Source organism: Sesamum indicum, linkage group LG5 (assembly GCF_026168435.1).
Source record: "Sesamum indicum cultivar Baizhima isolate 11 linkage group LG5, ASM2616843v1, whole genome shotgun sequence".
NCBI lineage: Eukaryota > Viridiplantae > Streptophyta > Magnoliopsida > Lamiales > Pedaliaceae > Sesamum > Sesamum indicum.
The window spans coordinates 13,112,234-13,166,547 of NC_142661.1; the positions used below are offsets into that span (position 1 = coordinate 13,112,234).

At 34.8% G+C, this 54,314-nt stretch overlaps 4 protein-coding genes across 9 annotated transcripts in view; 1 reads left to right on the top strand and 3 right to left on the bottom strand.

The window, feature by feature from the left end:
• Positions 1-1,604, bottom strand: part of LOC105162266 (uncharacterized) — a 2,098-nt gene extending 494 nt beyond the window's left edge. Inside the window, exons 1-4 of the mRNA XM_011080261.3 lie at positions 1,407-1,604; positions 1,219-1,274; positions 1,034-1,109; positions 110-165 (exon numbers count right to left, since the gene is read on the bottom strand). Of these exons, the coding sequence (XP_011078563.2) occupies positions 110-165; positions 1,034-1,109; positions 1,219-1,274; positions 1,407-1,470 (252 nt within the window). The 5' untranslated portion in view covers positions 1,471-1,604. The remainder of the gene's footprint in view (positions 1-109; positions 166-1,033; positions 1,110-1,218; positions 1,275-1,406) is intronic.
• A 22,001-nt stretch (positions 1,605-23,605) lies between these two features.
• Positions 23,606-27,885, bottom strand: LOC105162322 (putative serine/threonine-protein kinase PBL11). The gene is made up of 7 exons (XM_020694104.2): positions 27,580-27,885; positions 27,025-27,228; positions 26,854-26,922; positions 26,196-26,264; positions 26,049-26,111; positions 25,623-25,945; positions 23,606-24,067 (listed from the first exon to the last, which is right to left on the bottom strand). The coding sequence occupies exons 1-7, from the start codon at positions 27,836-27,838 to the stop codon at positions 23,606-23,608; spliced, it is 1,449 nt and encodes a 482-aa protein (XP_020549763.2). The 5' UTR covers positions 27,839-27,885.
• Positions 27,886-32,212: 4,327 nt separating this feature from the next.
• LOC105162262 (uncharacterized) lies at positions 32,213-35,887 on the bottom strand. Of its 4 annotated transcripts, XM_088880805.1 has the most exons (6): positions 35,551-35,887; positions 34,380-34,934; positions 34,070-34,279; positions 33,168-33,977; positions 32,942-33,060; positions 32,213-32,821 (listed from the first exon to the last, which is right to left on the bottom strand). In XM_088880805.1, the coding sequence occupies exons 3-6, from the start codon at positions 34,161-34,163 to the stop codon at positions 32,300-32,302; spliced, it is 1,545 nt and encodes a 514-aa protein (XP_088736931.1). In that variant the 5' UTR covers positions 34,164-34,279; positions 34,380-34,934; positions 35,551-35,887; the 3' UTR covers positions 32,213-32,299. The 4 variants fall into 4 exon arrangements, with proteins under 4 accessions (XP_088736931.1, XP_088736932.1, XP_088736929.1 ...); XM_088880806.1 differs by having other exon boundaries at positions 33,168-33,503; positions 34,070-34,934; XM_088880803.1 differs by having other exon boundaries at positions 34,070-34,934.
• A 4,218-nt stretch (positions 35,888-40,105) lies between these two features.
• Positions 40,106-44,565, top strand: TOC90 (Avirulence induced gene (AIG1) family protein). Of its 3 annotated transcripts, none has more exons than XM_088880873.1 (4): positions 40,106-40,344; positions 40,442-40,662; positions 40,945-41,076; positions 41,818-44,565. In XM_088880873.1, exons 3-4 carry the CDS (start codon positions 40,950-40,952, stop codon positions 44,073-44,075), a joined length of 2,385 nt encoding a protein of 794 aa, XP_088736999.1. In that variant the 5' UTR covers positions 40,106-40,344; positions 40,442-40,662; positions 40,945-40,949; the 3' UTR covers positions 44,076-44,565. The 3 variants fall into 3 exon arrangements, with proteins under 3 accessions (XP_088736999.1, XP_011078558.2, XP_011078557.2); XM_011080256.3 differs by having other exon boundaries at positions 40,498-40,662; XM_011080255.3 differs by having other exon boundaries at positions 40,587-40,662.
• Positions 44,566-54,314: the final 9,749 nt, after the last annotated feature.

The following is a 54,314-nucleotide window of genomic DNA, read 5'->3' on the forward strand; positions in this document are numbered from 1 at the left end:
AGTTCAAAACTTGAAACATAAGCTAAAAATCGTTGTTTATGTTTTTTTTTTAGTACAAAAACGTTGTTTATGTTTTGAAATTATGTAAAAGTTGTAATTTGGTACCAACCTTTGCAGTGGTGGGAGTGGTGGAAATAGAGGCCATAATTAGTTTTCTAATCCTTCCTGCACACAGACATATAATTATAAATATATGATTATTGAGATAATATGTGATGTGGGATTTTTTAATATATATGCAGAAAAGTTGTTTGTTTTTCGCTTCTTCAATAATATTTGAAAAAAACATTGAAAAACAACCTAAATGTCTGTCTATATCTGTATTTTAAATTATTTTTATTTTCCTTACACTAATACAAAACACATCAAAATCCTCGAAAACACAAACAAATAGACTTGAATGTATATTTTTAGTCATGTAGTTATACCCCTTTGGTATTTTAATCTTTTATTTTGTTAGGATTGCAAAATAGTCCTATATTTATTTTAATTTTTTGATTTTTAAGTACAGATTTGGCTAAAAAATATAAAATAAGTCGGAAAGTGGCACATCTCGATCAAAAATTGGGATTGTACATGAAATATTGCATGAGCCACTTTCTAGGCCATTTTAGAATTTTTTGGTTAATTTGTATTTAAATCAAGAAATTAAAAAAGATAGAGAACTATTTTGTAGTCTTCATAAAATAAAGAGCTAAAATAACAAATAAATATAATTATAGGACTAAAAAATACATTTAGTCCGAGACAAATATATATCTGTCTTTCTCTTTCTATCTCCCAATTAAAAAAAACAAAAAAAATAAAAAAAATAAATAAAAAGGAAATAAAACAACATTGGGATAGTATGGTATCCATCACACATCAATTAAAGAAAGTAATACTATTGAAGATCGGAGAATGCTACAAAAATTGAATGGCTAGAATTGATTCTTGAACCCTTTACCCCAAATCAAGAATCAAGAACTAATCTGGATTCCTTTGGGGAATTTGATTTAATTTAATTTAAATAATTTTCACTTGGTTTATTTACCTGAACAATGCTTCCCTTTGCACAGAAACCCTTCTTCAACTCCATCACCACTTGTAATTCTCCTTTGAAGAAATTCCTGTTTAATCCAGGCAAAGATAATTTATCTCAAACATCCCATCAAATCTAACTCAAACCAGTGTGTGTTGTGTGTGTGTTGTCAAGTAAATTAAGTTATATACACTTACATTGATTTTCTGCTGTTTATTATCTAATGGAGATGGATCCTTTCTCAAGCGCATACCTTCACGAGATCAGCAAAATTATCAATACAATGACAGTTCTTGTATTATTCTTAATATTTGTAATAAAAGATTCGATTCATTGGTATTCTCAAAAGCTTTATTCTAACATATATGTATATATGTATACGTACCTTGAGCTTCAGGAACAAGAACTGATAGAAGTAGCAGAGACGTCAGCATCCAATGAGACCTCATGATGATGGAATTGCTTGTTTCGGACAGAAGAACAAGAATTCTATGATCAGACAACAAGTGAATAGACAGAAATTGATGGAATGTGGACGATCTTCTTTGAGTTTGATCTGCTTATTCCTCTTAGAATTACACAACTTAAATGCCTATATATATATATATATATAGATATGCATAAAGAATTAAGACAACATGTGTATAAAAGCATAAGGGTCCCATGTATATGTTAGTTCATGAGCAATATGGGATGACATTAAATGCTTTTTGGACTTGTATTCTTTGGGGGTTCTCTCCTTTGTCTACAAAATTGAATTGTCTTGTCCCGGAAGTGCCAATAATTACTTGGAATTCTTGAGAAAATTCAATTTAATGATTTAATGGATGTTTGCATGTCGTTGTAGTAGGGAAACAATGCACAAGTTATGTCCTTGGAGAATGTGGGCTCCACTTTAGACGACGATGGGTGTTTCGTCAGTTTATTTAATAATATTTATAAGTATAATTACATATATATTATAAGATGTTAAATATTATTTTAAAAAAAAAGTTCTTAAATAGAATAAGATTATGAACTTATACGATGTTAGTAACGACAATTTGTAATTAATATTTTTTAAATTGAAGGAGTCTATTAAAATTTTAAAATAAGTTGATACCTCCTTACTTTCGTTAGGAGAGCTTATAAGCTCATAACATCTTATTTTTAGATCTTATGAGCTAATTTTTCCAAAAAACTACTCAATTACTTATAAAAATTGATGTTTTGAAAAGTTTATAAAATATCCAATGACCAGATCTCTAAATGTAGTTTGCAAGTCATTGTGGGAAATCTTTTATTCAAATAAGGTCGATTTTGTCGAATCAATTATACAGTTATTAATATAATATATTAATTTTTGATGTGATCGGTCATTTTTTCTAAGTTATACGTACATTAATCAAGTAATAAAAATGTATTCTACTTGTCAAATGTAATTGGTTAAAGTTTAGCAAAAACTAATGTGCACTTGAATTTTCCAACATTGTGGTAGGAAAACGAAGGAGAGTGTTATGTACTTCAAGAATGTGGGCTTCACTTCGTTAATTGAAACTTGAAATGTTTGATATAAAAAATAATGTGGACAAGTGTTGTGAATGTGTGTGTTATGTATCTATCACTCACTACCCTATCCCAGGGCACAAGGGTAATTTGCATGTCTGTCCAAAGCTCCTGTATATGAAAGAATGAGCAATAAGAACCACTAAGGTGGTAGTATGGTATGTCCCATTACTTCCATAGGAAGAAAATGTATTTATACTCACTTGTAATTATAGTACATATAATCAATCGTTATGGTCCAGTATTTAAATTCGAACGTTAACATATTTATAATGTGGAGGTCTGGATCCTAGAAAGGGTATATGGTGGGGCCAAATGAACGTCCTGATCCACGTGTTTGATTCCTCACGTAGTTAGTCTTGGTTGTTGGCGATAGTAAATCAATTATAGGGGTCTCGTTCGGTATATAAGACGTAGACGCAATCTCCATGATGTGACTGCGGAGTGATACCATTGCTTTTTCCATTTTGTAGCAAAAAAAAAAAAGAAAAAGTGAAGTTGTAATACATGAGTCTGTAACTAGTGTCGAGAGGATCCGGAGTTACAACTGACTAATATCTTAATAGGCAAAATTACATATTTGATCCTCTAATTTTAGGTCGTTAGCATTTTTGATCCTATAACTTATTCAATTTACATATTTAGTCATTTTTTGATGAATTTAGTTATGAGCATCTCATATTTGGTCCTTTTTTAGCAAATTTAGTCTTCTGTTGATAATTTTGATCTTATTCACATTGTAATATATATTATTTTTTGTCCTATAACTATAGGTTGTTAGGACCAAAATTATCAACACAGGACTAATTAATTTGCCAAAAAAAAACCACATCTGAGATGTTCAGGACTAAAATCGTTAAAAAAATGACTAAATATGTAAATGAAGTAAATTACAGGACCAAAAGTGCTAATGACATCTAAAGTTACAAGACAAAAAATATAATTTCTCCTATCTTAATATTGTTATTATGATATAATTCGTTAATTTTTATGTGATAAATACAAATCAATGAATATTTTACAGCGACTTAGAACTCATATGATCACATAAAGCAATTCTGCCTTTGCTGCCACGTCTCATATCTTTTAATAATGCAATGCTTTTTAGATTTGATTTTAAAAAAAATTGTATTTTTCATCCCATAATTTAGGGCTTTTTTTATTTTTGATTCTATTGGTTATGGGATTCTTTCTTTGGTTGCACAACTTTAAAAGAGTAGCATTTTTTATCCTATGACATATTTTTGTTAGTTATTTAACAAAACATGTCACATGACCGTTGAGTATATGAGACAAAAAGTGCTACTGTTCAAAAATTTGGAACCAAAATTGATAATCTCATAACCAATGAGACCAAAATTGTAAAGACCTAACGATCAAATGCTTAGCACAATATGTTTTCTCTTAAATATCTAACAAAAAGGTGCCATGAAATGAAAAGTAACACTTTTTAAAAGCTACAAGATTAAAATGTTAGACATATGATTTCGACATATTATTTTGAAGTTAGAGCGGATATGAGATAAGCTATGGCCACGACTTATCAAATGTGTGGTTTTTGTCTTGTGCATTTTTTATAAGCCGTGGCTATGGCTTATCTTTGCATGACAGTTTTACTTATGTGGTCCATTCACTACAAAAAAGGTTGGATTTGGCATGGTCTGGGCAACCGTTCAAAGCCCGTTCCTTCTTGGAATGGTCTTTGGAACACATCAGGAACGGATATCGAAACATGAAATCATGTTCAACCTTTTTTTGGGTTATAAATTTGGAACTGTCCAACCATTTCAAGATGAGTTCCAAACAAATAGTTACTAATTCCGTTCCAACTGCCGTTCCAAAGTAGTAATGGTAAATGATTGAAACTCTGTTTGGAATACTATATTAAAATTAGGGACGATTGACTTAGGACCATTTCTATATGTGTTGCAATGGATGTCCCAAATGTGACACTTCAAAAATGTATTCCAAAATAAGGTATAATTTGAAACGGTTTGGAACACCCTTAATCAATTATGTGAAAAATCTTTCCAAATTATGCGTTTTATTTAAGAAGTCATGTGTTTCTAAAATTGTTTCAAACCTAAGTACACATTGGAATGATTTATTTGTATTATTTCTTTAGTGTTACTAAGACCATTCCAAATGAAATACAACGTCTATATTTAAATGGTCATAATGACTATTCCTAAGGCCGTCTCAAGTTCCGTCCCAAAATCTAAATTAATGGCTAGATATGTGTTCCTATACCCATTTGAAAAATCATTCCATATTATTTTATATAAATGTGTTTTTGTCTTTTCATTTAATCTCACTATCTTCTTCAATTCTTCTTATTTTCTCTCTATTTCCTCAATCTGTCTCAAAGTTTTTTAATCTCTCACAATCTCACTAATATTTTTCTACTCTCGTTCGTCAATCTGTCTCAAATTTCTGTTGATATTTGGAGTTATTTTGATCAGGTAACAACTTTAATTATTTATTTATCAATTGATTATATTTATTGTAATTTTGTTAATTAATTTTAATGTTATAATAATATATATGTGTGTGTATGTAGGACTCATCATCATGTTAAAACAGTTGAGGAGATGTATGTATGAGAAGAATTTTTTGAATAGGGCAGGTCTTACTATAGAGTTTCAGGATGATATTGCTATATTTATAGAATGGGTCAAGTCTCAACATGCATATATGGATGTGAAAAAATTAAGTGTCCTTGTTGGAAGTGCAAAAATGAAGTTTTCAAAACCATGGACAAGGAAAATTTTGACTTGTTTATGAAAGATTTTATGTCAGAGTATTATAATTGGACTTCTCATGGTGAGGAAAGGGTGCAGGAGTATTTTGAGGCCGTCACGACGATCCTGTTGCGGGAGGAGAAAACTTCCATTTCTCATGTTATGCAGGATACGAATACACCTTGGGATGATGCAGTGCATATGAATTAGGTGTAGAGGATGGTTATGATACCGCCGGGCTGGCTGTCTGGTCTTCTAAATATAAACAGGATGGTGTGCTAATGATGGTACGAGGTTGTGTCCTACTGCAGGGCCTAGTTCATATTACGATGGGAGCCCATACAATTATGTATTTGGGTTTGCAGACCAGTTTCACGATGTAGTGTATGCTGCCGAGCAACCATTGTGGAACGGTTGCACCCAATCTCAATTAGGGCTGTAGCTGAGTTGGTGAATATCAAAGTCGAGGGCCATATTTCTCAATATATATGATGGAATATCGCAGTGAGCTGATCATAGATTACCCCACAACAACACCCTGCCCCAAAATTACTATAGTACAAAGAAATTGATAAGAGACTTAGGTTTACTTGTTGAAAAGATTGATGCATGTAAGAATGGTTGCATGCTATACTGGAAGGACGACATTGGTCTAGATTACTGCAAGTTTTGTGGAAAAGCTAGGTACAAGCCAATCAGGGAGCGAAATCCTAATTGCGAGAAGACACCGTATGCCATTCTTAGGTACCTGGCGATTACCGCTATCCTGCAAAGGTTGTATGAATTGGAAGCGACTGCTGAGCAAATTTAGGCAACATTGAAAGACATAAAGCAAGACTTCTAGCTAAGGGATTCACTCAAAGGAAGGAATCAATTACACTTAGACCTTTTCTCCTGTATCTAAGAAAGATTTAATCCGCACTATCATGGCGTTATTTGCCTAAGTTGACATAGATTTGCATCAAATGGACGTGAAAACAACATTTTTGAATGGTGAACTAGAGGAAAAGGTTTATATGAAACAGCCTGAAGGATTCTCCTCTAGTAATAATGAGCACTTGGTATTTAAGTTTAAGAAATCCATATATGGTCTAAAACAAGCCTCCTGCTAGTCGTACTTAAACTTTCATGATGTTATTTCTTCATTTGGATTTGTAGAGAATATCATGAATTAATGTATATACCAGAAAGTTAGTGAAAATAAAACTTATTTTCTTGTACTTTATGTGGATGATATTTTACGTGCTACCAATGACAAGGGTATGCTATGTGAAGTGAAACAATTTTTTTCTAAGAATTTTAAAATGAAAGATATGGGTGATGCATCATATGTTATTTGTATCAAGATTCATAGAGATAGATCTCGATACATTTTGGAATTGTCTCAAGAAACCTATATCAATAAAGTCTTAGAAAGATTTTAGATGAAATATTGTTCACCTAGTGTAGCTCCCATTATGAAGGGTGACAAGCTACATTTAAACCAATGCTCAAGGAATGACCTCAAACGAGAACAAATGAAGGATATCCCATATTCTTCTATTATTGGAAGCCTTATGTATGCTCAAGTCTGTGCAAGGCCTAACATTGCATTTGCCGTGGGGATGTTTGGAAAATATCATAGTAATGGGGGTTTGGACTACTGGAGGGCAAAGAAAGTCATGAGGTATCTTCAAGGGATGAAGGACTACATGTTTTTGTATAGGCGAACCGAGAATTTGGAAGTTTTGGGTACTCTGATTCAGACTTTGCTGGTTGTGTTGATTCAAGAAAATCAACATCTGGTTATATCTTTATGATTACCAGTGGAGTTGTATCATGGTGGAGTGCAAAACAAACTTTGATTGCCACTTCCACTATGGAGAAGTTCGTGTCTTGTTTTGAGGCAACTTCACGCTATGTGTGGTTGAAGAGTTTCATATCTGGGTTGAGAATTATGGATTCAATCTCTAAGCCATTAAGAATATATTGTGATAATTTAGTTTCTATCTTTATGGCTAAAAATAACAAGAGCGAAAGTGGAAGTAAACACATCGACATTAAGTATTTAGCCATAAGAGAACGTGTTAAAGAAGGAAAAGTGATCATTGAACACATTAGCACTGAATTGATGTTAGTTGATCCTTTAACTAAAGGCATGCCGCCAAACAATTTTATGGATCATAAAGCTAGAATGAGAATAGGTCCCATGATTTGATTGTATTGTGATACAAATGTTATGTTTAATGAAAATCTTTTTCGGTTCTTGTGTTTTCTCACTTCAGTTATGCACATTTAAATTTGAGAAAATGATATTATTTTGGGATCCTAAATAAGTATAGGGCTTATTTAATTAAGTTTTGTTACCGTGTGGATGAGAAATATGGTACATTATAATACATAGAAGATACTACTCAATAATAGAGGACATGTTGCCATGATTCATGCATATTTTATTTCTTATTTGACTCATTGAGATGGAAGTTTGATTATTGAATAGGTGGACCAAGTGAGAGAATGTTAGACATATGGTTCTGACATATTGTTTTGAAGTCAGAGCGGACATGAGATAAGCCATGACCAGGACTTATCACATGATCATTCTCTGTCCAAAGAACGTCTAATAAACCGTGGCCACAACTTATTAGATGTGTGGTCTCTGTCTTGCGCATTTTTGAGAAGCCGTGGCCACAACTTATCTCTGCATGACAGTTTTACTTATGTGATCTACTATCCAACTTATCCGACTTCCAGTAACCGCCAATTTTATATACATGATACATTTTTTATGGAAAAATGTACGAAAAAACATTGGATTTTTTTATGGAGTTTCGTATGGAAAACATGATATGGAACTTGAGTCCCCTGAAATCCTGCGATCGTGAAGAAGACACACCATCTGTTTGATTATACTAGATTTCAGAAAAATCCAACATCAATTTATCTGCAATCTTTCGGGTTTTGTTATAGATTTGTGTTTGAATCCATGGCTGGAGGTTAGTAATCCTAAAGAATTTTGCTTCCGCACTCTGCAATCTAACATGTATATAATGTAATTGCTACGTATATGTTAGATATAAATTTTGATATCAATCATGTAGAAATATATTGTTGTTTATATTTATTTATGTTTGACCATCTTGTTTCCTACGTTATATGTTTATGCTTACATAAAAGTGAAAATTCTGTAATTAAAGAAAAAAAAAACCCTCCAAATTATGAGACGGAAAGTATTATTCGACTTGTGTGTTATATGTCAGCTTTGTAAATGAGGGTTTGTGCACATTTGTACTTAATCACAAAATTATATGATGTATAACTCTAAATCCCATATATATATATATGAATGTCTAAACATGTAGCCAGTTGTCTTTAAAAATTATGATAAAAAAGGGGTACATTGTATTTTTACACCCATAATATTAAATTTAATTGTAGAAATATTTTCTATTATTTATAAAATTATAAATATACTATTTAATATTATAATTATAATACTATTATTGTATACAAACGAAAATTTTCTTGTCGTATCAACTTTTGAATGTTCAAATTTATCTTTTAGTTTATTTCTTTTTTTTTTAAAAAAAAATTAGTCATAAGTTGTTAGAAAAAATGGCCCAAAGACCCGAAGCCCACACACACACCAAGCCCACTACCTGGAGGCCCCCACCCGGTACCCGACCCGCTCCACTTATGCCGACCTGGTTTGACTACATATATATACTCTCCTTATCAAACCCTAATCACTCTCTCTCTCTCCTCAAGCGGTTTCCGCCGCTCTCTACCTCTTCTCTCTCTCAAACCGAAAGATGACCGTTGTGTCTCTCTATCCTCTCCGGTTCCGGCGGTTTCCAAGAGCCAACCCAATGGCTCTCAAAAAACCGCCTAACGAACTAGATCTCTGGAGGTTCTAGCCTATAAATACGGAGGTTCCACTCCCCCCCTCTCTCGGCCGATATATAGAAATCTGTTTTCATCTTACTCTTTGTGATAGTCTCTGTGAGAGGTTTTACTGCGTGGTGAGTGGTAGTGGTCGGTCTGTGTGATCGAGGTCTGTTGAGTGCCGTGAGTGGTGGTGCAACCGTGGTGTTCACTGTGTGTGTGTTGGGTGCGGTATTTTGTGACCGTGTCCCTTTTTTGAGATTGGATCTGGCTCTATCTCCTGAGCCACATTCAAACAGTACTGCTCTCTTGTTCGATTCGTTTGTTTTTACTGTAATACTCACTGCTGTAATATTTTTGTATTTGGCCTGTAATATTGAGGAGTTTCATACTCCATCATTTTGTAATAGTTGTTAGGCTATTTTAAAAGGAAATACCACTGGAGGGTTTTCTCCCTACAGTGGTATCAGAGCCTGCATCTCTGATCCGAGCTGATCCTGGTGGTGGTAATTTCATAAACCCCTCCTCCTTTCGGTTTATTGCTTACTCGTTATTCCGCTTATATTACTGTTATATCTTTCCTTATTCTGTATTACTCCTATTGCTAAGGTGAAACCCCCTAACATCCCTCTTGGCCGGACCCTTGAGGTCGTCGGGTATCTAGTAGGGACTTAGGCTGGTGAGCCTTGGTTCTTGATATATCTGTTCTTGTTTTGGTATATCTGTTATACTATTGTTCTTGATATATCTGTCCTTGTTTTGGTATATCTGTTATACTATTGTTCTTGGTATATCTGTTCTTGTTTTTGGTGTATTTGTTATACTGCTCTCTGTCCTTGGTATAGTGGTTACACTGTGTGTACTCTGGCATATTTTTTGTTTTACGGTCTTTTCGATTTTTTCAGTATACTTGATATTGCTCCAATTCTGGTACATGTGTTATACTATTTCTTTATCACCAATACTGTCCTGTGCTTAAAACACTGTTCTCGTTTTTCCCTAAAATCTTTTCGAAAGATTTCTGACGTTGCCTATAAAATCAAATTTCCTTTTCAAAACCTTGTTTAAAATGGCTGGCTATAATCTCTTACCTTTTGACGGCAAAACCGATTTTTCAATATGGCAACAGAAAATGAAAGGCATCCTTATCCAACAAAAGGTTTTCAAAGCCATTGAAGGTAACTACATTGAAAATGTTTCTGAAGAAAAGAAAAAGGAAAACGATGAGTTTGCTTATTCCTCTATAATTCTGAACTTGTCTGATACTGTTTTGCGTAAAGTCGGTAAATTAGAATCTTCAAAAGCTTTATGGGATAGGCTAGAAGAACTGTACACTGAAATTTCTTTACCTAACAAACTGTTTCTGTTAGAAAAAATTTTTAGATACAAACTTGATCTATCTAGGAATATTGATGAGAATCTAGATGACTTCACAAAATTAATCCAAGATATTAAACTTACTGGTGATAAATATATTGACGAATATTCACCTATCGTGTTACTGAATGCCATACCTGAATCTTACTCAGATGTTAAAGCTGCCATTAAGTATGGAAGAGATGATATTAATATAGTAACTGTGATTAGTGGACTGAAGAGTAAAGAGTTAGATCTTAAGGTTAATAAACCTAGTCAGAACCAACATGAGATAAATGCTGTTAGGGGTAGGACTAAGTTTAGGAATTTCAATCTTAGATATAACAGTAGGAGTAGAAGTAGAAATAATCATAGTAGGAGTAAGTCAAAATTAAGAGAAAACAGTCTTAAAAACGATAAAATAAAAGATAGACGGTGTTATAATTGTGGAATAAAAGGCCATTATATAAAAGACTGCAGAAAACCTAGACGTGAAAACAGAGATAGAAATTATGATGATAAAGATAAAATCAATAATGTGTCTATTGAATCAGACGGGGAAGTTTTTGCTGTATATGAAGTAAACTCTGTAAATTCTTTTGACATGAATGAATGGTTGATTGATTCTGACTGCACATTTCATATGAGTCCTTTTAAAGATATTTTTTCTAACTTGAGGTATGAACATGTTGGTTTTGTGTCCATGGCTAATGAGAAAAAATGCGAAATAAAAGGTCTTGGTGACATTTCGTTATGTTTTGAGGAAGGTTATAAAATGATTTTGAAAAATGTCAGGTATGTCCCTGACTTAAGTCATAACCTCATATCATGTGCTGCATTAGAAGAAGATGGATTAGAAGGTAGGTGGGGAAAAGGCATAATGAAAGTTATGAAAGGATCATTAGTCGTTTTTAAAGCTGAACGAAAACGGAATTTGTATATTTGCACTGCTACTTATGAAAATATTGCTGCATCTGCCTTTGAAAACAATAAAACCACTCTTTGGCATAAAAGGCTTGGACATATTAGCATGAAGGGACTTGATTTTTTAAGAAAAGATGGAATTTTGAATGATAGTCTTGGAAAATTAGATTTTTGTGATGAATGTATTATGGGTAAACATCATAGAGTCCATTTTCCTGCATCCCCATCCCCAAACCCATCTATGTCTACTTGTATCTTAGACTATGTTCATGCGGATGTGTGGGGTCCTTCTAATGTGCCCACCCATGGTGGTAATCGATATTTTTTGTCAATCATTGATAACTATTCTCGTAAAGTGTTTGTTTTTTTGATGAAACATAAATCTGAAGTTTTCGATAAGTTCGAAAAATGGAAAATCCTTGTTGAAAATCAAACCAGTAAAAAATTAAAATCCCTTAGGACTGATAATGGATTAGAATTTTTTAACCAACAGTTTTCTGAAATGTGTGATAAATTTGGCATAAAAAGGCATAAGACTAATCCTTATACTCCTCAACAAAATGGGGTAGCTGAACGCATGAATCGTACTTTACTTGAAAAAGTTAGATGCCTATTAATCAGTTCAGGTTTACCTAAATCTTTTTGGGGTGAAGTTGTCTTAACTGCTGCACATCTCATAAACTTGTCTCCTTCTGTGCCTTCATTTGGTAAAACTCCTGATTTTATGTGGAATGGAAAACTGCCTGATTTATCTAGTTTACGTGTGTTTGGATGTTCTGCTTTTGTCTATCAAAATAGTGATAAACTTGAACCTAGATCCCTTAAGTGTATTTTTATTGGTTATCCTGAAGGAGTAAAAGGCTACAGATTATGGGTTAGGAGTCAACCAGGTTTTAAAGTTTTAATCAGTAGAGATGTTACTTTTAATGAAAATAAAATGCCTTGTCTAGCTAAAACCAAACCCATAGAACTAGAAACCACTTTTAACAAGGTAGACCTAGAGGATAACCAAGAAGGGGAAGGATTAAGCAATAACCAAGAACAAAATGTAGAAAATCTTGAAAACATAGGAGACGCAAACCCTTCAACCAATCCCCTTGATAACTACCAACTTGCTAGGGATAGGGATAGAAGACAAACTAAGATACCTTCGAAGCTTAGGGATTTTCACACAAGCTTGAACACTGAACTAGGAGAACCATCTAGTGTTGAAGAAGCTTTAAAATCTGACAAATGGCTAAATGCTACGAAAGAAGAAATGAAATCATTAAAAGACAACAAAACATGGATCCTAGTTCCTAAACCCAAAAATGCTTCCGTTGTTGATTGTAAATGGCTGTTCAAAATAAAACAAGAAAACCCCATAAAATATAAAGCTAGACTAGTTGCTAAGGGCTTCACACAAAAAGAAGGCATAGACTATAATGAAATCTTTTCACCTGTTGTTAAATACACTACTGTCAGGATTATACTTGCTCTTACTGCCTATCATGATTGGGAATTAAAACAGATGGATGTTAAAACTGCATTCCTGCATGGTGACTTAGATGAGAATATCTATATGAATCAACCCTTTGGTTTTTCTGATACTTCTAAGCCTGATCACGTGTGTTTACTGAAAAAATCTTTATACGGCTTGAAACAGTCACCTTGTCAGTGGAATAAAAAGTTTGATGAATTTATGCTGTCTTTAAAATTCTCTAGGAGTAACTATGATCACTGCCTCTATTTCAAATATGTTGACACTACTCCGATTTTTTTGGTACTATATGTTGATGACATGTTAATTGCAAGTTCCAGCCTACAACTCATTCATTGTCTTCAAAATGATCTACGCAAAACCTTTGAAATGAAAGACCTTGGTAATGCAAAACAGATTCTTGGCATGAGCATTATTAGGTACATAAAAACTTCTTCTATTCTCTTGAACCAGAAAATGTATCTTTTGTCTGTCCTTAAAAAGTTTGTTATGGAAAATTCTAAACCCACTACTGTTCCCTTGGCTGCCCATTTTCAACTTAGTAAAAATCAATGCCCCCAATCTGAAAATGATATGCAAAAAATGAGTAAGATCCCCTACTCTAATGTGATTGACTCTATTATGTTCCTAATGGTGTGCACTAGACCTGATGTTGCTTATGCCATCAGTTGTTTGAGTAGATATATGTCAAATCCTGGTCCCCCACATTGGGAAGCATTAAAATGGCTACTTAGATATTTGCGTGGATCTGAAAATGTTGGTATTAAATTTTCTAAACATTCTGCTCATGCACATCTAATTGGTTATGTGGATTCAAATTATGCAAATGATAGGGACAGTCGTAAATCCACCACTTCCTACATGTTTACTTTTTGCAATTCATGCATTAGTTGGAAATCCCAACTTCAACATATTGTTGCTTTATCTACAACTGAAGCTGAGTACATTGCTACTACAGAGGCTTTTAAAGAAGCACTATGGCTTAGTGGGCTTCTAAATGAAATTGGTTTCTTAAAGGAAAAACCTGTGATCTTCTCTGATAGTCAATCTGCTATTCAGCTATGTAAAAACCCTGTCTTTCATGATAGAACGAAACACATAGACGTTAGGTATCATTTCATTCGTGACATTGTGGGGAAAAATGAGATAAGGTTAGAAAAAATCAGCTCAGACGAAAATCCCGCAGACATGGGCACAAAGTGCTTGCCTATAGAAAAATTTTGTAAGTGCTTAAAAATACTCTTATTAAATCCTGACTGACACCTCTGTGTTTGTTTAGTGTTGCTTATATTGCAGGTACAACCCTGGAGTATTTATTGACAATGATGAGAAAACCAGATCCAAAACCCCTGACCTATACCATTGGGTATTTGGTCCAAGGTGGGGTATGTTAGATAAAATGGCCCAAAGACCCGAAGCCCACACACACACCAAGCCCACTACCTGGAGGCCCCCACCCGGTACCCGACCCGCTCCACTTATGCCGACCCGATTTGACTACATATATATACTCTCCTTATCAAACCCTAATCACTCTCTCTCTCTCCTCAAGCGGTTTCCGCCGCTCTCTACCTCTTCTCTCTCTCAAACCGAAAGATGACCGTTGTGTCTCTCTAACCTCTCCGGTTCCGGCGGTTTCCAAGAGCCAACCCAATGGCTCTCAAGAAACCGCCTAACGAACTAGATCTCCGGAGGTTCTAGCCTATAAATACGGAGGTTCCACTCCCCCCCTCTCTCGGCCGATATATAGAAATCTGTTTTCATCTTACTCTTTGTGATAGTCTCTGTGAGAGGTTTTACTGCGTGGTGAGTGGTAGTGGTCGATCTGTGTGATCGGGGTCTATTGAGTGCCGTGAGTGGTGGTGCAACCGTGGTGTTCACTGTGTGTGTGTTGGGTGCGGTATTTTGTGACCGTGTCCCTTTTGAGATTGGATCTGGCTCTATCTCCTGAGCCACATTCAAACAGTACTGCTCTCTTGTTCGATTCGTTTGTTTTTACTGTAATACTCACTGCTGTAATATTTTTGTATTTGGCCTGTAATATTGAGGAGTTTCGTACTCCATCATTTTGTAATAGTTGTTAGGCTATTTTAAAAGGAAATACCACTGGAGGGTTTTCTCCCTACATAAGTAATTTTAATATTTTTTAAATTTAGGTCAGCCTATGAACTGGTCCAGTTGAGGCCTGGACAAAGCTTAGACTAGGCCCGCATCAGGCCTGATGTACTTGTTTAATTTTTTTAATGATATTGAGGTTTTTTTTATAAACAATTACTTAAATTTATAATTATTTTTTGAACTAAATAATTAATAAATTAAATCACACGAATATTTATATTGAAAAATAATAGTCAAGAATATACAATGAACTTAAAAATAATAATAAAAAAAAAAGACCCAACAATCCTGACGTAGGCCCGATCCACGGCTAGGTGGTCTTAGGTCATTGGATTAGACTGATCTCAAGTATTGATTCCTAAAACTGACCAGGACCAATTCAATCCCTAATTCATTTTTTTATTGATTGAATCTATTTCAGAATTGGGTTAACCCAACCTAATTTTCTGTATATTTTGACGTCAAAGCATTTGAAAAACCAATATATCGTTATATTATGGTACTAAAATGCAATTTCCCAAAACCCCACATATAGAATGTTTGGTGCCAGGCATGCTGTAAAAGGTAGAAGGCTCCGTCTTTTCTTTCTATTAGCATAGCCAGGGAAGATGTTTGACATCATTACCTTTTTATCAAATGAAAGGACTATCTATTAGTATAGGCTAATGGGCTTAACATACATAGTTAAGGTTTAGGTTTCATCATTCTATAGTAATAAGGTTGTAGGTTTTGGTTGAACTAAATTTATGGCTATATATACTTTGTTTCTCATTATTCTTTGTTGGTGTGCGTTATTAATGGTTGTGTGTTTACTGATGGATTTATTGATTTATGTAAACATATATTGATGCCCTTAAATCAATGAAATAATACCTTTTTTGTCTTGCAATTTACAGCATTTTCACTTATAGTTTCACTAACGTCGATATTCTTAATTTTGATCCCATTATTTATAAAAAAGATAGCACTTTTGGTCCCATGTTATATGTGCTTAATTAGCACGTGGTTGTCAGTGCATATACAATTTTGGTTCTAATTGCTACGGGCTTCTCATATCTAGTGGAAATGTGCTACGGGACCAAAAAGTATTACTTTTTGGGAGTTAGGGAGAAAAGTGAGAATCGCATAATAAATGAGACCAAAAGTGAAAAATTGTTAATATTATCCCCCCTCCACCCCCCTAACAAGCCCAAGTGGTCCAGATGGAGTGGCCCGGGGAACCTAAAAAACTTGTGTACAAATTCCTAATAAAAACCCCAGCAAGGCCACGCCGCTCAACTGGAGCCCAGATGTGGATATAAGAAGGTGATAGCGCCTTAGGGAGTCAATTGATTTAAAAGCTGTCGTCAAATCACTCGAAAAAATAAAAAAAATAATAAATATTATTGAGACATGGTCAGCACAAGAATAAGAAAAAAAATAGACAACATCCATAAAAAAATAGACAAAATACCAATTTATTTTCCTGTTATATTAAAAACGAGCAAATTACCCATTTATGAAAAATAATAGCATTTTACCCCTCTGTGTTTTAAAAAATAAAATAATTTACCTCCCTATCTAAAGAGGCAAACTGCTTCATTTTTGAAGTATATGGAATAAATTGCTACATTTTAAAAAAACACATAGGAATGAATTGCTATTATATTTTTCATAAGAGAGTTGTTTGTCTATTTTTCATGACACAAGTAGATAGATTGTAGTTTACCCTAATTTAAACGTTGGAATATTAAGATATTTTTTTTCAACTTTCAGTTCTTAAAATTTGCAAAAGTCCAAAAAAATTTTATTCGATCTATTGGATTCGAGCATTTTATTCTCGCACCATATGTAATTGCTACCTTTTTATAAGAAAAAAAGAATAAATCCCATGATTATAACTTATCCATTTACTATTTTTGTGAGTTTGATTCCTTATTAAAGTATTTAATGAGGTTGAGCATAGGTTTTAATCTTGATCCGGGTTGAATTCGGCGATCTCGAGAAACGATCTCAACGTAGATAGCTAACTCTTCCAAGATCAGATTTTGGGTTCCCTGAAAATAAGACAAGAAAATGAGCTCGTCGGGCACGTCCCCGATAATGACCCTCCGACGCTCAAGTTTGGTTGATCGAGAGAAAAGTGTGCAATCACAATGTTCGATCTCAATAAATGCAGAACAGTTACCTTTAATTACGGCGTTTCGGGTCTATATATAGGGCTCAGCAGGGCAGAGTTCGCCAGCCACGTGGCCCCATCCTACTGGCCGGCGTCCACGATCGGACAGCTACAATTGTCCGGGTCTTCAAAGGCAGATGGATCTGGATCGGGTCCGTGCGACCCGACTGATGGAAGAGGCGTGGATCCTTGCTTAAATGACTATAATGCCTTTAATGAAGGGCCTTTTTGACATTTTCCTAGCATCCCCTCTTAATCACACATCAAATCTGTTTAATAATTCCCATGTGATTATATTTTAATTTTTGTCAATTGTAGGTTAGCAGTAAAGATCTTACAAATTCTTTGTCGGTGGATTTGTAGAGTGTCGAATCAAACCAATCACATTGTAAGTATTACTATATAATTAATCACTTTTTATGAATATATACAAATAAATGTACTCCACTTGTTATATGATTAAAGTTTGACGGCATAAAATTTTAGTTAGAATTTCCTAAAATAGGAAAGAATCAATAACTAGAAAAATGAGAAATTGTGAGGAGGGGTTTGGGAGGATTAATACAGACACGGCCGACGGGTTGTCCGAATCGAGGAGGAGGATACAGAGGTTTAAATGCGATGGTGACACAGCAAAGTGACGTGTCCGGTGCTGGTTCCTCGGGAATCCACGTGGCCGTCGACGTCTGGGTCCCAGATTGTAGACGTGGCAGACAGGCCACGTGGAGGCTGACATCTTTGCTCCGCCCGTCCAACTGCCTTTGGGGAACAGGAAAGTGGAAGCATCCAATTGACGACCCTGTCTGTCGGCTGGACTTGGCTACTGTTTCTCCAATTCTCTATCAACTTAGATTTTAAAATAGGGATAATTACACTCGTTATTTTTTTATTTAGTGTAATTATATATAAAAAATTTATAATTTAAAAAAATTTAATATTCTTGATGTTTGTTTTCTATTTAGCAAATAAGACCATCAATCAGTTAAAATTCACCGAATTTGTTGATATTAGCAAAAAATTTTGAATGAAAATTGATATTTACCCTCGATTGACTGATTACTAATTTGTTTCAGGTCAAATAATTTTTTTCGAACTAAACTACCCTTATAACGCCAAAGATATACCTCCCCATATTAATTAACATGTGAAGACGTATGAATGTAATCTGGTCACAAAAATATTTATTTGATCTACAAAAAATCAGTAATAAATTAATCGGAGGTAAATATATATTTTTTTATTTTTTTTATTAATATCAGTAAATTGGTGAATTTTGATTAACATAGCGACTTATTTGTTAGGCGGAAGCAAAGTTTAGAGGTACTAGATGTAATTTTTCAAACCATAAAGGGTCTATATGTAATTACACTAAATCTTAAAGGAGGGGAGTGCGTTATCCCTTTAAAATAAACTTAATTATTTCATCAATTTGGTTGATTTTTAAATTCAATCTACTGAGGGGCGCAACGGACCTTTTGAATCTCATAAAACTATAATTTATCCTTAATTTTTTTGAAAAAAATATACATACATCTATAAAAAAAGTATAAATTACAAATCAGAAAGTGTAAATATAAATATTCTTTTAAATCATTGGTATAATAAGATTAATTACATTGATAATTTAGATTAAGAAATACATTCAAAAATAAATAAATTACTATAAAAGTAGACATATTCACATTCACAGCAGTAAAACTCATAATATTTTCATCGTAAAGCCTCAAATATCGAGCATATATCGTAATATATGTGAAATATAACACTATTTTATAAATAAAAAAATAAGAATAATTACATCTGCACCCCTCGCTTATTATTTACATGAACCACCATTGTTTTTTTTGTTCGAAGAATTGCAGGTACACCTCTAGAAATTTCAACATCATTATACAAACTATCTCTATCTTTGTGGCCGCTACGGATGATTTTTGTAATTGCGCAAAAAATGAGAGTAATTTGTATAAATAGATCATAAATCAGGGATGGTAAATGCGATTATCCCTTAAAAAAAATAATAATGAAGAACATTGGGTATCCACACTTGACATCTTCCATACTAAAAATAAAAATTGATTAAACTTTGTATTATTAATCAATACAGCTTAAAAATCATACTAAATCAATACTATCTACTATGGTTAGATAAAATCGATGCAAACATTTAAATTTTGACTATTGCTAATCAATATTTGGTATGCATACATATGATCAAAATATTTACCACGGTTTTTAACTATAGCTAATATTTTTGCATCGCTTGCAAAAATAATGGTTAACAGTCGTTGCAAAACTATTATTAATTAGGTGAATAGCAATTAATCTCTTTATGATACTGAAAATGGGTGCATTACCTTTCTTTATGATACTGAAAATGGGTACTTTATCCCCCTATACTTTTTAAAATGAAGCAATTTACCTTCTTATACAGGGAGGTAAATTGCTTCATTTTAAAAATATAGAAAGGTAAATTATTGTATTTTAAAAAAATATAGGGAGGTAAATCACTATTTATTTTTTCATAAGGGGGTAATTTGCTGATTTGCAATATCACAAGATGATTGCTTGCATTTTTTTCATTATTAATTAGTATCTGTCACGACTTTTTATTTATAACTATAATTATTAATCATAGTAAAAAATTATATTTTTCTAGTGTCGATTGAAAAGAATATTTTAAATATGTATATATACATATATCTCACCTCATTATATTGGATTTTGTCATTTTAATCTACTAGCTACTAAATTTTAACCAAGAAAGAAAGATTTGATGTGGAATTAGTAACTTAATTTAACGGGAAAACAACATTTTAAATAATAAAATTAATTATATTGAATGAAACTATATTAAATAAACTTTCGAAAATATTATGAGATTGAGGAAAACAGAATCCCAAAAAAATAAGAAAAATAAAAAATAAAAGAGTGGTAAGATATAACTAATATTACCTAATTTATATTTTTTATTGATTCTGGGTATGGGTCCGAGTCTAATATTTTTTTTATACATCTAAATTAATTTTTTTTTTATTAGAATTGGGCTTGAGTAGGGTCTTGCACTACCCATCGACAGGTTTAAATAAGATATAACTATATCTACATCTTTTGATCTATGGTTTATTTACATAAAATACTCATAATTTTTCAAAAGAATTGCACATATATTCATAAAAAACGTCGACATCATTTACACTAATCGTTCTTAATTTTTTAAAAAAATATGCATACACCACAAGAAATGTCACTATAATTACACAAATTAACGCTGTTTTTTTGCTGTCAGGAGCGATTTCTGTAATTATATAAAAAATAGAGATGATTTGTGTAAATAAATTATAAATTAAGAAATATAAATATAATTATCCTTCAAAATAAAAATAAAAGAATACATACTTTTGTTTTTATTAATAAAGAATATATATTTAAATGAGAGGAATTTATATATAGTAGTAATTATGAGTAGAACTGTAGCACAGACCATTGAATGATTGTTATTATTATGTTTCATGTGGACCATATGATGCAACTCAGCAATCATTATTCTTCAGCTTGTCTTCGAATTCATTACTTTCTTTATTACTACAATCTGATAAACGGCGTCGTCAGTTGCTAGAGTATCGTGTTAATGGATGTTTGTGGCGATGCCCATACGCTATAATAATTTTTTTTTTTGGTAGAATAAAAATAATTTTCTTTTTTCTTTGGGCGCATCCAACGTGGAAAAAAGTATTGATTTAAAAGGAAAATATTTTATTTGTCGTCTCCTAACATAGACAGTAAATCAGTTTTAGTATCCCGTATTCCAACCTCATCAATTTTGGTACTCGATGTTTCTTAAATTTATCAAAATTGATATCTTCTATTAGTTAAGCATCACTTATGGATGGGAGCGGTTTTGGAGGAAAAAACACGCACAAGGCAAGAATAAAAAGTCAAATTTATATACACAAAAGAGGCTAAAGAAAATTGAATTGAAAAGGAAAATAACCAAATTAGAGAGAAATGGGCAGAAATCAAGTTCCATCTTTCTCAAATTCGAGTATCAGTTCGTTTAGTGACATTGTTTGTGTGGAAAACATATTTTGTGAGTGTGAAATCTGTTGTGGGAAATATGAGGGATGTGTGGGAGTTGTGTATTATGAAGTGGAGACAAGAGTTAGACTCTTTATCTTTAATACAGTTATTGCCACGCTCTGCTGGTAATGGAAAATGATAATTTGTCTCTTAAAATACGACTTATAATCTCAAAGTAGCAGCACTGTAAAATTTGAAAAATGACGAACCAAACAATATTTTGGAACTCTCTTAAGTGAATAGGAGAACCTATTTATAGAAGTTGGGAAAGTATCATCCAATGGACAAGTCCAATCAAAAAAGATGCTTTTGAAAGGTTATAACATTTCATCTGAATGGACGTATCATTTTACCCAAAGGACATACCATTTCATTCAAATAGACGCATCATTTCATCCAAAGAGTTTCATCTAATGGACACATTATTTTAATCAAAGAATGCACCTATTCGATTGATCAGACAGGTTGGATGATGATAGGGTGTCATCAATTATCATCCATGTGTCATGAGCTTATTATGCGTCGCATATCGTAACCAATCACTTGTTATAATTTAATCTGATCGAAATAAATTTATTAATTTGTTATTCACCATTTTTCAATAATCCCCCACATGAATGAAAATTAATGCATATGAACATACAGACATTTAAGAGAGTTTTAAACAGAAAGTCATTGCATCGGCAGAGGTAGCTTGTGACTTTAAACCTTTTTATAGAGAAATACCATAGAATTTACTTGGCTAATTACTAAATGTGATATATTAAATTGTTCTGACGTTGTTGTAAATCAAGACAATAGTATCCCTAAAATAAATCCCCTAATATCTTTGGTTCTCATAGTTGAGTCCATTTTGGCCCTGGATATCATTTTGAATTCATAAGTATTTTACATTTGAAGCGACCCGTTTTCGCACTTATATAGACTGTTTCCTATACTTTACTTAATTTAGTATAGGAATCATTAAAAGGCTATAGCTTACCCTGTACCCTTTTGCTAACAGCACTAAACGTAATAGGATTAAGAAGGATAAAACTCCAAGTGCTTTTCACAATCTTTATAACTTTGTTGTCCCATTGGTCCAAGATTTTGGGATTTTCAGTCAACACGGTTAGGTTACCTCTATAAAGATTTAATTGTCGGGTTTTATTCCATTCCCCTCGACAAACAGTGTACTCGATATCTATAAAGGTTTTTAATTAATGAATCAACTAGATTACCTATTCTCACCATCTCTCTAAGCAGATGATAGCGTATAAGAATGTGTTTAGAATGGTGACAAGATCTCGGTTCCTTCGCCTGACTTATTGCCCCAATATTATCACAAAAGATAACCACCGATTTAGCAATACTAGGTACCACACCTAACTCTCGGATGTAGTTTTTCATTCAAACCCTATCTTTAGTTGCTTTTAAAGCTGCTGTGTATTCAACTTCAGTTGTGAAATCCATTGTGGTAGCCTGCTTGGAACTTTTTCAAATAATCACACCACGATTCAGTTTGAATACAAAATTCGATTGAGACTTAACAACATCATCATACAACTAAAAGCTAGCGTAACTATAGCCTTCCTGTATCAACTCTCTAACACCGTAAATCAAAAATATATTCTTAATCTTTTTTAGGTACTTAGTCAATATTGATCACTTATTCAATTTTAGGATGCATGCATAGTGTAGTTTGATAGTACTCATGATATACAAAGAAAATCAGGAGAAATTCAACTGACTTGATTAAGTAAGGGAAGGCCCTAAGTATATGGTTCAAATTTCATATATGGGCTTTGCGATTTATCAATTTTCAAATTTAATTATCATGCAAATGATTTGTCAAAATTCTTGTAAAATCAATTTCCAAAAAAATGGCCAAACTATACATAATTTTCAAGATATAAATTGTACATAAAATGTTCCATTGAATATATGAGGCTCCCAAGATTATTTCTAAGGTCCATTGCTATTCCCCCACTTCATCAACCAAAAATTCTAATTGAATATTAAAATCGGCTCTATTCATATCTGAACCAATTATATATATAGTAAATGTAATGTATTTATCATGTGATTAGTGTACAATTCAAGAAGAGTGACAAATCATATGAGAAATGTACAGATCAAACTTGATGTGTGATTGGTTGAGTCTAATTGAATCTGATTTGGGCAATGATTTTTCCTGCATAAAAGTTTAACTTGACTATGTAGATGTAATCATAGTTACTCATTTTTTGGCTCTATTTTCATAAGCAGTGACTCATAGATCCTTACATAGTTGTCATGTCCGAACATAAATTAAGGCTTCTTAACACACCCGATCACACGACCTAAACAACTACCGGATGATCGATGCTAAAACCCTCGTCCAAGCTAATACTTGTTTCTAAACACCTCAAACTTGCACTTTCAAACGACATGCTATCAATATCTACATGAAACCTCTCAAGTCCAATGCCATCTATGCTTACGCTGCTATAAGAGTAATGATGATGGGTAGATGATAGCTGATTAATCCTATGACTCGTTGCCTTATCAGCTGTGCTGATCATAAGCGTTGGAGAATCTTCATCAAGAGACTGTGGTGGTAACAAGTGATCATCTACCGATTTTAGAGCTGCCTCGAGTTCTTGCCACACTTGAGTCATTGTAGGCCTTTCCTTGGGCACTTTGACTACACATCTTAGAGCAAGTTGCCCCATCTTTAGCATCATTTGCATGTTGCATCCTTGTATCAGAAGATCAGTGTCCAAGATATCTTCAATGCTGCCCTTCTCAATGCTAGGCCTTGCCTGCAACAAATTAATTATCATGTACTATTGTATAAAATGGGTAAATCACATTTTATCACATGAATTATACCTGTTTTTACATTTTGACATCTAACTTTTTTGTTCTTGTGTCAACTTACCATCTCAACTCTGCAAAATTTGTACTTTATCATATATGTACGACCTTTTTTTTGCTGATTGTTTTTACCGAAAAAACATTACATTTTGTGCATGTGCATTGCATCTGATGTTTTTTTGACAAAAAACATGGTGAAAAAACAGTTACAAATGGCAAAATGCAAAATTTCACAAAGTTGAGATGATAAATTAACAAACAAAAATATAAATGTCAAAATATAAAAATAATTATAATTTGAATGACAAAATATAACTAATTAGTATAAAATTCTATTAATATATGTCCCGGAGATAAATAATTATTCTTATGCACTAGAGGAAGTCCCTTTATCACTAGTTGGGGCAAATTCTTATTTCAAGGGAGTTTCAATAACTGGTGGACAACAGCATATAAACCCTACATACAATATATATATTCAAGGAGAGTATTACTCATAATTCACCAAAGTTATGTGGTTTTTTTTTTTTTTTTTTTTTTTTGAAAAATTCTATTGTCGTCAATATAATTTAAAATTTTTATATGCACAGTGTCAAAACAACAAATACAGTTACTAATTAAATACTAATGTATAATGTAGGCCCCATGCATTAATGTAATTATCATGTTTGGTGTTTTTACAATAAGTACATATAAGAAATTTCCTTCTTTTCACCACAATGTTGGGGACTTTTATGCTACAATTGGATAAAAGGCTTTGAATTTTAAAGAAATGATTTGGAGAAACGATCTCAAATAATTTAATATCAAGATAGTTTAAAATTTATCAATATTTCATAAAATATAATTTTTAAAAAAAGTGTTAATGAATTTAAAATCTTTTTAATATAGAAATATCCTAATAAATATAAAGAATTTGTTTGAATATTTCTAAATTCAAAGAATTTAAAATCATTAACTCTAATTTTGAACTACGTTATGCTAAATATTGATGAATTTTTAATTCTTCTAACATAGAATCATCTTAATTCCTTTCTCCAATTGTGACATGTAAAATCCTTTTAACAACGCATATTCCAATAGTTCTTAGCAATATATTTATAGAGTCATGCAGTGATCGAGTGGACACAAACAAGAGTCTTTAGGTCAGGTGTTGCATGGAATTTTCCTCTACACTTATATAGCATAATGCAAAAGTAGGAAATAGCAGTTTTCGTCCTATAATTTGGGGTCTTTCCACTTTTCATCCTATGTACTTAACGGTCACGTGGCCTTTTCCGTTAAACATCTAACGGAAAGGCGTTAGGGGACCAAATTAAAGTACTACTTTTTAAAGTTACGGGACAAAAAATGATAATTTCATAACCAAAAGGATCAAAAGTGGAAAGACCATAAGTTACAAGACGAAAAATAGTATTTCCCCTGCAAAAATAATATGAGCCTCGACGAAAATTTTTTCACTTGGATGTCATGATAATAGTCTTCACAACTCCCACTTACCCAATCAATGATGTGAGAACTAGCATTACTCCTGCTTGACTCAACTGCAGGTCTAGCAGCAACAAGCTGCAGAAGTATCACCCCAAAGCTATAAACATCAGTAAACGGAGTCAAATGAAAGCTTGAGCAATAGGCTGGATCAAGGTACCCTGGCGTCCCTTTGACTTGACTACTAACATGAGATTGATCCCCGACGGGACCTGACCTAACGAGTCCGAAGTCTGACACCTTCGCCTCGTATCCCTCTCCTATCAAAATGTTGCTCGGTTTTATGTCACGATGGATTATGCTCGGGCTAATCCCTTCGTGCAAATGAGCTACTCCTGGCATCATAAACGACGTAATTTTACAAAAATTATTCTATGTTGATCATTACATTGAAAATGTTGATATTATCGATTATCAAAAAGTAGACGAGAAAAATACCTTTAGCTGCCCCAATGGCTATTTTTACTCTTTCCCTCCATGTTAAGCTCCTTCCTCCCCTTCCTGACAAGGAGATTGTGAGAATAATATGTCGGATTTTTCATTGTTAGAAATTAAGGTTTGCTGAAGTTAGTTAAACTTAATTACCCATGATGTAGTCGAGTAGTGAACCGTTAGTCACATACTCGTAGACCAAGATTTTTGCTGCTTTTGGGCCTGCAGAAAGCATTTCAGACAGGATATAGAATCTCCTCAGTTACATGTTATGTAAACTTCATTTATTCAATAGTTAATTATATAAATGGGAAAACGCCAACACCAGGGCAATTTTAGTTTTATTGGAATTCAATTTCACAATTAAGCCCAATTTAAAAATATTGACATATTAAAAACAAAATCTACCAGGATTGCAAATTTGACTAGAATTCAGTGTTCATATGAGGTGTACTGCCAAATTCTGGTGGAATTTGCAATTTTCACCCATTTTTATTCTGAATCTATCAATTTAACTACAAAACTAAACTCTAGTAAGGCTAAAATTGCCACTCCCCTTAGTTATGGGACCGAAATTGCAATTTTCCATTATATATACCCCTGGTGTATGATTTAGCTATATTATTGAAAAAAAATCCATTTTAAATTACAGATTCCTCTTGCCCATTTGGTCTTAAGGGCAATATGCAATGAAAAACTGCTATAGGGACTACAGTATAATTATTCAAAATATATAGAAGGATCTTTCTGTAATATGCCTAAATTTGCATGATTATTCCTGCAATAATTCAACAAATTCCTCTTCACATACCGGTTTCCTCGCAGAAGCCCACCAGCCCTACAAGGTTGTCATGCTTCACTTTTGATAGCAACTTCACCTCTGCTCATTCATCAAGAATGGATCAGTCACTTAACCATGCACACTCCATGTGCAGTACAAATAACAACACAGTAAAAATGTCAGGGCTAAAATTCCATGTACCATTTCTGAATTCTTCTGTGCTTGTATATGATACTGCATGGGGCTTCTTGATCGCTAGCGTTCCCTCCGCCTCAAACGTACCACGATAGACGTTACCAAACGCTCCACACCCGACCAAGCAAGATTGGCTGAAATTATCCGTAGCCTTCTGTAGTTCTTCCAGACGAAAGTGCCTTAAATTCATTTTGGCTGCATCGAGTTTTCCTGCTTGAAACCAAAGAGCAGAATGAGCTAAAGTTGAGTACTGAATTGTCATTCGTAGGATTGTGTAAGATTTTTTACCGAAATCACAGGTACACCCCCTATGAAAGTGTTGGTTTATACCGTATTTGGTAAGATTTTACTATAGAAATATACTTGTAATTACAATTACAATATCAAGATGTATGCTCGTTTTTATATTTAGACCGGACCTCAACGGGTGTCGATGTATTCAGTCTTTTTGGGTGAAATACATTTTGGGAGAATGAAAAGAGAGGAAATTTTCATACTATTTTAACTGCATTTAAACGTTGAAAAGCATTAATTTCATTATATTCTAAGGGATTGACTGACCTTTCTGCCTCCTCCATAGCCTGAAATTGGCAAAAAGCTTCCTTCTGAAACAGAAACACAGCCATCCTGCAACAAATAGTATTATGATGGCAATGACAACACCACCTAACATAGGACTACTCGAACTGGAAAAAGATCTATGATGTTGCCAATTTGGAGGTGCTGAAGTTGGTGAAAGCGCTTGTCTGCTCGACATTTCCTTTTGATTCTTCGATGTCAACGATGTTGTTTCATGGGCACTTATGTTTCGTTTTTGCATGAAACTGCATGGTAGATCTTCCCCTTGAAAGTAATAAGCTAAACATGAAACTGGATATTGGCTGGATATTGTGAGAAATAAGGAGGAAGAGGTGAGGTTATACAGGCAAAATTACACTTTTAGTCCCACAGAATAAAGAATTCAACACTTTTAGATCTTCTTTACAGATTTTCCAAAATGGTCCTCAAATTGAAAAAACTCTACACATTAAGTCCTCTATTTTAACATATTTTTAAAATAATTTTAAAATTGAGAAAACTCGACACATCTAATCCTCTACTTTACAGTTTTATGGGACTAAATGAATTCAACTTTCCCAAACCATTTTAAAAATCCCATAAAACATAGGACTAAATGTATCGAGTTTTCACAATTTTACGACCATTCTAAATATCTTATAAAATAGGGGACTAAAAGTGTTGAACCCCCAATTACAGGACTAAAAGTGTAATCTTACGAATTATGGATACGTAGAAAATTGTGTTAATTTACATAAAACTGATGTTTTAGCCGGCCATCCCCATTTTTATTGTTTGATGATGGTGATCTATAAGTGTGACTTGGTCCATTTTCTTTATGTAGGCGGCACACGAGGCCAAGAAGACATGTCAAACGTAGATTATACACTTAAAATAGTTTCTAATCATTCGTAAATATATAAATCTCTACTCGAATCTTGAAATGGGCTCATGCACATGCCATAACGATATTGCAACACAAAGACAACAAAGTACTCCCTCGTGTGCTGCAATATTAAAACTTAATAGTTGTTAGCAGCTATACAATTTAATCATTTAGATGTAGATATCAAATAATAGTCCGAACACTATAGTTTAGTATTGACTTCACCTCAAGATTCGTTATTACCACGCTAGAGGACAAGAAATTGAACAGAAGAAAAGATTTAAGGTGATCTCTAATCAACTTTGGATAAATTATATTTACCGTCGTGTATATTAGGAGTAACTTTTTTTAAAGATTTTAGTTATAAGGCTGGCAATTAAATATAAAAAAAGTGCAAACAACCGTCTGTGATATTATAAATAAGCAAATTACCCCCACTGCAAGAAATATAATTATAACCACGACTAATTATCTTGGTAAAAAAATAAAATATCATGGCAAATAGTAATTGCCTATGACTTTGCTACAGCTTATTAGTCGTAGTAGTAAAGAGCATGGCTAAAACATCCACCATAGCTCTTGGTCATGGCCAATTGGGACCGCCCGATTGGCCATGGCTTATAGATACTAAAAGAACACAAATGCCATGCAAAATTAGCCATGGCCAATGCTCTTTTTTATTGTTTTTAAATTATTGAAAATGAGATGAAGCAAATATGCTTCAGAAAGTAATTATATTTTAATGCCACTAGTCCCAGAACAAATAAATGTCCATAACAAAAGAGTAGAAAGGACTCTGCAAGTAAAAGTTTCTAACAAACAAACAAAAATAATATATGAACACCATTTTATTATTAAACTGCTGAAGACTGGATTCACTATAGTAATAACCAAGTCATGACAAACACAAAAATTGTTCCTTCTTATCTATATTGTTCTTGTCTTTGTGTTTGTGTAAAGGTTGATATCAATTTGAACTTCAACTTGATCTGCCATCACTAGTTTGATCTGCAAAATCAAGAACTGGCATAAAAATGTGAGGTGAAAAAATCAGCTATGAAAAAGACTAAGCAACAATAAGCTTTCCGGATATAAAACATTACTATTATCCACTAACGGTAAAAAATGAAATTGTAATTGTGCTAAACTTCTCTCGACAGAAACAACTTTTAAGAAACTTAACGAAATCAAGAGCTCCAATATTATACCAAACTAATATTAAAGACTTTAAATAACATGAATGGATCGTATTTGCTCTCTGTTTTCACAAAGATTTGTTGTGAAACAGTTAATATCTTGAAACTAATTTATCCAAGCAAATAAGTCGACTAGTCATAATCGAGTAAATAAAAAACTGTTTCTTAAACTTAGATCCTGATTGAGACCTAATAATACCAGGCAAGAGGACTATCATGAAAGTGAATAATACTCATAAGAACTGCAGTCATCCATGGGGACACCGTTCATATAATCAGTGAATCAGAGTATTTGACCACTAAATCGAAGGCATTGAAGTTTTTAGTTCAAAACTACATATTTAACGCCAATAAAGGACAATAAATTAGAGTCTGTTGGTACCTAAGACGGTAGTGGAATTGCGGCACGAGCAAGAATAGCTGTTCCAACATGGAAAAACATTAGAGTGAATCGGGTCAAAAATTGTTAACTGCTCCTTACATGTCGAAAAACTGCAACTATTTACAAAACTTAAGGTGACAATTCTGTCCAAAATCATATGAGCACATTTAAAAGAAAACAAAATCATTTTTAAAGATTTCATCCCTCTATCTCATCTTGAGGAGAAGGCAATAGTTGTCAATTGTCATCTGATAAATTTAAGCTACATGTTAGCACTAGAACAAAACACAATCACAAGATAAAGCGTCATCCAAGTAACACCTGCCCACGAACAAGTTTTTCAGCCAGCAATAAAGATCAGTTTGAAGGAGTTCCATAAAGCCTAAATCTGTAACACTTGTACAGGAAATGGCAATCAATGAAGTATATATCATCTCAGTAGCATTGTCAGCTGACAGAACTGCTAAAGCACACCGTAGAAGCATCACAAGCCCCAGCAAAGAAGAGTGATACTGTTGACGTCATGATACTTAAATTGCAGTATCCACCATATTAAGAATAATCGAATAGGTTATTCTTAATATTTTGACTAGAAAAATAGTAAAATAGAGCATTTGTATTAATTGAAGGATTAATAAAATGGATTATTGAGAGTCACCAAGTAGCAAACTTTGTATCCAGCAACTTTTTATATTCTTTCTTGCCACCTTCCATTCTGATGATGCTTGCTTACCAGGTTATGAAATAATTAAGCATTCTGAATCATAATTGATAAATAATAACATGTAAACATGGAAATTTCAACATCTGCCCCTTGTTAACAAGTATAATCTGTTATAAACCTGAATTTAGAACACATGTTAGGAACCAAAAATTCGAAAATATACTATCAAACTGAAATTTCCAAACCTATCTAATGTCGAATGGTTGAAATGGAGGTTTAATTGGTCAAGATGGGCCAGTAGTTGGTTGAAATGGAGCTACAGGAAATCCGCCAAGTCTGGAATATGAGACGACATCTTCCACAAATTCTTAGGTCATCTCTGCCCGTGTTTGAGTTTTTCTTTTTGTCATTTCTTCCATCAGCACCTTCGTTTGCCTCTTTTCTTCCCTCATTTTTTATGTGTATGAAGTGACACAAAATTGTATAAAAATTCTGCTTAAAATGTGAGGTATCTAAAATTAATTAAAGAACAAAATTAATAATAAATATGAAAATGAGGGGAAACTAGCTAGAGTATGAAAACTGCATTTTCACTTTCCACAGCTGAATTAACTTGGGCAGATATTATGTTGCGTCCACTGTGACTGTGGTCCAAAATTTCCTTAACTTTTTGGAACTTAATTGATCACCTAATTCTAATCTTCTACTTTTTTTTAATTTACTGAATATTTTATTAAAAAGGAGGTTGGACCAAACTCAATATATATTTAAATTACAAAACTGTTTGGTAGTACTATAGGAGGGAAAAATTGAATCACCTCAAAACAATACCTGACGATATTAGTATATATATAGCACGTTTCTTCGTATTTTAACACATTTATTATTATTGTTATACAAATCAAGTTGGATCAAATTAAATTAATTATATCAAATAATAGTTTACTTATAATTATGATGTAATTAATTCATGTCCAACTAAATTCAAGTGGGACTAGAAATTTTCGTCATGTCTACATAAATATATATTTATTTTTTATTGAAAGAAGAAGAATGAATGAATGGATATAAATGTGAAATTAGTTAAACGAAAATAATAATTGTGCATGGATCCTTATCCTTGGTCCACCTTTGGTATGATGAATCATGTGAGGTAGAGTGAGACTTCACACAGACGAAGATGACCATTTTTCTGTTCATCACTTTAATTCTTTTTTCTAATTTTAGATTCCCTTTTCCTGTTTGTCTTCTATTATTATTATTATTATTATTATGTATTTGTAAAGATATGTGAAGATATGAATGAAGAGGCAACCATAGTAGTCAGTGGCGCACGGCGCACGGCGCACAATGGCGCCAAGGGCTCCTAGAGCCATGGCGCAGGCCGCGGTGTGCGCCTTTTCGAAGGATGTCGCAAATATAAGAAATAATCTATATATTTATATAATTAGTATTATTTTGACTAGATTAATGTATAAGAAGCTAAATAAGACATATAAAACAACAAATTCAACATAACAAAATTTCATATAATTAAAAACAATCAATGTTGAAACATTGAAGGATAGCAAAAGTCCTAAAGATTCAAATAAATCCTAAATCCAATCATCTGATACTACTAGATAATCTTCAAATTCTTCACTTTCGTTTCCATCATCTCCATTTTCGTCAGATCTATACTCAGCCTCCACTTCATTAGAATCATCGAAGTTTTCTTCTTCGTCCTCTTCTTCTTCATCAATAAGATTTAGACGGCATCCACTAGATTTAAATGAAAAGGCTTTTTTGCTAGCTTTTGAAGAAGACGCCTTTGATTTGCCTCTTGGTTCTATTGTAGATTGAGATCGCCAATTATAAGCATCTTCATCAACCCCGGCAGCTCGTACAACATCACCCCAAGTCAATTCATCATCCTCAAATACTATAGCATTGTCTTCATCACTATCAAGAGTCGATCTCCCTAACAACCATTCATTACTCTCATTTATTTCATCCAAACGAATAGGATCTATTGTATCACGTGCATCATATCGCCTCCTCAAAGCTCTATTATACTTGATAAAAACTAGATCATTGAGGCGTTTTTGCTCCAATTTATTTCTTTTCCTAGAATGAAGCTGCATAAATTTAAATTTGTAATTTAGTAACACTTAAATAAAAGTTATATCTAGTTAGTTACACTTAAATAAAAGTTATATCTATCAAATACCAATAAATAAATTATATAACATACTTACATGTTCAAAAATACTCCAATTTCGCTCACAACCCGATGAACTGCAGGTTAGGCTCAAAATTTTGATTGCAAAAGTTTGCAAATTCGGAGTTGATGCTCCAAAAAGAGACCACCATTCAGCTAGTCATTTCAAAAATTAAAAACTTATTATAAGTATAGCTATAGCGATATAGCATATAGTTAAAAAATCAACTTTTATTAAAATAATAAAATATGATTCTCATTACCTGGTGCTTTTGTAGTCCTATGCCTTATTGCAAAAGGGATCCCAAAAAGTCCTTCTGCTTTCTTGTACTTTGGAAGTTCATCAAGAATTTTATCTTGCAATTCAGTAGTTGGAACCACCCTCCGAATGCAAGCATATAAACCTTGCTTAACCTCTTCATCTTGTTCTACATTAGGATTTGCATAATAGAACTCCGGGTTCAAGTAGTAACCAGCTGCATGCAAAGGCCTATGAAGTTGAACATTCCATCTAGCATCAATCAACGCAAACACATCTTTATACTTCTCTTCAATGTTGAAAAATGAAGCAGCAATAGCTTTCTTGGCTCGGTCCATGGCTTCATAAATATAACCCATTAGTGGTTTTCTTTCACCATCTACCAATCGAAGCACCTTGACTAGTGGACCAGCAATTCTAATTATGTAAAGGACATGATTCCAAAATGAAGGCATCAAAATATAGCTTGCTACTAATTTGCCCTGTGCTTCTCTCGCATACCTACTCTTGGTCCACCTTTCAGATGTAAACATCTTCCTCAAATTCCCCTTTTGAACATGGAATCGCTTCAAAGTTAAAAATGCAGTTGCAAAGCGAGTTTTTGTTGGCCTAACCATCTCTCTACTCTTAGTAAAATCTCTCATAATATCTAAGAGATGTGGTCTATTATATATGTAGGCATTAATCATCACAACCCGCTCATATGTCTTTTTCAAATTAGAAAGTTTGAAGATATCTTCAAACATCAAATTTATACAATGAGCTGCACAAGGCGACCAGTATAAATGTGGGTATTTTGCTTCTAACAATGATCCTGTTATTGAATAATAAATAAAGAATTAAAAACAATAAAATAATAAGTAAAAGAACTTAGAGTATATAAATTATTTTTAAAAGGACTCTCACCTGCTAAAACGTTTGCGCTTGCACTGTCTGTGACCACTTGAATCACATATTTCTCCCCAACAAGTTGCACATACTTATCTAGCAACTCAAACATTTTCTCGCCCGTGTGAGCATACGATGATCCATCCACAGATTCTATAAATTTGCTTCCTTTTGGGTTATTCACCAAAAAATTAATGAGCCTCCTTTGTCTTGTATCAGTCCAACCATCTGCCATTAACGTGCAACCGTATTTAGCCTTAATCTCATCATGGTCTTTCAAAATGACACGGGTGTGTTCCAATTCCTTCTTCAAATAAGTGACCTTTACCTCATGATAGCTAGGGGGCTTCATACCAGGGCCAAATTGGCCAAGAGCTTCAATTGCTGGTCCAAAACTGTCTGCTCTTACGGCGTTGAATGGAATCCCCGTATCTTACATCCATCGACAAAACTTTTGTACAGCATACTCCCTCATTTTCTTTCTATTCTCATCAAACAACTTCCCACCATCTTTATTTTTCCTTTCTTTCACTACCTCATCAGCATTTTTCATAAAATACAGGTTAATAGGACTTGTTGATCTTCGCTTCTTTTGTTGCATTTCTTGTGCAACAGATTCAGATGAGCCTCCAAGGGAGACATCAGATGGACTCTTGCCATGACCAATATCTTTTTGCTGAGTTTCCCACTGCTCGTGTTCTTCAGCAAGATCATCAAAATGTGGGATTGCATCCATCTGCTCTTTCAGTTGTTTCTTTTTTTGCCACATATTCTCTAATCTTAGCCTTCACATACTCTAGACATTTCGAACACGATTTGGAATTATTCAAAACCACCAATAAGGTTTTGTTTGTGTCTTGCAATCCCTCCTTTGTGTACCTATCTGTTCCAACATATACACACACATATATATATAGTTACTCATAGCATTAAGGGTATATTTGAGAGCACCATCCACAAAAAACTTTGATTCCAAAGTTTGAAACCCACCAACAATAAAACCTGATGACAATTCCTCTTCCTATTCCTATCCACAAATTATAGATTTATCGACTCCCACTTGTCTACATACAAATGAAAATGAGATCAGGACACTTTTGCTTCATAGATAACCACTCTCAACAGTAGTTCACCATGTCATAAGTTTGGATATAAGGGTTAAAGCACTTCTTCAACATTAGAATTACAAGAATCTCTAGGTAACTGAAAGGGGACATTAATCACTTTGATTTCAACATCATGTGTATGAATAAACAAGAATCAAGGATATTGTCTTATACCCTCAATCATGAACATTGACAGAAAAAACTTATAGAACAAAAAATCAATTATTGTAGAACAAAAACTACCAATTCCAACATTGAATAACCAGTTTCATAATAAACAAACTATCAAAAAGAATTAACAAAAATAAGTACATCTCAGATAGGTTTGGCACCTTACTCGTATGTTCTACACTTTTTTTTTTTTTCTCAACAGGAAATTCATTAAGGGCATACCTTAATCAAAATCGATGTTCTAGTATGCAGCTTCAAACTCTCTCGCGATGTTCCCGTTCGCAGCTTCAAAATCTCTTTCGAAGTTCAAGTTTGTAGCTTTAAAATCTTTGGTCCATAGCTCCAAAATATCCCTCAGAAATCGCCCAATATTGAGAATAAGTTGAAAATTTTCACAAATTCACAGATTCCCTATGTTGAAAGTTTTGATTTGAAGAGTAATTTCAAAGGGGAAAGGGAATCAAAGCTATGTTGAGTAGTCGAATCGTTGGGTGAGTGCAAAAGGGGGAAACTAAAAGGAAAAAGTAGGCAAAGGAAAAAAGGGGGAAAAAGGAATTTTCTATATCAAAAATTCTTTTTAAAATTTTAAAAATGCAATTTATATTTTTTCTACAAAGGAATTTTAAAATAAAAACAAAAAAAAAAGTATATACAAGGACCGTTGCTATATCAACCATGGTTAAAGATTTAAGTTTTAACGTCAATTTATCTAATTGTGGTGAATAGTACTAATTATCCACGGCCTTTAAACTGTGGCTATTATAATATGGGGAATATTAAATTTTTTATATTGTTGTTCATAGAAAAAATAACAATTTACCCCCCTTCTGTTTTTTAAAATAATACAATTTACCATCCTATGTTTTTTAAAATGAAGCATTTTACCTCCCTAAATAGGGTGGTAAAAATTACTTCATTTTAATTAATACAAGAGGATAAATTGCTATTTTTTTTCATAAAAATATAATTTGCTCATTTACAATATTATATCAATAAATTACATTAACTCATCAAATATATACCTATAACTCAGTAATTTATAGTTGTTAGCAGCAATACAATTTATATTATTTAGCTGTGAAATAGTCCAAAAACTATATTTTAGTATCGACTTCACCTCGAGATTCATTAATACCACGCTAGAGGACAAGAAATTAAACATATTATCATCGTTTATATTTTTCGATTATCTCTAACCAAGTTTGGTTATATTGTATTTACCGTCAGTTAATTTTAAGGACTGCAGTTGGCAATTAAATATATACCCATAATTCACCTATTTTGTGCAATTGTAGGACTCAAATTACCATATTTCTCTAGCTCGTTGGAAGGTGTTGATGTGGGTGAAATTAAGCTTTTAAAATCGAGATTTTGCTGATCAAGTATTCAATCAACATTCCTAGCCATGTAAAGTATGACTAAACTACGTTTTATGTCCTATAAGTTTGGATTGAGTGACATTTTAAGGATTGTAATTTAGAAAATTTTTTGAGTCAACTGTCATCCACAACCAATCGTTGGTAATTTAGAAAAGTATGTCCTGAGATACATGAGTTGGGATTAAACCCTGCCAAATCTACCTTGGGAGTTAATTATGCACAGATTTCCTAGCTCGTTTATGACTAATTTACCTGGAACTATCTGGAGATATTTTAGGGTGATGTGTAAAAATATCTTGGCAAGCTGTATGACTTGTCTTCTCAACTGTATGGTGCCAGTTCAGTAAAGTAGCAAGTGAACCTATGAGCTTTTCTTCCCTACTGATGGGCATTAGCCGTCCTGCTAGTGGGCTTTATCCGTCTTGCTGGTAGGCTAGCTGAGCTAGTATACCTAACTTATGGGCTTGGCCCAATAATTTTATGAGGCATCATCCCTCTCTCCCACACTCCAGGAATACAGATCGTAGAGTCGGATTGCTGAAGTAGATGACTATCCTCCAGAAAAGGGAAGGATAATCCTGCTCACTAGCAGGCGGATAAGGCTTATTTGGTTCCCTCCTTTTCCTGTGCAGACATGATTTTGAATTTTGAATTACACCTACAAAGAGGAGATAATTATTAATGGTAATGATTGCAAAGAGGAGATAATTGTTAATGGTAATTATTAAGGTCTACTGAAGTTAGTTAAACTTAATTACCCATTATGTAATCGAGTAGTGAACCGTTAGTCATATACTTGTAAACCAAGACTTTTGCTGCCTCTGAGCCTACAGAAAGCATTTCAGACAAGAATAAAATCTTCCTCGATTACATGTTATGTAAACAACAACATTTATTCAATGTCTAAATAAATGGGAAAACTGGAATAGAGGGTGGCAATTTTAGTTTTATTGGAATTCAATTTAACAATTAAGTCTAATTTAAAAATAATGACACGTTAAGAACAAAATCTTCCAGGATTGCAAATTTGGCCAGAATTCGGGGCTCATATGAGGAGCACTACCGGTTTTGCAATTTTCGACTCATTTTTCTTCTAAGTATGTCAATTTTTAAATTACTGCACTTAACTGCCAAACTAAATTCTAGTAAGACTCAGATTGATTGCAATTTTCCATTATATAACCCCCTTCTGCGTGATTTCGGTACATTATTAAAAAAGAAAAAAACCATCCATTTGAAATATTACATAAAAATATTTTAAATTATAGATCCCTCTTGCCCATTTGGTCTTAAGGGCAATATGCAATTAAAAATCTACTATAGTTACAGTATAACTATTCAAAATATATATATAGAAGAGTCTTTCTATAATATGCCTAAATTTCTATGATTATTCCTACAATGATTCAAAAAATTCGTCTTCACATACCAGTTTCTTCGCAGAAGCCCACCAGTCCCACAAAGTTGTCATGCTTCACTTTAGATAGCAACTTCACCTATGTTCATTCACCAAGAATGGATCAGTAGCTTAACCACACTCGACGTGTAGAAATAATAACACAGTAAAAATCTAGTGCTAAAATTCCACATTTTCCATTTCCGAATTCTTCTATGATTGTATATGATTCCGCATGGCTTCATGATCGCTAGCGTTCCCTCCACCTCAAACGTACCACGATAAACGTTGCGAAATGCTCCACAGCGGACCAAGTAAGACTGGCTGAATTTTTCATTAGCCTTTCCGAAGAACTTTGAACCGACTTAGTGTTGCTACCCTCCCCATTAGCCATTGTACCTCATTGATGTTGGAGGGTGCCTTCATATTTAGGATGACCTTGATCTTGAGGGGGTTGGCTTCAATCTCTCTCTGGGTAACCATAAATCCTAGAAAGCATCCTCCTTCACTCCAAATGCGCACTTTCCAGGGTTGAGTTTCAACTGGTACTTCCTTAAGACGACGAATGTCTCCTCCAAGTCTGCCACATAATTTGGGTTTCCCTACTCTTCACAAGCATATCGTCTACATATACTTCTACATTTCTCCTAATTTGAAGGCGAAATATTTTGTCCACAAGCGCTGGTAGGTGGCTCCGGTGTTCTTTAGGTCAAATAGCATAGCCATGAACAAAATGTCCCAGCAGACGTAGTGAAGCTAACTTTTTTAATCCTTTGGAGTCAACATTATTTGGTGGTACCATTGTGATGCGTCCGTCATGCTTAAAAGTCCCCATCCAAATGTGGAGTCTACCAATTGATAAATTCGAGGGAGAGGATAAAAATCCTTAGGGCATGCCTTGTTAAGGTCTCTGAAGTCGATGCACATTCGTCATTTCCTTCATGGCTTGGGAACTAACACTACATTAGGTAGCTATTCGGGGAATTATATTTCTTCAATATGGTCGGTTGCCAACAGTTTTTCGACTTCAGCCTGGATTATTTTGTCTTTTTCAGGCCACAAAATATCTCTTCTTTTATTTTACCGGCTTGATATTTGGGTCAATATTAAGGTGGTGGGTTATAACGTTAGGGTCAATCCCTTCTAAATCTTGGGGGATCCATGCAAAAATGCAAAAATGACAAACTCTGGTGTGGTGGGTTCCCTCTTGGGCTGAACGTGCTGCAGGAGGCTTCCTCCTTGGGCTAAGCCCGACACTCTTGGGCGGGATGCCTCCGTCATAGGCTGACGGGCTTTACTTGGGCTTGGCATTTCTACTTGGGCCAATTGCTTTTAGGTCACATCCATCATATGTAATCTTTGGATGAAGGTATAAAATTGTTAACTTTGTCGTCGCTATGTTTTCTTTTCTTTTTCAAAAAAATAAAAAGAAATATAAAAGTATCAGACGAGATGGATGAAAAATTTTAAAAAGTTGTATAATATTAGTCTGTAGAAGTTTTTAGAAACTTCATTAAAAAAGTAAATTATAATTCATAATTCACAATAATATTTTGGTGAGTTTACCATAAAAAAAATGGGTAGATTATAAGAGGGACTAATGAACTGAACTTGTTATTAGACGATCGTTAAAATAAAGGGATGTTGATAAATTTTCAAATAATAAAGAGATGTTGATAAATTTTCAAATAATAAAGAGATGTTTATAATTATGTCAAATTTTAGGTGAGCTAGTTGTAATTTATCCAAAATTATAATTTCAAAAAATTCATAACAAATATTCAAATTTTGTTATTTTTCTATTAACCAATTTGAATTTTGATGTAATCTATGAATTTATTTGGCCTTTTTCCTCCAAAAGTCAAGAATGGCTGTTTTCTAATTTAAAATGTTGGAAATGAGAAAGAAGAGAAAGACATCCACAAGGGTGTTTACGTCATTTACATTTTCCGTTTTCACAAATTTTGACGATTTTAATGGCTCACAATTGTTTGAAATACAGCGTCGTTTAGCTGTCTTATCCGGTTGGATAAATCGCAGAACCCCCAAAATTCCTTCCTTGTGTTCTTCAATGTTGTTCAAATATTAAGGAATTTTCTAGCTCAGAAAATCATTTAATTTTGCTGTCTGTAGAGCTACATAAATTCAGAATTTATAGCAAATTAGGACAAACCTGTTTAATTTTCAATTGGAGTCGTGAATCTTTCTGATTGTGGCCGCCGAGTTCTCGTTTGTAATCAGGTAAAATATCAAGAACTCACATCGAGTTCTAGTTGAATATGCTGTTAACTTACACTGTTTCATCAAGAAAGTAGTTGTAGTTGATTTTATTTCGTAGGGAATTATTGCATAGCTGTGTGGTTGAATCTGAATGCGTTGATGTGTTTACCATAGAAAAGGGAGGTTACAAATGGTTGTGTGGAGTTGGGATTTTCCAACTGTTACACCTTTTTCTCACATACGGCATCGCTCACCACTGTTAGGTTCTTGGTCATTTTGGTCTTCGCGAGCACCCTCAGCTTCTCTCCCGCACCTTCGGCTTCCTCAAGAAAAGCCCAGGTAAATAGCTTCGAATGAACCTTGTATTTCCAGCATAGACTGTTTCTTGGATCTAATCAATTAGGTCTTCTTGACATCCGTTTCTCTTTGCAAATTAATGTTACTCGCTAAGTTAATTGGCTTGTTTACATTCTCATTGATCTAGCCTTTCTGTGTAGTTGCCTGGCCATGTTTTTGTATTGTGGGCCTCAAGCCTATAACTGAACCTGGTTAAATGTAATACTCTTAACTTATGTCATCTTAAGTTCATCAAAAGAATTGATTTCCTTTATTCATCGGCAGTTACGATGACAAGCATTAAGGATTGGGTTTTCTCTCAAGTGGTATCAAAGTCCATAGGTTCGACCAGACCATTGTCAGCATCCGAAAGCTTCTTGTCACAGGAACCTTATAATGAAGAGCTTGGAAACCGAGGTATCATCTTTCCTTTCAATATTATTATCATGTCTATGCTTTGCGAGTAGTTAATAACACAAAGGATACTTTAGGATCCATAAATTTTTTCTCTTTCATTGTGTTGCTGTTTGTTATTGTGATTTACATTGACAGACTGATGACTGATAATGAAAGCATACAATCTATTTGGTTATATTATGTCTTAAGTTTTCTCTTGAAATGAATTGTTGTGTGTATGTTGCTTCGTGGAGAAGGTTGCCTGAGTCTTTTTTTATTTCTTACTGGATTTGGGTAGTGAGTTATAGTTTTTTCCCCAGCAGCCTGAAACTTGAGACCCATTTCAGGAGTACCCTTTCTCAAAAGCAATCACATGATGGCATGCAACATGAATTGCAATTGCAGGACCTATTTGTGACATGAGTTTGCCATGTTGGAGAACCTATAGAAAGTATCAACCTATGAGAAACCCATGTCCTCCTCTAGAATTTATTGTTCTTAATCTAGTTTGTCCATAAGTGGTTTCTTTCCGTCATTGGCCGACGTAAGTAACCAAATTTCATTCTGGTTAGCTTTCATATACTTTGGGGATTATTGTTTCCAGTAACAAGTTGCATTCAGAATGTTGTCAAATTGAATTTGCTTTTCAGTATTCTGTGTTTAAAGAAATGTAACTTTGATCTCCCCAATGAAACTTATGACAAATAGATATTTGGCTAGTTAATAAAATAATATTTCTGACTGCTTCTGTTTCATGCATAGGTTTAACGCAAACCAATGGCGATTTAATTTCACGGCCAGTCTCTACTGAAGTACCTTGCTCGTCTAGTGATATTCAGATAACTGAAAATGTCTTGTCACCGTGTGAGGAAAATTCTTGTGGATCTAATCTTAGCACCGAGGAAAAGAAGTTAGACCCTCTCCAAAAGGTTGAAGCTCTACAAATTAAATTTTTGCGTCTTCTTCGACGACTTGGTCCATTGCAAGATAATCTTACAGCAGCAAAGGTTTTATATAGGATCCACCTGGCAACTTTGATTAGAGCTGGGGAATCAGACTTAGAAAGAGCTAATCTTGAAAGTGATAGAGCTCAAGCAGTAGCTAGAGAGCAAGAAGAAACTGGTCTTCCTGAACTGGACTTCTCTCTTAAGATACTTGTTTTGGGAAAAACTGGTGTCGGCAAGAGTTCCACAATAAATTCCATACTTGGTGGATCGAAGGTGACGACCAATGCATTCCGGCCTGCTACAAATAAAGTTAAAGAAATTGTGGGAATTGTGAATGGCATCAGGGTATCTTTTATTGACACTCCCGGTCTGTTGCCCACCTCAACAAATTCTGACAGTAAAAATCGGAAAATTTTGCACTCAGTCAAGCGTTTTATTCGAAAATCACGTCCGGACGTTATCTTGTACTTTGAACGCCTTGATTTGATTAACATGGGTTATTGTGATTTTCCATTGTTGAAGCTTGTAACTGACATCCTTGGCCCTGCAATTTGGTTCAGCACCAACATTGTTATGACTCATTCCTCTGCCGCCCTTCCTGAAGGTCAGAATGGGTATCCTGTAAGCTATGATTCTTATGTCAGTTATTGCACACAGGTGGTGCAACACCATATTCACCAGGCAATATTGGATACGAAACTCGAAAATCCTGTAATTTTGGTGGAGAATCATCCCTACTGTAAGGTGGATAACTCTGGGAAGAAGATTCTGCCTAATGGACAGGTATGGTTGACGCAGTTCATGTTTTTGTGCATAAGCACCAAAATTCTCGGTGATGTTAATACTCTTTTGGAATTTGAAGATAGTATAAAATTGTGCCCATTGGGTAAATCTCGGTCGCCATCTTTGCCTCATCTGCTCTCATCTTTTCTAAAACATCATGTCAAACTGACCCCGGATGGAGCAGATGATGAAATCAATGAACTCTCATTTTATGACACTGAGGACGAAGACGAATATGATCAATTGCCACCTATCCGCATTTTGACAAGAGCCCAGTTACAGAAATTGACCCCTTCTCAGAAAAAGGATTATCTTGATGAGCTGGATTACAGGGAGACCCTTTATTTGAAGAAACAGCTGAAACAAGAATATATCAGAAGACAGAAGAAAGACAATGATGCCGTGGCCTCTGATGGTAATCCAGATTATCCTGATGGACCTCCAGAGGCAATTATGCTCCCGGATATGGCTGTCCCACCAAGTTTTGATTCAGATTCCCCTGTCCATAGATTTCGCTGCCTTGTCATGGGTGACCAGTGGCTTGCAAGACCCGTTCTGGATCCGCATGGATGGGATCATGATGTAGGCTTTGACGGAATCAACGTTGAGATAGCTGCGGAAGTAAGGAAAAATATCATGACCTGTGTTTCAGGACAAATGAGCAAGGACAAACAAGATTTTAGTATTCAGTGTGAATCAACGACAGCTTTCTTAGATCCTACAGGACCTACCTACAGTCTAGGCCTGGATGTTCAATCTGCTGGAAAGGAATTAATATGCTCATTCCGCAGCAATGCAAAGCTGAAGAGTTTCAAACACAACGTCACTGAATGTGGTGTTTGTGTGACATCCTTCGGGGATAAGTACTACTATGGCGCCAAGATCGAAGACAGCATCTCAACTAAAAGGAGGCTGAATTTTAAGATGAATGCTGGCGGAATAACAGGAGCTGGACAAGTCGTGTATGGTGGTACTTTAGAAGCCATTTTAAAAGGGAAAGACTACCCCATCAGAGATGACAAAACAAGTCTGTCAATGACATTATTATCTTTCAAGAAGGAGACCGTTCTTGGTGGGAATATACAATCTGACTTCAGATTGAGCCGAGGTACAAGAATGTCAATAAATGCCAATGTCAATACCCAGAAAATGGGCCAGTTATGTGTAAAGATGAATAGCTCTGAGCACATGGAAATAGCTCTACTTGCTGCTATCTCTCTGTTGAGAAGTCTCTTGCAAAAAAAGGCGAAAAACAATATTAGCAGTCTGGAAACTCTGGAAACTGGCTGACAGTTTTCACATTTGCACGATTGTGGCTGTGGAGATCGGCACTTAGAGTTCTTGAGATCTGACTCCGGAATGTGGGAACAAAGAGTATATAGTCCTTTGTCAAGAATATAGTAGATTTCAACCAAGAAGCCCTGTTGACGAAAGGGTGTGAAGGTCTAATTCGATTTTGTAGCCTGTTAGCTATATAGGACAGCTTGATGGATAACATTCAACAACCATTCTTCTACATACAGCAGGAACACACTGGTGCTCTTTTCTTTTCTTGTATATGGAACATTGTTTCTGAGGGCGACTAATGCTGGCCTATGATGTTACAGCGAATATAGATTTTCGAATACGTTTACAGTCTTAGTGGTGGCAATAGGGGTTGAAACACATGGTTCGAACTCAACCCACCTAATTTTTGGATTTAAAATGTTTTAATTTGGGTCTAATATTAGTTGTACTTAATATGTTCAATTATATTATGTATCCTAAATGGGTTTCATTATGATTAACTTTTTCATTATGCAAATGCTGAAAAAGTTACTCTGATCATGAGTTTAATGTGGTTGTGTGTTTAAGCAAATTCTAACTAGAAATACAATGATCTCTTTCAAAGTTTGGCACATGACGAATACTCTTTCGTATGAAAAACTACAAGTATCTTACTAATATTTGATCAAATTATGTAATCTTTAGATGGAGATATGAAATTGTCAATTTTGTTCTAACTGTATTTTTTTTTAGAAAATAAATTAAAAATTTGTAAAAATATCGGGCAGAGTGGATGAAAAGTTTGAAAAATTATAAAAAGAATTATCCACTTAGTCCATAAAAAGTTAACAAATAAAGAAAATTATAGTTCCTAGTTCACAAGGATATTTCAATCAATTCATCACAAAAAATGAATGAAAACCTAACAGAGACTAATAGATTAAACTAATTATTAACAGTTTTTAATTATATTTGATATTATGATGGCACATAATTTATTAAAATCCACCTGTCAAGCATCCTATGTAAAACAACCATGTGGTGTAGGTGGTCAGTGTCTCGGTGGAATTGAGTGTGAATGATTAGCTCGCAGAAACACGTTTTTCTTTATTTTTTTCCTCCAATTTCTCTATAGTCAAAGAAGTCGGCAAGCTCGTAGAAACACGTTTTTAGCTGAAGATATCCGATAATTATTGTACTAGTTTGATTCAATGCAGGCGCATGTGGTCAGCACAGTAGTTAAAAGTCATGGTTAAAAGTTTTAACTATATTTAATCAACATCGGACATCGTTTTAACTATAACTGAAGTATCTCCCACACTTATCAGATACGATCAAAATATTTATTATGATTTTTAGTTATAGGAGACGGAGTATAAATTACATTAACGTGCTAAGGTTAGGTTAATTACATAAATACCTCCCGTCCTTTGTAAAATTATAAGTACACTTCCTGAGGTGCATTACACTATTCAGTGTAATTGTAATTAACACATGCTTTCTCAAGTGCATTACACTAATAATCTCTCAGAAGTGTCCTTATAAATTATATAGATGGCAGAGGCTGTTTATATAATTAGGCCTAATTTCAGGGTATCCTGATAAAATTTACTCTAATTAAGATTAATATTTTGATCTCAGCTGTTAAAATTGTGATCAGTAATTATCACGTAACTGCAATTAATTACGATTTATCATAATGTTTAATTTTTTTTTTTATCGTTGTACATAGGCCAAAAAAAGAAAAAAAAGGAATAGTGCATACTTTATTTGAAATATATAGTTGTCTTGTGTAAGGGAAGAGTGTAATGTAAGGTTCCTAAATGACGTCTAAATTGTACGACGTCGGTGACTGTTTTATTACATTACTATCTTATATTGAAATTTTATACCAACTTGGTTAATCACGTTATAAGCCTAATTATATAATTTAAGAAAAATGATCAATTACGTATTGAATATAATTATACTATAATTGACACAACTTGGCCCAATATTACGAGATTGATTGTAAGATAAATAATTTTGAAATAATTGAGTTTTAGAAAAGTGACTATGACGTTTGGATTCATGATTTTTGTAATTAATTACACATCTGTATTCTATAGGTTGTCGATAAATTTCAAAACTGACCTTAATTTTATGTCAAAGAAGTAATAAATTAAAGTGTTAATTACACTTAGACTCTTTTTGAAAATTTATAATTACACTTTCCTCTACAGAAGTTTCAAAATTATATTTATACCCCTTCGAAAGTTGACTATTTACACATAATCCATTTTCATTAGGATTTGTAGGGAAACAAAATGCTGATGTTATTAAGAAAATTATATAAATTTCTAAATTTTACCCTTATATGATGATGTTAACCTCACGTCATTTATATTATATATTACACTTGTTCCTTTATACATACAAAAAATTTACTTGAAAATGTTAAATGAGGAGCAAAATAATAATTTTTTTTTACTAATATCTACATTTTTCGTTTAGACCTTAATAGAAGGGACAGGTATAAAATGAAAATTTTTGGAGGGGATGTAAATGTAGTTTCAAAAATATTTTTTTAGAAAAGTGTAATTTTATATTTTTAAAGAGGTTTAAGTGTAGTTAATCCTAAATTAAAATGTAAGTTAAAAATTTTCTCCAACGACACTATCTCCACAGGACAAAGAAAATTGGATTTGTTTGTAAAAAAAAACCTCAAACTTATATGACTGGTGAGATGGAGATAGTCTATTTGAGAGAACAATGACTGTTAGAGAACATGGAATAATAGGTTTAAAGAATGTTTCTTTCTTAATGTTATGGAAGGAATTAAAAGATAATTAAACAAAAAATAATTGCAGGGCTTTTATCAAAATGTGGTTTGTGTATAGTTTAATCCTAAAAGTGATTTTAGGACAAGGGGCTCCTAATACTCCCTCCCAAGTTGCTGGATTGGTTATGGAACAAATAAGACAGAGGACATTGAGTGAAGAACTTCCCTATGGGTTGCAACCTTATGTTGTTTAGAGGCTTTGGTGGATTGCTTGGTTATCAACCTAGGATAGACATTGTACGATATGGTTGGTGGTATGGATAGGCATAGATATTGCTCTGGGGCTTAGTTAGAGATTGTAAGGATGATTCGAGTCAGTTTTCTACTCTCACTGATGAGTAGGTTGACAAGCTGCTAGCTAGGGACGTGGTTTGGGTATGCAGTATTTGTTACGTATCATTTTTGTTTATGATGACTTCATTGTTTAACCTCCATAGTCCTTACTTTGACTATACTGACGCGGAACAGACAGATAGAAAAGTAGCATTTGGAGGCTGCCATGAAGTAGAGTTCGGATTTGGAAACTGTTTTGAAGCAGCGTTAGGATGAATTCTCCTGAAGGGGGAGAGAGACGAGGCTTTAGAGAGTCAACTGCATGGGAACATCGGTTTGATAAGGAGAAAGCTACAAGAGAGAAGTTTTTGGCCTCCGCGTGGGTGTTGCTTTTTTTTTTTTTCCTCCCTCCAAAACAGAGGAGATGATGTTTAGTCCTAGGCCTTCAAGGAGTTTGAGATTATGCTAGCTGATAGGGCACTCCTATTTATGACGACGCGATTTGTACATGTTGTCGGGTTGTATATCGAGCTCTTGCCAGACGGGTTGGGTTTTCAAGGAAGACATAAATCTTCTCAACCCCTAAGTAGATGAATGAACTCAGACATAATACTTTTTTATGTTTTCGATGTTCCACGTGCATTAGATGTTCATCCCATCTAAATGTTATAACGTGTCTGCTTCGACATTCACGATCTCCACAACTTCGTAGGGGCCTAGCCACTTCACGTCCAACTTCCCCACTGGGCCCAATGCCTCGAATTTCCTCATCACCAAATCCTCTATCTGAAATTTTTTTGGCTGTACCTTCGAGTTATATACCTTTGTTATTCTAGCCTTGTACATAGCGGCATGTACTGTGGCTCTCTCTCTTGCCTCCTAAATGAAGCCCAAGTTTGTTTTCAAGCCTTGCTCATTGAAGGTTGATTTATAGAGTTTCATTCACTAGCTCAGCTCCCCGATTTTTGTTAGGGCCACGGCTTCTACCCCCTAGAGAGAGTGAAGGTTGACTCTCATATAGCTACTGTTTGAAAGACTCAATATGATTCGAGACTTGACAAGAACACAACGAAAGCATGAAAATAAGCAAATTCAAGTTCTTAATCGAAAGGGAGTCCCTTAACCCTGAGCATTCGGCACTAGAAGAACATAAAAAAAGTTTGATATAAGATAAGTGATTATTGTAACGTAGCGTGACGAAAATATAATCATGAAATTTTACTTTTTTTTTTTTTAATCACAACAATGAAGTGGTTGTAATCTGTGCAATATAGTGAATGGAGAACTTACGCTCGACAAGCCTAATGCTTCCTAAGCTTTGTTTCTAGAGAAAAGATTTTTTTAGGTGGGTTGATTTTATGTCAAATCTTGTCAATGAATAGCATCCTCATTTAAAAAGTGATATTTGAGGTAATTGAGAATATTATGGTGTGTTAAGGTGTATATATTTATGGGATATTTTAGATATAAAAAATTACTTTTATACCCTCATAAATAATTTAATATAACTAGTATATCCATCATATACTCGTGGTGTTTTGTATGGGGAGAAGGCCTAGAAAGAAACCCCTAAGGCCAGGGCTCGCAAACATCAATGACAGTAGAAGAATGTCTACCTCCAGTCCAACTCGTTTTGGTAGTTTATTGATAGAATGTAAGACGACTTACTTATGTGCTACTCTCGCCCCTGTCCACTGTTGAGTTGATTCCTGCTCACAACATTTTTGCTCCCTCCTCGCCGTTTAACTCGCATGCACCATCTTGATGTCAATCTTCTTAATTAAAATAAGTGGTGAATGAATAGTAAATCTATATATATGTGAGAATGGTAAACAAAAGCATTATCTAAAGACATCAAGTAATATTGAAAACAATATCAAGTCAATATCGAATAGAAAATATCGTGCAACATTATCAGCTGACTAAATAATCCTGCTGTCATAAAATCCTCACAAAGGATACTCAACTCTCTGCAATGAGGAATTAAAATAGGTGATGCTCCACTCCCGATCTAAACCTCAACTATCACCCTTAACATAGAGGCCTCGAGAAGAAGGGAATCATTCTAAAAATTACACCCCAAGTGGGAATGGAAATAAAAATACCTCTCTCATTGGTGGAAGAGGAGGACTCGAATTCGATGAACGTGCCACAACCCATGAAAATCATTTAGAGTGAGGAAAGTCCCCCCTCTCTAAGTCGAAGCTAGAACCCTTCAAAGCACATAAAGGGTTTGGCTTAAATTGACTAATACAAAGGTCATAGCTTCGAATCATCTCTACTAGTAGGAGTTGAGGAGGAATAGAAAATCCACAACTGAAATAAGCGAAATAAAAAATGAAATATCCCTCAAGAAGTTCACTAATTCTCTGCATTGGAGAAGGAAGAACAAATTTACAGGTATCTTCAACTAAACAAACAAGAGCTCCTCACGAGTAAGCACACTATCACATGTTCCAACATCGACAACTCAACTTCAAGAAACCCCACTCCATCACGACGCTCACCACCGATGCCTAAGGCCATAGCTCTCCCATGTATGTATATATACTTACATACATATCACATTTTTCAATCATTCATCATTTCATAAAGTAATATAATTTCATAATGTTAATCAACTAATATTTTGTTTCATATGTTATTTATATATTTTTTTACTCATGTTATTTTGTTAGTTTCAATTAGTTATTCTTTTTAATTTAATTTTCTATTTTTGATTTAATTAAATATTCATATAATATAAATTATGCATATAGATCGAATATACTTCAATCACTAATGTATGTTTCGGTTCACCAAAACATGTCCTCCGATAGATGGTATCGATTAATTTATCATAGTACTATAACTATATATATACCATATATATGTAATATTTTATATATTGATTTACTTACTTTGGATGGGTGATTGATTGTTTAATTTTCAAAGAGAACTAATTAATTATTTTGAGCGTTGTATATAGCTATTTCTTATTTCTCTTTTTCTTAAACTCTTCATTATTATCAATTTATATATATATATATATATATATATATATAGAGAGAGAGAGAGAGAGAGAGAGAGAGATTTTGTTAAGTTGTGAAGGTTGATTTGAAGAAGAAAAGGATAACCTGATTCAACTTAGAAATCCCAAGTTGAGTTGGAGAAGGATAACCCGATTCAAAGTTGAGTTGGAGAAGGATAACCCGATTCAACTTAGAAATCCCAAGTTGAGTTGGAAAAAGGATAAGTCATGGCTATATATATACTACTCTTATTAGCATTGTTGAATAGAGCAAAGTAGAATAGAGTAGAGAGAAAAGAAAGAGTTGAGACGAGGGTGAGTGTTGTCTTTCACGTGTGGTGAAGACTTGCATACAAGTGTGTGTGTGTTGTACTCCTCAATTTTCCTCCTCTTTGAGTGTTTTCTCCTGGCTTGGTATCGCCCCCAGACGTAGGATTTATATCCAAACTGGGTTAACAAATTCGTGTGTCTTTTATCGCCTTCATATTCCACCTGTTATCCATCTTAACCCGATCCATTTCCTAACAACTGGTATCAAGAGCCTGGTTCAAGGAGTTAAGATGGATGGAAAGTTTTCAGTCGAACGGTTCAATGGTTCCGACTTTGGGTTTTGGCGTATGCAGATGGAGGCCTACCTGTACGGGAAGGACCTGTACGAACCACTTGCAGAGAAGTCCGAGAAGACGAGTGATGAAGAATGGAAGGTGCTCGATCGAAAGGCGATGAGCGCAATAATCCTGTCGCTCTCTCGGAATGTCGCCTATCATGTGAAGGGAGCAAAGAGCACGAAGGAAGTCCTACAGACTCTTGCCGATATGTACGAGAAACCCTCAGCAATGAACAAGGTTATGCTGATGAAAAAACTATTCAGGTTGCAGATGGAGGAGAGGAAGTCGATGGCCGATCACCTCAATGACTTCAACCAACTCACGACACAGCTGGCGTCTGTGGATATCGTGTTTGACGATGAGGTAAAAGCGTTAATTTTGCTTTCATCTTTACCTGACAGTTGGGATGTGGTTGTTACTTCGGTGAGCACTTCGTCTGGGAAGGAGAAGATGAAGTTCGACAACATCAGGGACATGATGTTGAACGAGGAAACCTGTAGAAAGCAAACGGGTGGATCATCTGGCTCTGCACTACATACAGAGTCCAGAGGGAGACCTGACACACGGGGTAAATACCGTGGAAGTTCAAGGTCCAGGGGGAAGAACAAGGGCAAGAAGGAGATGGTGTGCTGGAACTGCGAGAAGCCCGGACACATGAAAAGCGAATGTCGGGCGCCAAAGAAGGAAAAGGAGGGCCGGACAGCGAATGCCGCGACGGAAGAGATCACGGATGCACTCTTGTTGAGTGTGAGCAGTTCTTCCGATGATTGGGTTGTGGATTTAGGGGCCTCATTCCACTCATGCAGCAACAAAGACATCATGGAGCCATACACCTCAGGTGATTTTGGCTTAGTTTATCTTGCAGATAACAAACCCCTCAAGATTGTAGGAAAGGGAGATGTGCGGATCAAATCAACGAATGGGTCATGTTGGACCCTACATGATGTGAGACACATACCAGGACTGAAAAAGAACTTGATCTCAGTCGGACAGCTGGATAGTGATGGATTCCACACGACATTTGGAGACGCGAAGTGGAAGATCAGTCGGGGAGCAATGACTTTGGCTCGAGGACTAAAGTCGGGAACGCTCTACATGGCGGGAGGATCCAGTTCAAACATCCCCTTTGCAGGAACTGTATCGCAGGCTAACCTGTGGCACAATCGCTTGGGCCACATGAGCGAGAAAGGAATGAACGTGCTGAAGTCGAAAGGACGGTTGCCCGAGTTAAAATCGGTGGAGGTGGGTCATTGTGAACACTGCGTGTTCGGAAAGCAGAAGCGGGTGAGCTTCTTGACCACAGGAAGAACTCCGAGGAAAGAAAAGTTGGAGTTTGTTCACACCGATTTGTGGGGACCAGCACCAGTGTCATCTCTTGGTGGATCAACGTACTACATGACATTCGTCGATGACTCCACTAGAAAGGTATGGGTGTATTTCTTAAAAAGAAAATCTGATGCCTTTGATACATTCAGGAGATGGAGGGCACTAGTGGAAAATGAGACAGGTCTACAAGTGAAATGTCTCAGATCGGATAACGGTGGCGAGTACAACAGTGAAGGTATCAAGAATTACTGCGCCGACCATGGAATTCGAATGCAGAAAACAATCCCGGGGACACCTCAGCAAAATGGCGTTGCTGAGAGGATGAACAGAACACTGAATGAGCGTGCGAGATGCATGCGATTGAAGAGCGGACTACCAAAGATGTTTTGGGCAGATGCAGTCAACACGGCTGCTTTCTTGATTAATCGAGGGCCTTCTGTCCCGTTGAACAACAGGATACCAGAAGAGGTATGGAGTGGTAAGAAAGTGGATCTTTCTTTCTTACGTACGTTTGGTTGTTCAGCCTATATTTTGAACGATGATCGGACTAAGCTGGATGCTAAGTCGATTAAATGTACATTCATTGGGTATGGGACTGACGAATTTGGGTAAAGATTCTGGGATGATCAAAACCGGAAAATAATTCGTAGCAGGAATGTTATATTCAATGAGGATGTAATGTACAACGACAGGAAGGTAAGCCCGGACGATGACAAGAAGGAAAGGGAATTTGTTGATCTCGACATTTCAAATTCCGGGATCATGAGACCAGCAGATACGGATTCAGTGGGAGTTCAGACAGACGAAACCGAACAGACGAAGATAGAACCAGAACCAGTATCGGAGGAACCGATTACTGAAAACAGCACACCCTTGGCACTAGATCGAGAACCGAAGCTGAGAAGGGCCCCAGATAGGTACTCCCCCTCTCTTTATTACTTGCTTTTGTCTGATTGTGGAGAACCCGAATGTTACGCAGAGGCAGTCAATGATGTCCACAAGAGCAAGTGGGAGCTTGCGATGAACGACGAGATGAACTCATTGAAGAAAAACAACACATGGGAATTGTGTCAGCTCCCAAAAGGAAAGAAGGCCCTACAGAACAGATGGGTCTATCGGGTTAAGGAAGAATCAGACGGGAAGAAGCGGTACAAGGCAAGACTCGTAGTAAAGGGATTCCAACAAGGATACGGTATTGACTTTACTGATATTTTTTACACCTGTTGTCAAGTTAACTACTATTCGTCTTGTGTTGAGCATGGTAGCGGCAGAGAACTTGGAGTTACAACAGATGGATGTAAAGACAGCCTTCCTACACGGGGATCTTGAGGAGGAGATATACATGGTACAACCAGAGGGGTATAATGGAGATGATCAGCAGGTGTGTCGCCTGAAGAAAAGCCTGTATGGATTGAAACAGGCTCCGCGGCAGTGGTACAGGAAGTTTGACAACTTCATGCTAGAGATAGGTTTCTCTAGATGCAATGCTGATCATTGCTGCTATATGAAGAGGTTCGATGAGTTTTTTATCATTCTACTCCTGTATGTTGATGACATGTTGATAGTAGGATCAAATGTCAAGGAGATCAATAGGCTCAAGGATCAGTTATCGAGGAAGTTTGACATGAAAGATCTTGGCGAAGCAAGACAGATATTGGGCATGAAAATCACAAGGGACAAAGGTATTGGTAAATTATGGTTATCTCAATCTGATTATATTGAGAAGGTATTATGCAGATTCAAGATGGAAAATGCAAAACCGGTTGGAACGCCATTGGAAAATCAGTTCAAACTATCCAACAGTGATTCGCCCCAGACTGACTCCGAACGTGCAAAGATGAGAGTCACACCGTATGCCTCAGCAATTGGGAGCCTGATGTATGCTATGATCTGTACTCGACCGGATATAGCACATGCAGTGGGAGTAGTTAGCCGTTTTATGAGCAATCCAGGAGTGATGCACTGGGAAGCTATGAAATGGATTCTTAGGTACCTAAGGGGTACTAAGGACCGAGCATTGGTGTTTGGTAAGGGCAAGCTTACCTTGTTTGGGTTTGTTGACGCTGATTTTGCAGGGAGTGACTATGACAAAAGGAGGAGCACTACAGGGTACGTGTTCACATATGGCGGTACAGCCGTATCCTGGGTCTCAAAGCTGCAGAAGGTTGTCACACTGTCCACGACGGAAGCTGAGTACGTGGCAGTTACTGAGGCGGCTAAGGAGC

Excerpts from the sequence above, each read along its gene's own strand:
- TOC90 (XM_088880873.1), top strand. The coding sequence starts at position 40,950 with ATGACAAGCATTAAGGATTGGGTTTTCTCTCAAGTGGTATCAAAGTCC. Across the intron at positions 41,077-41,817 it reads TGAAGAGCTTGGAAACCGAG|GTTTAACGCAAACCAATGGC; the intron begins GTATCATCTTTC and ends TTTCATGCATAG.
- LOC105162322 (XM_020694104.2), bottom strand. The coding sequence starts at position 27,838 with ATGCAAAAACGAAACATAAGTGCCCATGAAACAACATCGTTGACATCG. Across the intron at positions 26,265-26,853 it reads GGGCTTCTGCGAGGAAACCG|GCCCAAAAGCAGCAAAAATC; the intron begins GTATGTGAAGAG and ends TGCTTTCTGCAG. Across the intron at positions 26,112-26,195 it reads ACTACTCGACTACATCATGG|GAAGGGGAGGAAGGAGCTTA; the intron begins GTAATTAAGTTT and ends TCTCCTTGTCAG.
- LOC105162262 (XM_088880803.1), bottom strand. The coding sequence starts at position 34,403 with ATGAAGCCCCCTAGCTATCATGAGGTAAAGGTCACTTATTTGAAGAAG. Across the intron at positions 33,061-33,167 it reads TAGGACTACAAAAGCACCAG|CTGAATGGTGGTCTCTTTTT; the intron begins GTAATGAGAATC and ends TGAAATGACTAG. Across the intron at positions 32,822-32,941 it reads ATTGGAGTATTTTTGAACAT|CTTCATTCTAGGAAAAGAAA; the intron begins GTAAGTATGTTA and ends AAATTTATGCAG.